General features: G+C 46.0%; 2 protein-coding genes across 6 annotated transcripts in view; both read left to right on the top strand.

The window, feature by feature from the left end:
• The first annotated feature begins 11,835 nt into the window (after positions 1 to 11,835).
• SDHB (succinate dehydrogenase complex iron sulfur subunit B) lies at positions 11,836 to 48,784 on the top strand. The gene is made up of 8 exons (XM_003413444.3): positions 11,836 to 12,013; positions 24,651 to 24,778; positions 33,661 to 33,746; positions 39,993 to 40,129; positions 40,869 to 40,985; positions 43,915 to 44,016; positions 45,303 to 45,425; positions 48,547 to 48,784. Exons 1-8 carry the CDS (start codon positions 11,942 to 11,944, stop codon positions 48,622 to 48,624), a joined length of 843 nt encoding a protein of 280 aa, XP_003413492.1. The 5' UTR covers positions 11,836 to 11,941; the 3' UTR covers positions 48,625 to 48,784.
• Positions 48,785 to 55,711: 6,927 nt separating this feature from the next.
• Positions 55,712 to 71,162, top strand: part of ATP13A2 (ATPase cation transporting 13A2) — a 24,002-nt gene continuing 8,551 nt past the window's right edge. For 2 of the 5 annotated variants that reach the window (XM_023552024.2, XM_010593072.3), the window contains exons 1-12: positions 55,712 to 55,844; positions 61,497 to 61,591; positions 61,720 to 61,902; positions 62,211 to 62,269; positions 62,436 to 62,550; positions 62,868 to 62,947; positions 64,204 to 64,281; positions 64,478 to 64,547; positions 65,483 to 65,617; positions 65,708 to 65,774; positions 65,856 to 65,987; positions 70,820 to 70,975. In XM_023552024.2, coding sequence (XP_023407792.1) covers positions 55,835 to 55,844; positions 61,497 to 61,591; positions 61,720 to 61,902; positions 62,211 to 62,269; positions 62,436 to 62,550; positions 62,868 to 62,947; positions 64,204 to 64,281; positions 64,478 to 64,547; positions 65,483 to 65,617; positions 65,708 to 65,774; positions 65,856 to 65,987; positions 70,820 to 70,975 — 1,180 coding nt within the window. In that variant the 5' untranslated portion in view covers positions 55,712 to 55,834. The remainder of the gene's footprint in view (positions 55,845 to 61,496; positions 61,592 to 61,719; positions 61,903 to 62,210; positions 62,270 to 62,435; positions 62,551 to 62,867; positions 62,948 to 64,203; positions 64,282 to 64,477; positions 64,548 to 65,482; positions 65,618 to 65,707; positions 65,775 to 65,855; positions 65,988 to 70,819; positions 70,976 to 71,162) is intronic. The other 3 variants (XM_010593073.3, XM_064281361.1, XM_010593074.3) reach the window with 3 other exon arrangements.

Below are 71,162 nucleotides of genomic sequence, written 5' to 3'. Positions count from 1 at the left end.
AAGCTAGGAAGAGGCATGGAACAGATTTCTCCCTTGGCCAACCCTGCTTGCACCTTGATTTCAGACTTCTGACCTCCAGAACTGTGAGAGAATAAATGTCTGTTATTTTAAGACACCAAGTTTGTGGTAATTGGTCCCGGCAGCCCTAGGAAAGTAACACACTTATCCTAGAAATAAACTTCCTAACCCAAGTTCAATGAGCCCTCCTTCTTTTATTTACAAATGTGACCTTCTCACTAGTCATCTCTTAGCATGCCGGTTATCCTGTAAGACTCTTACCAACAAGAAACCCCCCACTGTCTGTGAGCAGCATGTCTGAAGATTATAGGATTCCTATAATCCTGCAAAGGCGATAGAGCCCAGAATGAAATAACCTCTACACAGCACAGAATATGCTCTCTCTGCTCTTCCACTCAGAGTAGGGCGGAATCTCTAAGTCATGAAGGGCAAATTATATCCATTCATCCATCCATTTATTCTTTTTTGTTGATGTTCACTGAGCATCTACTGTGTGTAAAACTAAGGTGATGAAATACGTTTTCATCTAAAGCAGGACATTTCTGAGAGTGAAAGGCGGCACTACACACAATTCCACCAGGACCACAGGTGAACAAGGCAAGCTAGCACGTCTGTTCCCCCAGAAGCCCCATGGATGAGACACATGCACGAGACATGGCCTCATCCCTCACGGAACTGACAGCTGAGTCAGTGAGACAGATGGGAGACCAAAGAGGCAGACTGATGGTATAGGCTTTCGATAAATATTTGCTGAATGGAGTATGAGTAAGTAAAGTACAAAAAGCTATGGAATATTTCTCGCTGTCTCTCTATTTCACACACACACACACACACACACACAAATAATTCTTTCCAGCTAGGTGAGGGACGAGAAGACCATAGTATTCATTTGGGCTAGGGTAAGTGACTACTGAATGAATGCAGGAATGAATAATTGGGCAGAGAAGGAAAGAAGGGCTGCCAAGCTGAGTAGGGATGCAAAGTGAGCGACATGTTAGGGAAATGGTGATCTCGGAGTGTGGCTGAGGTGCAGACAGAAGTCGTGCTGGAAACACTAGGGTTTGAGCAGTGAAGACACACTGAAAGTTTGGGGCCACTGTAGTCACTGATTCATCCTGTATTTTAGAAAAAGGACAGTAATATATATTTCTTTATTGCAATGAAGCTGATATGAAGAACACTTTTAAGAAATCACGTAAAGAATGACAAAACCATGGTGCATGCCTACATTTAAATATTGTGCAGCACATAAGATGAAACAGATTCATGTGTACTGACATAACTCCCTGGGTGGTGCAAAAGATTAAGTCCTGGGCTGCTAACCAAAAGGTTAGAGGTTCAAATCCGCCCACCCAGAGGCACCTCGGAAGAAAGGCCTGGCGGTCTACTTGCAAAAGGTCACAGCCATTGAAAACTCTATGGAGCACAGTTCTGCTCTGCACGCAGGGGGTCACCATGAGTCAGAATCAATTCCACAGCAACTGGTGGGTGGAAGGTAGGTACTGACATGGAAAGAACTCCAAGACAGAGCACTTGATGGAAAAGGGACAGGTTGCGGAGCAGTATAGTATATTACCACTCACGTAAAAAACAGACCATCAAACAAAGCCATGGATGTCTATAGAAACATACACATGCTTTTACATGCAAAGAAAAAAATATGGAAGCGACCCCGTGAAACTGGCAACAGTAATCACCTCTGAGACTGAGGGCATTTAAACTTTATCTATACTACTTGAACCTTTTACCTGATGAGAATTACATACGTACTTTTCAATAATTCTTAAAGCCTCATGAAATCCTTGGCATCTTACTTCTGCTGAAGTCCTCCTGATGAGCACAATCTGTGCCCCCAAGACTTCACGGTTCTCTTTTACCTCTTTCCTTCCACAGCTGGGCTTCCTACCATCAGCTTAAGATTGGGTGGTGTTCTTAGCTGCCCTCGAGTTGATTCCGATTCATGGCGGCCCCATGCGTGCAAAGTAGAACTACATTGCATAGGGTTTTCAAGGCTGTGACCTTTCAGAAGCAGATTGCCAGGCCTGTCTTCTGCGTGCTTAACTGTTTGCACCACCCAGGGACTCCTAAGATCGGTAGCGTCTTACAGACACTAATTCATTTAATCCTCCTTCTCCCTGTGAGGTGATTATAACTCTTTTTTCCTGTTTTAACAATAGGAAACAGATGCATAGAGAGGTTAAGTAACTTAACCAAGGTTACACAGTGGCTGATACAACTGAATCTGAACCCCCAAAGGCCTGTATATTTAACCACTCCACTGCCCTGCCTCTCTAGAAGGTCAACTTGCCTTCAACATTCTGCATCCCTCTGAATTGTTTGTTTCCAGTAAGACAGTATCTAGCTACTACTAATGAATACATACCACTATTTCTTTGCATTTCATTTACATGGCTCTGTCTCTAACAGAAAAAAACCGAAAAAAAAAAAACCAGAAAGAGGTGCTCAAAGTCCAGATGCAGCTGGGAAGGGAGTTTTATGGTGTGTAGTTCACTGTGTTTATACAACACACACCCACACACCTCCAGAGGACCAAATTAACTGCTAATCTGAGAGTATGGTGATGTGGCAGGCAGACAGAAGTGGACATCAAGGAGACTGAGGTTAGCAGGGGGGATGAGCTCTAAATGTGTGTGCGTGTGTGTGTGCACGCACGCGTGTGTGGTGCTACAGGGTCCAGCGGCGTGACAGTCCCCGGAAGGCCCTGGGCCACTTGCTAAGTCCCAGCAGCTGAGCTGACTTCAGCTGTGTGAAACGCAGCCCCATCTGGAGTGGGGGTGGCTCGTGACTCTATGCTCCGGGCGTTCCATAAAGGCTGCTCATGAAATTGGAGAAGTCTGTAGCATATGATTCTCCCCATCCCACTCAAAGAGAATATTTTGAGAAGTCTAATTATACGGTGGGTTTTGCAGGGGATGAGGGCAGAGGAGAGGGGGCTTAGATGAGCCCTTTCTAAGGGCAGGGTGGGAAGGTCATTTGGGAAGGCCTGAGCAGTTCTCTGTGGCAGGGGCGCCCCCTGTGGGTGGGTCAGAGTAACTGTGATCGCTGTGCTCCCAGGAGCTGGGTGTGTGCCCACAGCCCAGCCATCTTCCTAACTGAAGCTGTGCGCCCTGGGGTGAGTTGCTGACGTGCTCTGAGGCTGAACTGCCTCAACTGCAAATGAAGGACAATAATCCCTGCCTTGCAGTATTGCTGTAATGATTAGAGAAAGAAAATGTACCCAAAGTGTTCTGCACAGGGCCTGGTCCACAGGAAGTCCTCCAGATGGGCCAGCTACAATCAGCAGCAGCAGTAACAGCCCCATCTTTACTGTCATCACCACCACGAGCAGTAGCTAAGATGACCGCTGAGTGACCGAGCATAAGGGAGAAGGGCTTCTCTGAGACAGAGGGCAGGCAGGGTCTGGTGGGGGCCGGAGGGGATCTGGGCCAGGTGGCCAAGGGGCATTTTGATTCGCCAGCTATGTCTATTCCAATGCTGGGAGACTGTTTTTATCTTCTCTTCTCCTTAGAGCCCCACAGTGCCTGGTTACATTGCTCTCTAGAGACAGATACCCCAGCCAGACAGCTGGGATGTGCCTGGAGGAGCCCAGACATTTGCAGATCTCAGGGGGTGGCAGCCCTACTTGCATGGATCCACAGAAGAGACTCCTTCTGCAGCTGAAGGACAAGAGGGAGGCTGCGTGTCCTGCCACGATTCAGCCCCCAGCCTCTCGGTGAGGGTCTCCTGCTTCCCCCTCCAGCCATCCCCGTAGGTCACAGGGCTTGATGAGGTGGAGGAGGCCTGATGTGCGGTCACCACCATCCCCTTCATCCTCATCCCCGTCCACCCAGACTCTCTCCTCCTTTCCTCTCTGGTCCCCTGAAAATGCACCCAGCACCCTGATGTGTCCTAAAAGTGCTTTAATGCTCTAACTTTAGGAAAACAAACAGGGGTTAGTAAGACTCATATACAGTGAAACCTGTGAGAGCCGGAACTCCATGGGACTGCCTTGTTTTTCCAGGTCCTGCAAGTTTTCCACCTTTGACAGGGTACAGTCTTCCCACTTTTCTACAGCTCATTTTAGTGGAAAGTATTTGAGATTTCCTTCTCTGACAGGTTTCTGCCTTACGCAGGTTTCAGCTTTCAAAGGTTTTACTGTACAATGGAGAAGGTTCAAAAAATAGTCAATGGCAAACTTACTGGCCTGACAGAGACTGGAGAAACCCTGAGAGTATGGCCCCCTGACATCCTTTTAGCTCAGTATTGAAGTCACTCCTGAGGTTCACCCTTCAGCCAAAGATTAGATAGGCCCATAAAACAAAACAAGACTAAAGGGTACACCAGCCCAGGGGCAAGGACTAGAAGGCAGGAAAGCTGGTAATAGCGAACCCAAGGTCAGGAAGGGGGAGTGTGGACGTGTCGTGGGCTAGGTAACCAATGTCAAAACAATATGTATACTGTTTAATGAGAAACTAGTTTGTGGTCTATAAACCTTCATCTAAAACCAAAAACCAAGCCCACTGCCGTCGAGTCGATTCCAACTCATAGCGCCCCTATAGGACAGAGTAGAACTGCTCCATAGAGTTTCCAAGGAGCACCTGGCGGATTTGAACTGCCGACCTCTTGGTTAGCAGCCATAGCACTTAACCACTACACCACCAGGGTTTCCCTTTCGTCTAAAGAACAATAAAAAAAAAAAAGATAAGTGGTAACTTTGGTGAAGGATAAGACCAAAAAAAAAAGTGTCAGTGGAAGAGTAGTCTCTGGTCTTCACCAAGATAAAATGAAGCTACTATCAATGACCATCCTGACAGGGATCACAACAGTGAGTCCCGGACAGAGCAGGAGACAAATGTAGAAGAGAATTCAAATTCATGAAAAAAGACCAGACTTACTGGTCTGACAGAGACTGGAGGAACCCCCGGGACTATAGCTCCTGGACACCCTGCTAACTCAGAACGAAAGCCATTCCCAAAGCCCACTTTTCAGACAAAGATTAGACAGGACTATAAAGCAAACAATAACACACATGAGAAACGTGCTTCTTAGTTCAACCAAATATGAGACCAAATGGGCAGGTCCCATCCAAAACCAAGAGAAGAAGGCAGGAATGGACAGCAACTGGACAAATGGACACAGGGAGCCCAGGGTGGAAAGGAGGTGCATGCTGTCACATTGATTACAACCAATGTCACAAAACAATATGTGTATAAATTTCTGAATGAGAAATAAACCTGAGCTGTAAACTTTCACCTAAAGCACAATAAAAGATAAAAAGGAGCCCAGTGATTATTCCCAGTTCCCTTTACTGACTCATTTCTCCTGTTTTTCTTAGACAATACTATCTTAAATTAAAATTTTTATATTTTCTTTATCATTTGCATTAGTGTTGATTTTTTTAAGTATTACATTAAAATATTACTTATCTTGATTACTTGGTTTTTGATATCCTCATAAATTTTGTGCCCAAGGGCCTCACTTGCCTCATCCTAGCCCTGGTCCTGAGAAATGGGGCCATCTGAGTCTCTACTGGACTTCCTCCTCTCCTAACCACCCTCCTCAGCCCCGGTCTCTCCTTTCACCTTCTATAAAGAGAAACAAGGATAGTTTGCCCTCCATTTTTATTATTTGTTCATTCAACCAACCAACACTGTCTGCATACCTACTATGTGCTTAGGTCCGAAGCCACGAAACAAAGATTAATTCACTCATTCAGTAACCATCTATTGGCCACCTACTGTGTGGTGCCAGGCTCTGGAGATACAACAGTGAACAAGGCAAGTCCTTGACCTCTGGGGTGGAGGTTCAGACAATAACTATATCACAGAGAATTAAAAGTAAACTTGACAAAATGCATCAAAGACTTAAATGGTAAAGCTAAAACTATAAAGTTCTCGGAAGATAACATAGGGACAAAACAAGGGAACACTAAGAAGTACACAAGAAAAAGGGACAGGACCACACGAACCACAGCCTCCAGCAGGCCAGAAGAACTAGATGGCGCCCAGCTACCACCACTGACCATTCTGACAGGGATCACAATAGAGGGTCCCAGACAGAGTGGGAGAACAATGTAGAACAAAATTTAAATTCACAAAAGAAAGACCAGACTTCCTGGTCTGACAGTGACTAGAGGAACCCCCAAGACTATGGCTCCGGGACATCCTGCTAACTCAGAGCTGAAGCCACTCCCAAAGTCCACCTTTCAGCTGAAGGTTAGACAGCTCTGTAAAGCAAACAATAACACACGTGTGGAACGTGCTTCTTAGTTCATTCCAGTATACGGGACCAAATGGGCAACACCTGCCCAAAACAAAGATGAGAAGGCAGGAAGGGACAGGAAAACTGCATGAATGGAAACGGGGTGGAAAGGGGGAGAGTGCTGACACATTGCAGGGATTGTAACCAATGTCACAAAACACTTTGTGTATAAATTTTTGAATGAGAAACTAATTTGCACTGTAAACTTTCACTTAAAGCACAATAAAATTTTAAAAAAGAAAGTACTGCCTATTTTTTACAAATGAACTTGTTTCTCTCAGATTCAAAATGTTGGTATCATGTAGACTTGGTTTATAACAAGAGACCAAACAAGTAGTCACATTTTCAAATAAAGCCCTTTATCATGGTACTATTGACCAACTTCTGGAATCTTCATAAAAGTCTGTATTATGCTTTAAAGAAAAAGAAAAAAAGGACAATTTTGGTAAAGGCTATAACATACAATTTTGCAACAGTAACAACAACCAAAAAATACGCGTGGTTACATAGGCAGATGTGCATGCATGTATGCGTATAAAAAGGCACATGCAAGTAAATTCGCATGCAGGTATAGGTGTATCTGTAGGTACATACATACGAGGCCTTGGTGGCGCAGTGGTTAAACATCTGGCTGCTAACCAAAAGGCCAGCAGTTCGAATCTACCAGCTGCTCCTTGGGAACCCTATGGGGCAGTACTACCCTGTCCTATAGGGTCACTATGAGTCGGAATCGACTCGACAGCAGCAAGTTTACGTGTGTGCGTGTGTGTGTGTGTGCGCGCGCTGCATATGTATCCATATGTATAATAAAGCACATAGGGGACACAGTTACGGAGGCTTCCTAGACATATCCAAAACAACTCATGGGATGGGTTTACTGGGTTAAAAGGCTTAGAACCATAGTCTTGGGGGACAACTTAGTTGGCATAACATAGTTCATAAAGACACTGTTTGATGAGGTGCCTGGGGTCTTAAAAGTTTGTGAGCAGCCATCTAAGATACAACTATTGGTCTCTACTTGTATGAAGCAAAATAGAATGAAGGAAATCAAAGGCTCAGAGAAGAAACTAGTCCACAGGACTAACAGCCCACATGATCCACAGCCTCTTCTAACCTGAGACCAGAAGAGCTAGATAGTACCTAGCTACCACTACCGACTGTTCTGACCAGGGACACAATAGAAGGTCCCTGATAGAATGGGAGGAAAATGTAGAACAAAATTCAAATTCCTAAAAAAAGCCAGACCTAGATAAGGACTAGAGAAACCCCCAAGACTATAGCCCTAAGATAACCTTTGAACTTGGAATTGAAGGTATTTCTGGAGGTCACCGTTCAGCCAAATAATAGACTGGCTTATTAAATAAAAAATATCACCTGTGAATAATGTGCTCCCTTCAACAATCAACTACACGAGACCAAACAGTCAACTTTTACCCAAAAGCAAAGATGAGAAGGTAAGAGGGGTAGGGAAGTTACATCAATGGAAACAGAACAAACAGAATGGAAATAATGAGAATGCTGACACATTGTGAAAATTGTAACCAATGTAATAGAATAATTGGTATAAAAATTGTTAAATGAGAATGTAGTTTGCTATGTAAACTTCCACCTGAAACAGTATTTTTTTTTTTTTAAGTAAACTTTAATGGTTAAATCGCTCAGTTGTAACTGAAAGGTTGGAAGTTCAAGTTCACTCAGAGGCGCCTTGGAAAAAAGTCCCGGTGACCTACTTCTGAAAACTCAGCCATTGAAGCCCAGTGGAGCACAGCTCTGCTCTGACACACGTCGGGTTGCCCTGAGTCACAATCGACTCCATGGCACCTGGTTGTTTTTTGCTTTTTAGTCATTTCTTAGCCTAGGTGGTGGCTTTTATACTAGTGTTCATTTTATAATTATTCATATTCTGAACATTTACGTTGTACGTTGATTTCTGTATGCTATATTTTACAATAAAATGGCTTTTTTTAGTAAGAAAATTTTCAGAGAGCAACAAGTTATATGAAAAAAATAAAATAGCACAAATGGTCCAACATCAAAATGCTCACAGTCTGGAGAGACATGTAAACGGGCAACTATGAAACCAGTGTTATTGATAGCATGTGCGGAGGGAGTGGTCAGGGATGGTTTCCCAGGGAGGAGAAAATCAGAGCTAAATCTTAAATGATGTGGGAATGGCCATGTGAGAAAGAAGGAAAGGGCACTCCGGTCCCAAGGCACAGCATGAGCAAAGGTGTGGCACTGAGGAACAAGAAGGGGAGCTGGCTGACTTTTGTCACAGGGAGAGGAAGAACTGGGGTGGGGGGGCGCCCTGGGTTAGGCCACTCCTGGAGAGCCTTGGAGGCTGTGGCTGGAGGTGATGGTTGACTGGATGTGGAGGGAAGAGAAGCATCAAGGACACCACCAGATTTTCAGCTTGGAGATTGGGGAGATGGTGGTGCTAGTCAGGGGGCGAGCTGAAAACTCCTCAGGTGATGTGCGCAGTTTGGGACAGGTTGAGTTCTGGGGCCATTGGGCCACCCAGATGGAGATGCCCAGGGGACAGCTGGATACAGAAGAAGAATCAGCCAGAGAGAGGGAGAAGGCAAATGAAATCCTGAATTTTGCATGGCCCCAAAGTCCCATTACAGGTATCAATTGGGGTGAAGTAGTCTTTTCTCAGAGACAAATAAATACCATTCTTCCAAGCAATAAAATCATTTGACATTTCCCCTGAAGACCAACTCTCCTCAGCCCTGTAGCTGGGGAGAAACCGTTCAGGTTGCCCTAAATCACAAGATTCTAGAAATGTACTTGATCGTACAAAGGACACTTGATAGAACACTATGTTTTTTTGTCTTTAATTTTTAATTCTGGATGTGATTTCAAGCCCTTAGGGGCGAAACAGCTCCTAAAGGGTTGCTCACCTTTCCCATTACCCAAAAACTAAGAGAGTCTGTAAAATGGGGAGAGTTACTCCAACCCAAAAGGGTTGCTGTGGGACTAAATATAACTATTTATATAAACATATTTGCAAGTGATGAGGTTCATTATAAATATAAAATACCTAGCAGACTGGTGAAAAGCAATACTTCACTCTCTAGACAAGTGGAAACAAACAAAAGAACCTGGGTCTTATCACAAGGACACCTTGGGAAGACACGTCAGGGACAGACCATGAAAATCTCTGAGTCTCTCTGCAGCTGTGCTTTTCTGGAATCCCAAAGTTCAGGGCGGAGGTGCAGCCGCCCGGGACTTTATTTCTCCACAACTTTGAGCTCCCCAAATCCCCACGACGCCCAGGAATGATGTGACTGCAGGGCGCGTGGGTCCTTTGGCACCAAAAGCCCCTCCATAAATCAAGGTCTCACTTCTACTGGCCTCAGACTGTTTTTTCCAAGGTGACCTGGGAAAAATATAGTTATCTAGGGGATATCTGCCTTTGGGATAAAAGAACTCTGAAAATGCCAAGGGGACCAATTCTCTAGCAATATGTCCCTTGGCAGGGAGGACAGTCTTCCCTCATCTCAGAAAACAAGACAACTCAGCCAGGACGGGGCTACGGGGAGAATGACAGTCTTCCCACAATTGCAGCTAATTTGGGTAACCCAAGAGGTCCCTTAGGGGCAGATACCAAAAACCAAAAAACCAAACCCACTGCCATCAAGTCGATTCCAACTCATAGCGACCCTATAGGACAAAATAAAACTGCCTCATAGGGTTTCCAAGGCTGAAATCTTTACGAAGCGGACTACCACATCTTTCTCCTGAGGAGCTGCTGTTGGGTTAGAACTGCTGACCTTTCAGTTACCAGCCAAGCATTACAACCACTGTATCACCAAGGCTCCTCAGAGGAGGAGCTGAGGGGGCAGACACAGAGAGCCTTACTCCAATGTTGGGTGAGTTCCAGTGAAAAGTCAAGGTGATCTTAGCCTTGTCACCAGTTACCACCTCCAAGGCAGCCTCCCAAGGCAGCCACGTGCATCACAGAATCTTGAGTCAGTGGGCCCAACATTTGATAATACAGGCAAGAAAGCTATAGGCCAGAGATGACAAAGGTCATATGGCTGTGAGGGGAACATTCACAGTTCGTCCAAAGGGTTTAGGCTGTTTCTCATGGCCTCACTACACATTTCCTGTAATGAGGCCACACTAGCAATGTAGCCAAATTCCAGTGGAGGAATCCAGAATCTCAGGCCCATCTAACCAATTCGTCTAGTCTTTTTAATTTCTCCAGCGGCATCTAGATGAGCTGTGAATCTGGAAACCAAAGACCATAAAAAGGTGTCCTTCGTATGTGAAAAAACAACTGGCAGAGAGGAAAAACCATCATTCCTGGGAAACACAGGTACTTGCAAAGTTAACAACCTACATAAACGCCTGAGGTGACTGAAGACACTAAGTGACTTGGAGGACTCCAGTGCCCTGCACAAGGTAATTAAATTCCCAAAGTGAGGCAGGCTCTGAGATGACCCACTGAGGGGTCTGGAAAAACCAGTTGAGATGACAAAAATAAAGACTAAAAAAACTCTCCCACAGGAGTGTTGTGGGGATTAGGTGAGGTGATAGATCATAATGTTTGGCACATAGTGAGTGCAAACAGTTAACCCACTCAGCTACTAACTCAAAGATTGGAAAGACCTAGCAATCTGCTTCCAAAAAGAAGCCACTGAAAATCCAGTGGAGCACAGTTCTACTCAGACACAATGGGCTCGCCATCAGTAGGAATCAGCTTGATGACAACTGGTTTTGGAGTTTTTTTTAGGTGCTCAAAACAGTTTCTGACACTAAATGGCTAAGCCCCCAACGTCTAGGTGCCCTTCTCTGTGCTCACCTGTTCTACAGGACAGAGCTCACTGGATAGTAACTGCCAATTGTAATTGCCCATCTCCACCTCAGTGAGGGTAATGACTGCAGCCAGCTTGCTCACTCACTGTAACGCCCCACAGTCCAGCGCCTGGCACACGGTAGATGCTGGACGCATATTTTTAAATGAATGAATGGATGAAGGAATGACAGCTTTGCCAGTCACCTCTGAGATCACCTCAGTTCATTCACCAACCGTCCCGATTTACCCGAGAGTGGCTTCTCCGAGCCACGGAGTCTTAGTGCTAACATCTGTACACTACCAGGCAAACAGCACTGTGTCTACTACTAAAGCCACTGGCGAAAGAGAGATGTGACTGCCAAGTTTTCAGAATAAAAACCGTTACCATCAAGTCAATTACGACTCATGGCGACCCCATAGGACAGAGCAGAACTGCCCCATAGGGTCTCCGAGGACCAGCTAGTGGGTACGAACTGCGACCTTTTGGTGAGCAACCGAACGCTTAACCACTGTGCCCCCAGGACTCATTTCAGAAAGAGGGTGGTTAAAACCTGGACGGCGACTTCAAGTAATGGCTCCGCCTTCTCTTGGTCTTAGTCCCACCCACTTCTGGCCGCCTTCCCTCTTTGTTCGTCTCTTAAGGTCACCTCAGTAACGCAGAAAGCCAGGCGTCCAAATGCGCATGCTCTTCTTGGCTCTCTCCGCCTTCCCGCCTCCCGCCGCGGAAACCGGAAGTCAGCTCGCACTTGGTGGCTCCTACACGGCTAGCGGGTCCTGGTGGACGCTGGCTCGGCGCCGCGGTGTTTGGTGGGACGCGGGCGGACAGCGAAGGGGTGGGGCTCGACGTCAGGAGTCAAGATGGCAGCCGTGGTTGGAGTCTCCTTGAGGCGCTGGTTCCCGGCCACTACCCTTGGCGGAGCCTGCCTGCAGGTGAGCCGCGAGACCTCGGGAAGAGGGGAGATTTGAAGGTCACGGAGACTGCTTGGAGCTGAGGGGGCGGCAGGAGAAATAGAAGCTGGGGGGCACAGGACAAGGCCTCAGGAAGGCGGAGACCCCCTCACACCTGCAGTGATTTGGTTTTGACTTGGAGCATCCTTGTCCTGTATTCTCCTGAGTCTTGCAACGGTGGGTCAGGCGTAGGCGATATTTTAGAGATTTTTTTTTTTTTGAAGTTCAAAGAAAGGACTTGAATTGCTCAAGGTCATATGGCAAACGAGTTCCAAGGCTTTTTTCTGCCACTGTGGAAAAGGAAGACCTGCAGGAGTGTAAGGGACAGGAACTGGGAAGCGAGTTCACTCACTCCTCCAGAGTGCAAGATTGAAGACCCCGTAAAGAACAACTGGAGTGGGATTAGTAGGGAAAGGACAGGTAAATTGCCAGGGAAGGGTATGGGAAGGGAGAGATGGGGGAAATCCACTCACTCACTGAAGGATTCGGACCCCTCCCCAGCGTGGGGCTGCAGGAAAGACTGGGCTCCTTAAACCAGTGTCATCCAAAGTCACACTGGTATCCTCTCAGTGTCCCTGTCTATTAAAACGGTATAATAATAACGATCTCATACAGTTGTCAAGGAGTCACATAGGTACAGAACTTGGCGCTGTTCTTATCCATAATTCAGCGTGCAGTGACAGGTTTTCTCAAATCCCTTGTATTGTCAGGGAACTACACACTTCCTATCTGCATCCTTCCCACTTAGAAGAAGAAGGGAAATTACCATTATGTAATAAGGGACTTCGAAAAAAATAAACCCTTTGCTGTCAGGTCAGTTCCGACTCATAGCAACCCTATGGGACAGGATAGAACTGTTACATAGGGTTTCCTAGAAAAGCCGTAAATCTCTGTAGAAACAGACTGCCACATCTTTCTCCCGCAGAGCAGTTCATGGGTTCAAACCGCTCACCTTTCGGTTTAGCAGCCTAGCTTTTAACCACTGAACCAACAGAGCTCCTCGATAAGGGACTAAAACCCAGAAAACCAAACCCATTGCTGCTGAGTCAATTCCGACTCACAGCGACCCTATAGGACAGAGTAGAGCTGCCCTATAGGGTTTCCAAGGCTGTAAATCTTTAAAGGAGCAAACTGCCACATCTTTCGCCCACAGAACAGTTGGTGGGTTTGTAACCGCTGACCTTGCCAAGTGCTTAACCACTGCACCACCAGAGTTCCCTAATAAGGGACTAAGGATTTACATATCCCTTTTGAATTTCTTCTGAGCTCTTCAGCAACCCCTGTGAGGTGGGCAAGCAGGTATTCTTACCTCCTCTTTAAAGACTGGAAAACTGAGGCTCTAGAAAGAAAAATTTTTTACATACTTAAAGTATCACACCCAAGAACTGGCAGATCCAGGACCTAAACTTAGTTTTTTTAAACACAACACATGAAAAACTAGCACAGATCCTGGCACGTGTTAGGTATACAAGAAATATTAGTTCCTTTCCCCTTCTTGCACTTGTTGTTCTTAGGTGCCATCAAGTTGGCTCCAACTCATAGCGACCTTATGTATAAAATTGCCTGATCTTGTACCATCCTCGCAATGATTGCTGTGTTTGAGCCCATTATTGCAGCCACTGTGTCATTCCGTCTCTTGAGGGACTTCCTCTTTTTCGCTGATCCTCTACCAAGCATGATGCCCTTCTCCAGGGATTGGTCCACATGTCCAAAAGATGTGAGACAAAGTCTCGCCATCCTCAGTTCCAAGGAACGTTTTGGCGCTACTTCTTCCAAAACAGATTTGTGTCTTGCACTTACATGAGAACATCTCTCATCTTAAGTGCTTGCTATGGCTGCGTAACATCACATGTGGCCTGCTTTCTAATCCTGGCTCTTTCCAACATACTGTATGGGAATTTGGATAAGTCATTCACTCCTTCTGCATCAGTATTTCTGTAAGGGGGAGAGGACTGCCTACCAGAGCCTCAAGCTCATGTCCTCAGACCATTAAATTGATGATTGATAGTGACTTTGTTTGCCAATTCCTTTTATAGGTGCTAAACAAACAGTTGCGTTGTGAGAGCCCCACCAATGAGAGTGAGTTCTAAAGCTCAGGCCTCTCTTCCAAGAATGAAGTGTGGAGAAAGCTAGTTTCATAGGTCAGTGTTGTAATTCCTGGCAGGGCCATTTCAGGGCCTCCTGAGAGCAACAGAAATAAAGTCTCTCAAATAGGAGTATGCATTCAGACCCACAAAAGCCACCTCAAAAGAATCAGTAGTGAACTTGATGTATAACCTGTGTCCTAAGACTCTAGACACAGCAGGATTCACCTTCTGGATTCATTTTATGCATATAGTACGAACCACTGAACCACAATTCTGCGTTTAAGTATTTAACTGTAATATATTAACTGCTGTTCATGTTGCCTTATTTATTAATCTAAACCATGAACTCCTTCAAGGCAAGGACCACCTACTTACAGTTGTGTTTCTAATTATACTCCTAGCACTGACAGGGCTTGGGATACCAATCTGCCAGTCCAAATAATACAAGAACTAGTGATTTTGCCAGTATTGAAAAGTAGAAATTATTTTCTAAGCTATGCTAAGAGCTTGACCCTCCGATAATCTTTTGAGGTAGATATTAATATCCCCCGCCCATTTACAAAGGAGAATATAGAATCAGAGAGGTTAAGTAATTTTCCAAAGGACACACAGCTAGTAAGTGGTAGAGTCTGGATTTGAATGCAGGTCTTCCATGCTCCAGAGCTTGAGTTCCGAATATTATACAATGCCACACACACACATCAGAAACAAGCCTGCCCTTTCTGTGTTAGTCAGGCTTATCTTGGTACAGACCACCTTGCCTTTTTCCACTCCTTCCCACCTTCCTCCCCCGCCTCCAAATCTCTATCCGTTCTGTCCAGCTCCAAGCCTGCTCCTTAAAGTTTTTCTAGAGGAACAACAACCGGCCCTCAACACGATCCAGAATCCACCCCTCTTATCCTTCTCAGTCCAGCTCAGTCTGGTTGTTGATTATCTTGCTTCTTTCCTCAAATTACAAACCGTGAAGTTAATCTTACCTAAGATTTCCTAGAAATATACTCCCTGCCCTGAATACTTATTAGTCTTGTAGGTTGAGATAGGCATGCTTTTGAACGACCCTCATTTATTGTGGATTTGTAGTGTAAAATTGCTGGGCAAGCAACAAGGGAAAAAAACTCAACTTTTTTCCTACCTGCCTGCCTCTACTCATATGCCCTCTTTTCCTTCCTGTTACTTGAGAGCACTAGCAATGCTCTCCTCCCTTCACATGTGCACTAGCTCCCAGCCTTTCTCACTATTCAAGGATGCCTCTCCAATAATTCTCCTCTCCCCCCTGCATTAGTGGTTTTTTCTTCTCTATCGGATCATTATCCCCTGCACACAAGCGTGCTGTAATTTCTCCTATCTTAAAAAAACATATCTGTGAGATACCACTTCACACCCACTCAGATGGCCATTATTAAAAAATAAAACAAAAAGCATATAGCAGTTGGCAGCTCTTGACTGGAGGGGGGATGGGAAGATAGAGAGAGAGGGAAGATGGCAAAATTGGCACGAAACGAGAGACTGTAAGGGCTGACTCAATAGGGGGAGAGCAAGTGGGAGAAGGGTGTAAGATGTATGTAAACCTACGTGTGACAGACTGATTGGAATGGTAAATGTTCACTTGAAGCTTAATAAAAATTAATTAAAAAAAAAGCATATAGCAAATGTTGGGCGAGGATGTGGAGCAACTGGAACACTCTTAACATTGCTGGTGGGAATGTAAACTAGTGTAGCTGCTGTGGAAAAGGATTTGGCGGTTCTTAAAAAGTTAAATATAGAATTACCACATGACTCAGCAGTTTCACTCCTGGGTATGTATACCCAAAATAGTTGAAAGCAACAATTCAGACACGTGTACAGTTATGTTCATTCCAACGCTATTCACAATAGCCAAAATGCGGAAACGACTCAAGTGGCCATCAGCCGTTGAAGGGAATAACAAAATGTGGTATATACATACAATGGAGTGTTTTTCAGCCATAAAGAGAAATGAAGTTATGATACACACCACCCCATGGATGAACCTTGAAAATGTTGTCAGGGGCCATCGAGTTGATCCTGACTCATAGTGACCCTACGTACAACAGAACAAAACACTGCCTGGTCCTGCTCCAACCTCACAGTCGTTGCTATGTTTGAGCCCACTGTTGCTGCCACTGTGTCAGACCATCTCATTAAGGGTCTTCCTCTTTTTCACTGACCTTCTGCTTTACCAAGCATGATGTCCTTCTCTAGGGACTGGTCCTTCCTGATAACGTATCCAAAGTATGTGAGATGAAGTCTCACCATCCTCACTTCTAAGAAGCATTCTGGCTGTACTTCTTCAAAGACAGATCCGTTCATTCTTCTGGCAAAACCAAAACCAAACCCAGTGCCATCGAGTCGATTCCAACTCATAGCAACCCTATAGGACAGAGTAGGACTGCTGCATAGAGTTTCCAAGGAGTGCCTGGCAGATTTGATCGACCTTTTGGTTAGCAGCCATAGCACTTAACCACTAAGCCACCAGGGTTTCTGTTCTTCTGGCAGTCCATAGTGTATTCAGTATTCCTCACCAACACCATAATTCAAATGCGTCATTCTTCTTCAGTCTTCCTTATTTGTTGTCCAGCTCTCACATGCATGAGGCAATTGACAATACCGTGGCTTGGGTCAGATGCGCCGTAGTCCTCAGGGTGATATTTTTGCTTTTTAACGTGTTAAAGAAGTCCTTTGCAGCAGATTTGCCCAAGGCAATGCGTCTTTTGATTTCTTGACTGTTGTGCCCATGGATATTGATCGTGGATTCAAGTAAAATGAAATCTGTGACAACTTCAGTATTTTCTCCATTTATCATGTTTATTGGTCCAGTTGTGAGGATTTTTGTTTTCTTTATGTTAAGGTGTAATCCGTACTGAAGGCTGTATTTGATCTTCGTCAATAAATGCTTCAAGTCCTCTTCACTTTCAGCAAGCAAGGTTGTGTCATCTGCGTATTGCATTCTTCATATAGTCCAGCTTCTCAGATTATTTGCCCAGCATAGAGGTTGAATATGTATGGTGAAAAGATACAACCCTGACGTACACCTTACCTGATTTTAAAACACGCAGTATGCCCTCGTTCTGTTTGAACAACTGGCTCTTGGTCTCTGTACAAGTTCTGCATGAGCACAATTAAGTGTTCTGAAATTCCCACTCTTTGCAATGTTATCCTTAATTCCTTATGATCCACACAGTTAAATGCCTCTGCATAGTCGATAAAACACAGATAAACATCTTTCTGGTATTCTGTGCTTCCAGCCAAGATCCATCTGACATCAGCAGTGATGTCCCTCATTCCACATCATCTTCTGAATCCGGCTTGAATTTCTTGCAGTTCCTGTCAATGTGCTGCTGCAACTGTTTTTGATTTATCTTCAACAGAATTTTACTTGCACCTGATATTAGTGATATTGTTCAATAATTTTCACATTCCATTGGATCACCTTTCTTTGCAGTAGGCACATATATGGATCTCTTCCAGTCAGTTGGCCAGGTAGCTGTCTTCCAAATTTCTTGACAGGATGAGTGAACACTTCCAGCACTGCATCTGTTTGTTGAAATTGGTATCAGTTGGTATTCCATCAGTTCCTGGAGCCTTGTTTTTTGCCAGTGCCTTTTTCAGTGCCTACAGTACCATTGGTTCTTGATCATATGCTGCCTCCTGAAATGGCTGAACGTCAACTATTGCCCCAAACCAAAGTCCTGACACTTCTCTTCCCCCACCCCTCTAACCCCTGCACACACATCAGCTTTCTCCTCCCATCTCAGTTGATGGCAGTTCTGTCCTTCATATTGCTTTGGTCAAAAGTCTTGAAGTCATCCTTGACTCTTCTGCTCACTCCCATATCCAATTTATGAACAAATTCTGTCATTCCTATCAGGACCATAATAAAAACATTATGCTCACTGAAATAAGTCAGAAACAAAAGGACAAATGACTGTATGCTCTCACTTGCATGAAACATCTAAAATGGGCAAATCCATTGAGTCAAAAGATTAGTGGTTACCAGGGATGGTGGGTAGTGGTGGTTGTTGCTGTTAGGTGCTGTAGGGTTGGCTCTGACTCATGGCAACAACAGAACGAAACACTGCCTGGTCCTGCGCCTTTCTTATAATCGTTACGCCTTAGCTCATTGTCACGGCCACTGTGTCAGTCTATCTCATTGAGGCTCTTCCTCTGTTTCACTAACGCTCTACTTTACCAAGCATGATGTCCTTCTCCAGGGACTGGTCCCTCCTGATAACTTGTCCAAAGTATATAAGATGAAGTCTTGCCATCCTTGCTTCTAAGGAGCATTCTGGCTGTAAGGAGGGAATGTTGTTAGGTGCCGTTGAGTCAGTTCCAATTCATAGCAACCCTGTGTACAACATAGGGAATAGGGAGTTTAAGGGAAAAAAAAAAAAGAACTTAATGTTCAAAGCCATTTAAATTTAAAATATAATTCTGTGTAAATAGGGGACTTGAATTATCAGTTTAGCCTGCATATGGAATTTTTTTAAAAGTTGATTGAATTAAATGATATATATATATATATATATTTTTTTTTTTTTTAATCCAGGCACCATCCCATTTCTCTGTTCATGTTTATAGGAAAACTTCTCAAAAGAGATGTCTAAGCTCACTGTCCAAATTTTGTCTCCTCTCATTTTCTAACATATTCCAGTCAGGTTTTTCATCCTCGTCACTTCACTGTCACCTCTACTTTGTTAAATTCAGTGGTCACTTCTTAGTCAGTTCTTACTTTTCTCTCTGAAGTGTTTGTCGGTCCTGTTCACTCCCTCCTAGAAACACTTTCTTCACCTGGCATCCAGGACATCCCAGTCTCCAGGTTTTCCACCTCCCACATTGGCTGTTCCTTCTCTCTCCTTTTCCTAATTTCTCCTCATCTCCCTAAGCTATAAACACTGGGGCTCAGTCCTTAGGTCTCTTTTTCTGTGTACGTTCACTCTTCTGGGGCTTTAGTTACCTCTAACTGTATCTTAGTCACCTAGTGCTGCTATAAAAGAAATACCACAAGTGGATGGCTTTAACAGAGAAATTTATTCTCTCATAGTGTAGTAGGGTCCAAGTCCAAATTCAGGGTGCCGGCTCCAGGGGAAGGCTCTCTCTCTGTCAGCTCTGGAGGAAGGTCTTTGTCATCACCCTTCCCTTGGTCTTGGAGCATCTCAGCGCAGGAACCTCAGGTCCAAAGCACACACTGTGCTCCTGGCACTGCTTTCTTGGTGGTATGAGGTCCCCATGTCTCTCTGCTCACTTCCCTCTTTTATATCTCAGAAGAGATTGACTTAAGACACTATCTAACCTTGTAGATCTCATCACTGTAACTACCGCTAATTCATCTTATTACATCATGGTGATAGGATTTACAACACATAGATCACATCAGATGATAAAATGGTGGACAGTCATACAACACTGGGAATCATGACCCAGCCAAGTCAACAGATATCTTTGGGGGACACAATTCAATCCGTGACAACCTGTATGCTGATAACTCTCAAATTTATGTCTTCAGCCCAGGCCTTGCCCCAGATCTCCAGATTAAGATGGTTACCCAATTATGTTCTCAAAATCTCCACGTGGATGTCTAATATACATATTAAGCTTTGCTTGCCCCAAACCAACATTTTGGCACTTCTTCTCTTCCCCCACCCCTCTACCCCCTGCACACAAATTGGCTTTCTCTTCCCATCTCGGTTGATGGCACTTCCATTCTTCATATTGTTTGGGTGAAAAATTTTGGAGTCATCTTTGATTCTTTCCCTCATTCTCATAGCCAGTCTATGAGCAAATCCTGCCATTTCTTTCTTAAAATGTATCTGGAAACTAACCACTTCTCACCACCTCCATAACCACCAGCCTGGTTCAAGCCACCGTCATCTCTTAGCTGGTGACTACAATTTCTTCTTAAGACCTGGTGTCCTTGTTTTCATTTTTGTATCTGTACAGTTGATTCTCAAAACAGTAACCAAAATGATCCTTTCAAAATTTAAGTCACTCCTCTGCTCCAAACCTTTCAGGAGTTTTCCATCTTACTCAGAATGAAAGGCATAATCCTTACAAGGCCGCACATGATTTTGGCTCTTTTATTATCTTTCTGATCTTATCACCTATTCCTGTCCCTGGGGCTCATTCCATTCTCACTACACTGGCCACCTTCTTGTTCTTCAAACACATCACACCTGAAGGTCTTTGTGCTCAGTGTCTCATATGCCTGATTGGCTCCTCCCCTAGGTGTATGCTTGGCTTGCTTTCTCACCTGCGTCAGGGCTTTGCTCAGCTGTCACCTTTTCAGTGATGTATTCCCATTTAGAACTCTAGCATCCCCACTCGGGACCCCGTCCCCCTTCCTTTTTTTTCCCCTCTATTGCATTTATCACCCCCTGACATGCTATAGATGTTATTTGTGTCTCTCCCCCAGTTACTGTGTAAGCTCCTCTAGGTTGGAATATTTGTCTTATTTGTACTCGATCCCCGGAGCCTGGAACAGTCCCTGGAACATAGTAGGCACTCCACAATTATTTATTAAACAAATAAATGAATGTATGAAAGTATGTCTAGGCCAGCTATTGCCCAAGATCTTGCTGATCCTGTGAGTCGAGTAACAACTTCCGTTGTTCCTTGGATCAGCTTGGGGAAAGGAATTCTCGTTGTGCCATTTATTTTGCGCTTGCATTTTCACCACTGCTGTAGTGTCTAAAAAGTTGGGCTCTGGAGTCACATGACCTGCGTTTGAATCCTGACTCTTCTGTTTTATGATCTTGTCCTCATCTTTTAACTGAGAATAATCAGCTCTCCTGGTGGAAATGTGAAGCATATAGGGTAGCTATGCGTCAGAATCGACTTGACAGCAATGGGTTTGGTTTTTTAGTTTGGCACATAGTAAGGGCTCAGTGAACGAAAGCAGTTATTATTACTGTCATTACTGCTTGTACTTCTGCCACACCTCCTCCATAACCAATTTTTAGATTTCTCTACTCTGTGCAGCCCTCAAGATGAGCAAAGCTTCATCGCTTTTAAACCATGGCCTCTGGGCATTTTGATTTCAGTATGTTCTCCCTTCATTCTTGTTAGCTTTCCCTCGGTCCACCAAATGTATAAAATATATTTTTTACCTCAGAGTGAATTAAATTAGTTGTTTGGCGGGGGGAGGGTGACATTTTGGGGTATCCTGAAACTCATGTTGGGGTTTATTGCCTTGTCTCATTCAGTTGTGATGCACCCCTGCATGGCCTTTGTCACACACCATTCATCTAAGGCTTTTTCTTCATAATTTCCGAACATTCCTAACCTTTTTGGGAACGATAGGCATGGCCAGGTGTCTTTGTTGACTAGACATGATACAGATACTTAAGATTGGAAAGAGGTGTTGAAGTGAGGACCTGCTGCAGGTACCGTAGGCAGCTTTGACAGGCCTTTTGGGAGTGAAACTGAGCTTGATAGATCCAGGTGCGTGCTGAACACAGTACCACTAAATCAGGATGAGAACCATAGCGTTTGGGCTGAGAACGCCAAAGCATGGATTCTGTGTAAACTCCCAGTTATATTCATGTTTTGGTAAAAAAAGATTTAAAAAACTTGGAGTCACAGTTTTAAAAAGGCATTTTCCCCCTGTCACCTACCTCAGGCACAGCAGCCACCCACTTTGGAAAAGAGTTTGGCAGCTGCCTTCAAAGCTACATGTCCTGCTACACAATGCAGTATTTGCACTCTTGGGCATTTACCCCAGAGAAATGAAGGTTTATATTAACGCAAAATTCTGTGCATGAACGTGTATAGCCACTTTATTCCTAATAGGCTGGAACTGGGAACAACCCAAATGTCCTTCAGTGGGTGAATGCTTTAACAAACGGTGACACAGCCTTACCATAGGTACCACTCAGCAATGAAAAGAAACAAACTACCGATACACACGGCAACTTGGGTGAATCTCCAGGAAATTATGCTGAATGAAAAGAGCCAATACCGAAAAGTTACACATATTAGATGATTCTATTTATATAACATTCTCGAATTGACAGAACTATAGAAATGAACACAGATCAGTGATTGCTAAGGGGGTTCCTCTCTTCAGTTACTTCCTTTGCTTCCTCTTGAATACCACAAGGGGGCACTCGCCACCTGTTTCCCGTTGTGTAAAATAGGGTCCCTCTTCATGAGTCAGAGCTGACTGGACAGGAACTAGCAACCGTAAAAAATATGTTTGTAGAAATGACTTCCCTACTGTTAATTATCTTAGCCAGCTTGTGACAGGGCAAACACAGCTTTCGTCTTCACCTTCACTTTCATTTTCTTCAGTGTATTGATTAAAAAAAAAGGAAAAAAATTTGCTGGGGCGTGGATTCCGATTCGTGGTGACCCGATGTCTGTTAGAGGAGGGCTGTGCCCCATGGCATTTTCAGGGGCTGATTTTTCAGAAGTAGACCACGAGGCCTTGCTTCCAGGGTGCTCCTGGGTGGATTGGAACTTCCAGCCCTTTGATTAGCAGCCAAACTCATTAACCATTTGCACTACCCAGGGACTTACTAATATTTATATTTTCAGCTTCACTTAATTGTGGGTACTTTTTACTGTGGCATTCCTTGTAATTAGCCAATTAACCTTCAGAGTTTTTACTTTCTTTAACAGTTTATAAGGGAGTTAGCTGGCCTGGAATACAGTCTGAATTTTTCTGTATGCAAATAGAGAGTTCAGCCTATAATTGCTCTTTGGACTGACAGACAGCAATCCTCTGCCGTCCCCATAGTCTCTACCTTGTTTCTTCTGTTTAAGTGGGAAAGGGCTTCAAGGACTATGGAATGGGGCTGCTTAGCTGCTGACTTACCATTATAAGTAAATGCCATATACAGAGGGTGCTTTGGTTTTGTTTGTTAATGTCTTGATATGAGTTGCACTGTTCAGCCTTCTAAGGTACATTTAAAGTAAACTACATGTTTACATAGTCTGATGTTCAGTTTTTGCTCATGTCCTCGATTTTTCCTAACCATGAATTGAGGTCTGAACAGGGTATGCTGGGAGTTGTAATACACAACCTGTTCCATGCACTCCAGGAGTTTGGACCTAATTAAAGAGAAGACAGTACCAAGAGGAGACCTGAGCGTACTCACAGATAAACAGAATAGCGCAGCGTTTAGGAACATGAGGCCTGGAGCCCGACAGACATGGGTTCTGATCCTGACTCCTCCAGTCACCAGCTGTGTTATTGTGGGCTCATCACTTGATCCCTGAACTTCGTTTTTCTCATCTTTAAAATGAAGATCCAGTGGAGTAACTAATATAAAGCATTAATACAGTTCCTGGCAGTAATAAATAGTGACTTTAAAAATGAGTTTGGATTTATCTTTTTCAGCAAAAAGCAGCCTTTTTTCAAAAGTGTTCTTATGGAAAAACTGCTCTGGTTGAAGGACAGAGGGAAGGCAGAGGCCCGCAGCTTAACCTGACCCTCTCACAGCATCCCCTGAGGTGGCACCTGCCACATGAGCCCATTGACAGAGACCGTAAATGCTGGGAAGATATAGTAGGATCATCACAGAAAGGAGGACCCAGCTGTTAGGTCCCTAGACTTATTTGTGTTCACATACAGTAGTCTCTATTTTGTTTTCTGCCCTAGCTGGAAACCCCATCATCTCTTGTTTTGACAACTGCAGTAGCTTTCTAACTGGTTTTCCCAGATCATGTCTGACTGATCTCTGTTCTCCCTTCAAACCAGTGAGATATTTCTCAAAAAATAAAAATGATTATTTCACTCCTCAGTAAAATTTTTCTTAGCTTCTCATTGCTGTTGGGATAAAATGAAAACATAACTCTAAGTCGTTCTTGACTTCCTCATCTCTGCCACTCTTCTGTCCTTAACTCAAACCACCTGCCCTTTGCCAGGTTTCTCAGTTCCTCACAGCTGCACTGTGCTCCCCGGACTGTGCCATTAACACCTGTAACACCCACTTCCCTTTCCCCTTAATCCCTATTCATCATGCTTCAGCTTAATAACACTTTGTGAGGCCTTTGCTAACTTAAAGTCTCTGCTATATTCATCCAGGCACCCCGTACTTTCCCATAAATATCACTCTTTACACTTTATTGTAAATATTTAATTCCTCTCTTGCTCACTGGAAACCCTGGAGGTGTAGTGGTTAAGAGCTACATCTGCTAACCAAAAGTCAGCAGTTCGAATCCACCATGCACTCCTTGGAAACTCTGTGGGGCAGTTCTACTGACCTATAGGGTCGCTATGAGTCAGAATTGAGTCGACAGCTACGGGTTTGGTTGGTTTTTTTCTTGCTCAGTACAAAATAAGTTCGATGATGGCAAAGCTTTTGTCTGTTAAGTGCTGTAGCACCAGGCCCCAGCACCAGGCCTGGTATGTGGTAGATGCTTAACTGTTGTTTGTTGGAGAAATAGACTTTGTGTCTGTAATGTGTGGGTTTATACCCACTGCTGTAGTTTATAGTGCCAGCTAAATGGAAGGATTTATCTTGCATTTTTAATAATTTCTTTCTTTCCTTCTTGTGAACTTTTTAAAATTTCAGGCCTGCCGTGGGGCCCAAACAGCTGCAGCCGTAGCTCCCCGAATCAAGAAATTTGCCATCTATCGGTGGGATCCAGATAAGGCCGGAGATAAGCCTCACATGCAAACTTACGAAGTTGATCTGAATAAGTGAGTATCTCTGTGAAAGCCAGCTATTTGGTAAGTGAAGGTAAGTTCTCGATTTGATCCAAACAAAACAACAAAACAACCCAGTTGATCCGGGGACATGTTTTTCCCAGCCTTGGAAGGGTTGAAAATCTGAAGTCACCCATTGCTGCTGGAATTTGTCATCTGTTTTTAAAACAAGAAAGAGGTAGGTACCTGATTCAGAAGGATAATTCCAAGAAAAATAACTTTTATAAAATCCCTTTCCTTCCCCCAAATGAAATTTTGACAGACTTCTGGGAATACTGGTAGAGCTGCCTTTATGCATAGTATCTGAAGTCTTTTAGCACATTATCCATTTCAAAATGCTGAATGTTTTCATGGACATTTTCTGTGCCTGGACCTATGTGTTCTATAATAATAAACACCATAAACTTGGCTGGGATGGTGAAAAGACAAGGTGGGGTTAAGATGTTAAAATTATTCTGGACCTTTGTATTAGTTTTTTGTTCCTGCCATAACGAATTACCACAAACTTAGCCTAAAAAAACACAAATGTATTATCTTTCACTTCTGTAGGTCAGACGTTTGGTAGAGTCTCACCAGCCTAAAATTAGGATATCAGCAGGCTGCTTTCCTTTCTGGAGACTAGGAGTGAACCCATTTTCTACTCATTCAGGTTGCTGGCAGAATTTAGTTCCTTAGGAATGTAGGACCAAGGGCCCCGATTCCCTGCTGGCACCAAACTGAAGGCTGTTGCCATTGTCTTGAGGCTGCCGCCTCCCCCAGCTTGCTGCCCGCTTCCTCCATCTTAGAAGCCAGCAACAGCAGGTTGAGTCCTTTACATCACATTGCTCTGAACCACTCTCATTCCATAGCCACATTTCCCTCTGACCACAGCCAGGAAAGAGCCTCTGCTTTTAATATTTGTGTGATTATGTTGAGGTCACCCAAATAGTCCAGGATACTGTCCCCATCCCAAGGTCCTTAGCCTTAATCACATCTGCAAGTTCTCTTTTGTCCTGTATTCACAGGATCCAGAGATTAGGACATGGACATCTTTGGGGGGGCCATTATTCTGCCTGCCACAGCCTATAATTCTAATTTTTCATAATATTGATGAGAGACTACAGCTTTTCATTGGGAGAACTAACTTGATAGTGTTCCTAACTTCTGCACTGCAGAAAGCCTTTTATTTACTATGTTACTAATGTATCATTGTGATATTTAACAATAATACATTTTTCCTAACATGTATAGAATATGCATTACAGTGTGATCTTTGAGAATGGCGTCTAGTAATCTGTCCTCAGCTCAGACCTGTCCAGCATTATTATCAGTGACTTATATAAAAAGCATACTTAGCAAATTGATGTATGACATAAACCTGAAAGAATGACAAATACAAGGCGTATAATCGTAAGGGCAGATAGAATTCTAGAATCCAACCAAGATGAAGCTATCTTATGGCAGTAAATCTGTGAGTTCTCCATTTAAGGTGAAAATTCGATGCTCACATATACAACAAAGGAGACTTAATTTGATGGCAAGCCACGTGTAAAAGACCGGGGGGTGGGGTCCTTGACTGCAGTCACATGATGAGCCAGCAGTGCTTTAAAAACATGCCTGTACACAAACATATACATAAGTAAATCCATGCCATCCTAGAATGCTTTAATAAAAGTATAATATTTAGATTATGGGAAAAAGTGACCTCTCTGTAGTCAGACTCTTAAGAGTTAGGAAAGATCTGAGCGAGCATCTATGTAGAGTCTTTTGTAGATCAAAAAGCTCAGCAAAATAGAACCTGGAGTGAGGATCCAAAAAATATATCTTGGGAGAAATGTTGAATGATGATTAGCCAGTAGAAGACTGACTTCAGATATATAAAGAATATGTGGAAGAGAGAATACAAAGACTTACCTGTATCTGCTTAGCTCTGGAGAAGTATGAATCATAGATAGAAGTTACAGAGAAGCAGATATTAATTTAATTTATCTGCTTAATTTAACAAGGAAGTACATTCCCTCCTAAGTAAAAAATGGAGCCCCAGTGGCACAGTGCTTAACAGTTTAGCTGCTAACCAAAAGGTTGGCAGTTTGAATCCAACAGCCACTCCTCGGAAAGCTTATGGGGCAGTTCTCCTCTGTCCTGTAGGGTCGCTATGAGTCGGAGTCCCCTCGACAGCAATGGGTTTTGTTTTTGTTTTTTTAAGTAAAAATTAAAAATCTCCCTTTTCCGTTCTAAATTTCAAACCAGGGCGTCAAGCTGGTCTGTTCTAGTTCAAACCCCTGCTGAGAATTTGCATTTCTACCCCAGATATATTGCATCACAGTCTATTGCTTGACAAGATCCCCAAGTGATTCTTATGTTTAATAAATTTTAAGAACCACTGCTCTACTAGTGGTTCTTAGAATTAGTCCCTAACCAGCAGCATTAGCATCGCCTGGGAACTTGTTAGAAATGTGAATTTTCTGCAGGAGTTTGAAGCCAGGTATCAAACATCAGATCTCTAGAAGTTTCTCAGGAATTCCACATGTAGAAAAGGGGAGAGGAGAATCTAGTGAGCTAGGCTCTAGCCTCCCACTGTTCCACCCTACCACCCACAATACAACCAGAACTGTTCTCTATTTTATTTGTAAAGGACTAAACATTTTATTTCATTTGAACAGAAGCTTACGTAGCACCAAAAAGAGCATGAAAACCACTAGTATGCTTTTTTGGACTTTCTGTGTCAACACATAAACCTGTTGCCATAGAGTCGATTCCAACCATAGCGACCCTATAGGACAGAGTAGAACTGCCCCATAGAGTTTCCAAGGAGTGCCTGGTGGATTTGAACTGCCTACCTTTTGGTTAACAGCTGTAGCACTTAACCACTAGGCTACCAGGGTTTCTATGTGTCAACACATAGATGTTATTAATAAGGTAGAATTAATTGATGTATGTATACTTTGTCCTCTACTATACCTTCTTCTCAAATAGACAAAATTATCAAATACTCAGCAACCAAAAACACTTAGTAAAATTCAAAGAAATGGAAATAGTACAGGCCACTAAACTAAAAATTTATATTAAAAATATAAACAAAAGACCTCAACTAATTGGGAATTAAAAAGCATTCTTCAAAATAACTGTTTGACCAAGGAGAGTATAAAAAATATCATTAGCTCTTTAGAAAGTGAAAACATTGCAAATCAAAACTTATAGACTGTATCTAAAACTAGAAACATTAAATTCATAACCCTTGTTCTTAATGATAAAAAAATTGAGAGAATGTTTGGGTTCACTTCCAGTAATTGCAGTGTAGCCTCATCAGATTGACCCTTCCATAAATAAATATAAACAACTCCGGACAAAATAGAGGAAACGACTACCTGAAGGCACTGGGAAGCGACCGAGAGTAGGCAGATACTGGCGGGGAGTTGACACTTGGAAGCATGGTGTCTCGTTAGATGAGTAAACTGTTCAGGCCTGAGGGCAGGCCCCCTTTGGTGTAGGAGGTGCAAGGGCTAAAACTTGGATGGAAAACCGCAGTCTTACTATCTTGAATAACCTAGAGAATACATTTTGGGGCTACCATTGCAACTGGAAATTGAGGGAAAAAATCTTAGAACCGCAAAAGGGGAGCCCAAATGTTGTTTATGAATTCTACCCAAATCTTGAGTTCAGCCATATTTATTACCTGCTAGAACAAAAAAGTCAACACTCTTCAGAGGACCGTGATACAATCTAGAGTTTCTGTGTCATGTAACATACCATGACCATCATACATCCTGAAGTCACTAGTCATATGAAGAAACACTGAAGTACGGCCCATACTCAAGTAAAAAAGACTGTTAGTAGAGACTGACCCTGAGGTGACCCAGTTGTTGGAATTAGCAGATAAGGATGGTAAAGCAGTCACTGTAACTATACTCAAAGATGGAGGAAAATGTGCTCGTAACGAGATAGGAGGTAACCAGCAGAGAAATGGAAATTATTAAAAGACGGATCAGATGGAAAATCTAGAACTGAAAAACACAATATCTGAAATAAATAATTCATTGGATGGGCTTCACAGATTACAAATGACAGAAGGAGGATTCAGTGAACTTAAAGATAGACCAATAGAATGACCCGTTCAAAAGAGAAGAAAAGATTTTTAAAAAAGATTTTTCAATGATGTATGGAATAGTATCAGAAGGTCTAAAATACATGTAATTGAAGTGCAGTGGAAGAATAGGGCAGAAAATATATTTGAAGAACTAAGGGCCAAAAATTTCCCAAGCTTTATGAAAGATACAATCTACATATCCAAGAAGCTTAGTGAACCCCAAGCAGGATAAATACAAAGAAAACTACACCCGGGCACATCATAGTCAAATTGCTGAAGATCAGAGATAAAGTCTTGAAAGCAGCCAGTGAAAAATAACACATTACATAAAGGTGAACAAAAATATGCATGATCTCTGGCTTCTGATAAGAAACTCAAGGCCAAAAGACAAGGAAAAGGCATCTTTAATGTGTTTAAAGGAAAACAATGACTGCCCAGAATTCCGTGTCCAGTAAAAAGATCCTTCAGGATGAAGACGTTCTCAGAAAAACCAAAAGTGAGAGAATTTACAGCCGGAAAACTTGTGCTACATGAAATGCTACAAGTTATTCAGGCTGAAGAAAAACAATACCAGGTAGAAACTCACCTCTTCGAGAAGAACAGAAATGGTAAATATGTGAGTTCTTCCCTAGCTACTGGTGCTGTAGCACAAATACCACAGGTGTGTGGCTTTAAAGAACAAAATTTATTTTCTCACAAGTGGTGACACCTGTGCCATCACACCACTGCCCCATGTGTACCAGAACACTCAGAGTGATCTGAGTTAGGGGACTATGGGTGATCGATTGTTATGCACTGTACCACATTTTCTGTAATGGTTATATATTATTTATTATTAAGTAATCATTTAAAGCTATTTACTTTCTAGACCTCGAATATATCCCACCTGAATTTAGAGACCAACTCAAGAACAGATTTGATGCATTGAACACTAATGACTGAAGACCAGACAAGTTGTGGAATGACATCAAGGACATCATACATGAAGAAAGCAAAGGATCATTAAAAACACAGGAAAGAAAGAAAAGACCAAAATGGATGTCAGAAGAGACTCTGAAACTTGTTTTTGAACAAAGCAAAAGGAAGAAATGATGAAGTAAAAGAGCCGAACAGAAGATTTCAAAGGGCTGCTAAGGAAGACAGTAAAGTATCATAATGAAACGTGCAAAGACTTGGAGTTAGCAAATCAAAAGGGAAGAAGATGCTTGGCATTTCTCAAGCTGAAAGAAATTAAAAAATTCAAGCCTTGAGTTGCAATATTGAAGGATTCTACTGGGAAAATATTAAGAAGCAGGAAGCATCAAAAGAAGATGGAAGGAATACACAGTCACTATACCAAAAAGAATTAGTCATCGTTCAACCATTTCAGGAGGTAACATGATCAAGAGCCAATGGTACTGAAGGAAGAAGTCCAAGCTGCACTGAAGGCATTGGTGAAAAACAAGGCTTCAGGAATTGACACAATGTCAAATGAGATATTTTAGCAAACGGATGTAGTGCTGGAAGTGCCCACTCGTCTATGCCAAGAAATTTGGAAGGCAGCTACCTGGCAACCAGCTGGAAGAGATCCACATTTGTGTCCATTCCAAAGAAAGGTGACCCAAAAGAATGCAGAAATTGTCGAATAATATCATTAATATCACACACAAGTAAAATTATGCTGAAGATTATTCAGAAGTGGTTGCAGCAGTACATCGACAAGGAACTGCGACAAATTCAAGCCAGATTCAGAAGAGGACCTGGAACAAGGGATATCATTGCTGATGTCAGAAGGATCTTGGCTGAAAAGCAGAGAATACCAAAAAGATGTTTACCTGTGTTTTTTTGACTATGCAAAGGCATTCGACTGTGTGGATCATAACAAATTATGAATAACATTGCAGAGAATGAGAATGCCAGACCACTTAATTGTGCTCATGAGGAACCTGCACATAGACGAGGTAGTCATTCAGATAGAACAAGGGGATGCTGAGTGGTTGCTATGTGATTAATTAATTTTGTGTGTGGCCTTTATAGCCATGGTCTTGTAACTCCCACCTAGGTGATTAGGCGGGACTGTGTGATAGGGTAATTGCAGTTCACCAAGGGGATTGGTCAGTTTTGCCTTAAAAGAGAGCCAATTCCAGAGCAGGGAGAAGGATCCTACCATCACCAAGGAAGAACAGCCAGGAGCAGAGAGCACATCCTTTGGACCCAGCGTCCCTGTGCTGAGAAGATTCTTTAAGTAGGAGACGAGAGAGAGAGAGAGAGAGCAAGCTGTAACCCTGAAGACAGAGAGAAAGCTCAGTACCTTTGGGCAGAGGCCTAGAGCCAGGGAGAGGCATGCCTGCGAGCATGGCTGGAAGGAGGTTATCCTGATGGAAGAATGTATCCTTGAGTGTTCCTGAGCCTGAATTGTAACCTGTTATTTCCGTAATAAACCCCATAACCGTGAATATTGTCTGTGAGTTCCATGAGGCCATTGCAGTGAGTTATGGAATCCAGCAGAAAAGTAGAGAGTACTGTGGGGGGAGCGGTTGGTGTCAGAATTGGTAAAGAGGGCAGAGAAAGGAGGCATGTCTGACCTCTGCCTCATAGGAATCAGCCTTGGGCTGTTAGTCTTGGTTCTCCTTCCCCCTTGTGAAGTTAGGAGGTCAGACACTACCCCCCGGCCATTTTTGCAGTGGTTTAAAATCAAGGAAGGTGTGTGTCACGGTTGTATCCTTTCACCATACCTATTCAATCTGTATGCTGAGCAAATAATCTGAGAAGCTGGACTATATGAAGAAGAACTCGGCATTAGGATTGCAGGATGACTCATTAACAACCTGCGATATGCAGATGACACAACTTTGCTTGCTGAAAGCATAGAGGACTTGAAGCACTTACTGATAAAGATCATTGACTACAGCCTTCAGTATGGATTACACCTCAACATAAAGATAACAAAAATCCTCATAACTGGACCAATAAGCAACTTCATGATAAATGGAGAAAAGATTGACGTCTTCCTGAATATAACCAAATGCTTCGAAGACCAGAGTAGCAGGGCCAGGGACTTGGGGACCATGGTTTCAGGGGACATCTAGGTGGATTGGCATAACAAAATGTATTAAGAAAACACTCTGCATCCCACTTTGGTGAGAGGCATCTGGGGTGTTAAACGCTAGCAAGCAGACATCGAAGATGCATCAATTTGTCTCAGCCTACCTGGAGCAAAGGAGAGTGAAGAACACCAAAGACATATGGTAAAGATGAGCCCAGGGATCAGAAAGGGCTGCGTAAACCAGAGACTCCATCAGCCTAAGACTGGGAGAACTAGATGGTGCCCGGCTACCACCGATCACTGCCCTGACAGGGAACACAACAGAGAATCCCTGATGGAGCAGAAGAACAGTGGGATGCAGATCTCACATTCTCATAAAAAGACCAGGCTTAATGGTCTGACTGAGACTGGAGGGACTCTGACGGTCATGGTCCCTGGACCCTTTGTTAGCCCAAGATTGGAACCATTGCCAAAGCCAACTCTACAGACAGGGATTGGACTGGACTATAAGATAGACAGGGATACTGGTGAGGAGTAAACTTCTTGGCTCAAGTGGATACTTGAGTCCATGTGGGCAACTCCTGTCTGATAGCAAGATGATAAGGGAGAGGGGGACAGGAGCTAGTTGAATGGACACAGGGAACACAGGGAGGAAAAGAGGAATGTGCTGTCTCAGGAGAAGAGCTGCTGAGAGTGCATAGAAAGGTGTGTGTAACTTTTTGTATGAGAGACTGACTTGATTTTAAACTTTCACCTAAAAAAAAAAAGAAAAGCACAATAAATAAATTAAAAAAAAAAAAAGATTGAAGTTGTCAAGGGTTCCATTTTACTTGAATCCACAATCAAGGCCTGTGGAAACAGCAGTCAGGAAATCAAATGATGGATTACATTGGGCAAATTTGCTGCAAAAGACCTCTTTGAAGTGTTAAAAAGCAAAGACATCACTTTAAAGACCAGGGTGCACCTGACCCTGCTGTGGTGTTTCAGCGGTCTCATATGCATGTGAAAGCTGGACAGTGAATAAGGAAGACTGAAGAATTGATGCCTCTGAATTAGAGTGTTAGCGAAAAATACTGAACATACCATGGACTGCCAGAAGAAAGAACAAATCTGTCTTGGAAGAAGTACAGCCAGCATGTTCCTTAGAAGCGAGGATGGAGAAACTTCGTCTCACATACTTTGAACATGTTATCAGGAGTGACCAGTCCCTGGAGAAGGACATGATGTTTGGTAAAGTACAAGGTCAGCGAAAAAGAGGAAGACCCTCGATGAGATGGATTGGTACAGTGGCTGCAGCAATGGGCTCAAGCATAAGAACAATTGTGCGGATGGCGCAGGACTGGGCAAATGTTTCATTTTGTTGTACATAGGGTCACTATGAGTTGGAACCAACTCGACGGCACCTAACAACAATTGTCTAGATCCTAAAAATAAAACTAAAATTTAAAATAAATTATTGGGGGAAACTATGCAGGGAATTTTAAAAGAAACAAAAGCGAAAGCTAAACAGTGTATGGATGTTGTTTTCTACCCTAAATACTTCTCCAACTCCGTAGCGTTCCATTTCTTAGAAATGTATATGCAGTGTGATCATCAAAATAGAACTGTGCAGTACTTAAAATTTGTAAGAATATGCAAAAATAAAACTGGAAAAAATCTGCATGTGACCTGAGAAGGCTACATGGGTAGGAAGAGCAGCTAGTGTAGCCGGGTGTCTCGATCATATGATAAAGCCCAGGGAGGCTGAACTTTACACAAATACAGCTGGGCTTTTTTCTTTGTCAGATGTGGTCCTATGGTATTGGATGCTTTGATCAAGATTAAGAATGAAATCGATGCTACCTTGACCTTTCGAAGATCATGCAGAGAAGGTAAGCATTTCCTTCCTGTTATGCTCAGGACATCTAGGTTCTGGTTCTCAAAAGAGGTCTGGGCTGGACACAGCTGATAGTGATACCAGGAGAGCAGCAGCAGGCACTCTGCCAAGCATGTCACACTTCTTTTTCTTTGGTGAATGTGTCTGAAACCCAAACACTGGTGCGGGTTCTGGTTTCTGTGTTTACTTCTCTTTGTGAGCTTTGAGATTCTGCCGTGTGGTTACTGGATCTGACAGTCCCTGTGAGCCTCTGTACCCTTCGAGGACGAGTTCGGGTATGCTAGCTGCTCCCCCTCTGCACTACCAAGCTGATTTATTGGGGAGCAGTGGGGAGTTCCTAGTTGGTCCTTATGCAGAGGGGATGTGTGTGCCCCCCTCCAGTTCCCAGCATTGCATGTGCACAGAGCAGATGCTTGGGAGGCCGGTTCTAGATTGGCCAGAATAGCGTTTCCCACAGTGTGGTTACAGGTGCTGCCGAAGCCACAGGAGGTGGTTTGAGGGGTGTGCAGACCCAACATTTCCTGTTTTAATAGCTGGGCATATTAGCTGCTCTTCTTGTTCATGTGGCCTTCTCAGGTCACGTGCAGACTTTTTCCGTAGTTTTATTTTTGCACACTCTTACACACTTCAAGTACTGCACAGTTCTGTTTTGATGATCACCCATCGTATACATTTCTAATATTTTCTGTATTAGAAAAACCTAACTATTAATGACAGCGTAACAGTGATTTGTGTGTTTTTTTACTATGAATTTATTTAAATAAAAACAAGTTGAGGAAAACTTCTAAATAATCGTTTGAGTGGTGCTCACATGTGGCAGATATCACATGGGTGCCATGAAGACAGAGTGACAGTGATGGCCGTGGAGCACAGACTGTGGTCTGGGCTCTGTTCTGGGCACTTTACGTGAGATAAATAGATGCCAGTATTGTTTACCCCCAGGGTACAGGTGAGGAAACTAAGGCCCAGGGGGAATGGGGTAAGAGGCTTCTGCAGTACACAGAGATAGTGAGTTGGGAGACCAGGAATCAACCAATGCAGTCGGATCCCAGACTGGCACTCTCAGGCCCTCCACTCTGTCTATCAGACTTCAAAACTTGGAATAAAGCAAAAACTAAGGGAACTTGGTGCTCCAAGGGCAATGGGAAAACTTCCTTCCGAAAATGATCTTCCAATAAAGGGAAATTCACTATAGATATTGGCCTATCGCTTTTCGTCTGTCCTGCTGTACGTTTCAGATGTTTAAAGTCCTTTTTAAATGTTTCGACTCAGCTGATTTTGCAGAAATGGTTTAGTGTGTCAAATGCTGCCAGATATCATGATGGTTTATCTGAGTGCTGCTGTTCAGAGAGCTTCCTGCTGTAATTACTCAGCAGCCCTCCCCAGGAAGGTCCTGGCAGCATAGGAAGTGCAGACGCTCTTCAATAACCTCGCTCCTGCAAGATTGTTTCAGGGCCAAGAAATAAGATATGACCCATCTGGACTAAGAAATAGGAGGCAGGATTATATTAATTGCCAATCCTCTTGATTGTATTATTGTTTTCTTAAGAGAATTTCCAGAAGAGCCTTTTTAAGAGAAAGGTCATCAGATTTAATGTTTGAATCAAATGCCGTTTCTTTATAAATGAGCATACTGCTCTGGTTGGATGCCAGGAGTACACAGACTTATTGATAATATTCCCTCTCTTGGGAAACTTTAGGAATATTTGCTTAAGACAGATCATTGTGTTCTTTTATACTCTCCTTAAGAAGATTTATAGAAGTGGGAGAGAGTATGGTCTTATAAAGTGATAACGCCAGTGCACGTTTCACAAGTAATCACATTTCTTTGGCCTGATCATCTTCAAAGAACAGCTTCAGAGAAGTGGCCCCATAGGATTTAGATTGCATATTCATTTTTAAACTGTTGAAACACCTAGCAAGTAAGTCCATATGTCATGGATTGAATTGTGTTCTCCCAAAATATGTGTCAACTTGGTTAGGCCACAATTCCCAGTATTGTGTTGTTGTCCTCCATTTTGTGATTGTAATTTTATGTTAAAGAGGATTACGGTGGGATTGTAACACCCTTACTAAGGTCACATCCCTGATCCAGTGTAAAGGGGGTTTCCCGGGAGTATGGCCTGCACCATCTTTTATCTTACAGGAGGTAAAAGGAAAAGGAAGCAAGCAGAGAGTGGGGACCTCATACCCCTAAGAATGAAGCACCAGGAGCACAACATGTCCTTTGGACCCAGGGTTCCTGCGCAGAGAAGCTCCTAGTCCAGAGGAAGATTGATGAGAAGGACCTTCCTCCAGAGCCAGAAGAGACACAAAGCCTTCCCTTGGAGCTAGCACCCCAAATTTGGACTTTTTGTCTACTACAAGCCCCCACCTGTCTGTCAGTTTGTCGTACTGTGGGGGCTTGCATGTTGCTGTGATGCCGGAAGCTATGCCCCTGGTATTCAGATACCAGCAGGGTCACCCATGGTAGACAGATTTCAGCTGAGCTTCCAGACTAAGACAGACAAGGAAGAAGGACCTGGCAGTCTACTTCTGAAAAGAATTAGCCAGTGAAAACCTTTTGAAAAGCAGTGGAACATTGATATAGTGCCGGAAGACGAGACCCCAGGTTAAAAGGCACTCAAAAGACGGCTGGGGAAAAGCTGCCTTCTCAAAGTAGAGTCGACCTTAATGATGTGGTTGGAGTCAAGCTTTTGGGACCTTCATTTGCTGATGTGGCACGACTCAAAATGAGAAGAAACAGCTGTAAACATCCACTAATAATTGGAATGTGCAATGTATGAAGTATGAATCTAGGAAAACTGCAAATTGTCAAAAATGAAATGGAACACATAAACATTGATATCCTAGACATTAATAGGCTGAAATGGACTGGTATTGGCCATTTTGAATTGTACAGTCTTGTGGTCTACTATGCTGGGAATGACAACTTAAAGAGGAATGCCATTGTATTCACCGTCGAAAAGAACATTTGAAGATAAATCCTAAAGTATGATGCTGTCAGTGATAGGATAATACCCATACGTCTACAAGGAAGACCAGTTAATAGACTGTTATTCAGATTTATGCCCCAACCACTAAGGCCACAGGTGATGAAACTGAAGATTTTTACCAGCTTCTGCAGTCTGAAATTGATCGAATATGCAGTTACAATGCATTGATAATTACTGGTGGCTGGAATGTGCAAGTTGGAAACGAAAAAGGATCGGTAGTTGGAAAATACGGCCTTGGTGATAGAAACGACGCCGAGATCACATGATAGAATTTTGCAAGACCAATAACTTCTTCGTGGCAAATACCTTTTTTTGCTAACGTAAACGGCAGCTATACACATGGACCTCACCAGATGGAATACACAGGAGTCAAATCAAATACATCTGTGGAAAGAGATGATGGAAAACCTCAATATCATCAGTCAGAACAAGGCCAGGGGCTGACTGTGGAACAGACTATCAGTTGTTCATATGCAAGTTCAGGTTGAAACTGGAGACAATTAGAACAAGTCCACAAGAGCCAACATACGACCTTGAGCATATCCCACCTGAATTTAGACACCATCTCAAGAACAGATTTGACATGTTGAACACTAATGACCAAAGACCAGATGAGTTGTGGAATGATATCAAGGACGTCATACATGAAGAAAGCAAGAGGTCATTAAAAAAGACAGGAAAGGAAGAAAAGACCAAAATGGAAGTCAGAAGAGACTGTGAAACCTGCTCTTGAATGTTGAGCAGCTAAAGCAAAAGGAAGAAACGAAGAAGTAAAAAAACTGAACAGAAGATTTCAAAGGGCAGCTCGAGAAGACAGAGTAAAGTATCATAATGACATGTGCAAAGACCTGGAGATAGAAAATCAAAAGGGAAGAACACGCTTGGCATTTCTCAAGCTGAAAGAACTGAAGAAAAAATTCAAATGAGTTACAATATTGAAGGATTCCAAAGGGAAAAAATTTTAAACGACGCAGGAAGCGTCAAAAGAAGATGACAGGAATACACAGAGTCATTATACCAAAAATAATTGGCCTACATTCAACCGTTTCAAGAGGTAGCATATGATCAGGAACCAATGGTACTGAAGGAAGAAGTCCAAGCTGCACTGAGGGCGTTGGTGAAAAACAAGGCTTCAGGAATTGACAGAATATCAGTTGAGATGTTTCAACAAATTGATGCAGTGCTGGAAGTGCTCATTCGTCTGTGCCAGGAAATTTGGAAGACAGCTACCTGGCCAGCCAACTGGAAAAAATCCATATTTATGCCTGTTCCCAAGAAAGGTGATCCAACCAAATGCGGAAATTATCGAGCAATATCATTAATATCACACACAGCAAAATTTTGCTGAAGATCATTCAATTGCGGCTACAGCAGTATATCAACAGGGAACTGCCAGAAATTCAGGCTGGATTCAGAAGAGGAAGTGGGACCAGGGATATCATTGCTGATGTCAGATGGATCCTGGCTGAAAGCAGAGAATACCAGAAGGATGTTTACCTGTGTTTTATTGACTGTGCAAAGGCATTCGACTGTGTGAATCATAATAAATTATGGATAACGTTGCAAAAAATGGGAATTCCAGAACACTTAGTTGTGCTCATGAGGAGCTTATACGTATATCAAGAGGCAGTTGTTAAGACAGAACAAGGGGATGCTGCATGGTTTAAAGTCAGGAAAGATGTGCATCAGGGTTGTATCCTTTCACCATACCTAGTCAATCTGTATACTGAGCAAATAATCCGAGAAGCTGGACTGTATGAAGAAGAATGGGGCATCAGGATTGGAGGAAGGCTCATTAACAACCTGCGTTATGCAGATGATACAAGCTTGCTTGCTGAAAATGAAGAGGGCTTGAAGCACTTACAAGACCACAGCCTTCAGTATGGATTACAGCTCAACATAAAACAAAAATCCTCACAAGCGGACCAACGAGCAACATCATGATAAATGGAGAAAAGATTGAAGTTGTCAAGGATTTCATTTTCCTTGGATCCACAATCAATACCCATGGGAGCAGCAGTCAGGAAATCAAAAGATGCGTTGCATTGGGCAAATCTGCTGCAAAGGACCTCTTTAAAGTGTTGAAAAGCAAAGATGTCACCTTGAAGACTTAAGTGCGCCTGACCCAAGCCATGTTATTTTCAATCACCTCATATGCACACAAAAGCTGGACAATGAATAAGGAAGACCAAAGAATAATTGACGCCGTTGAATTGGTGTTGGCAAAGAATATTGAATATACCATGGACTGCCAAAAGAACGAACAAATCTGTCTTGGAAGAAGCAAGGATGGTGAGACTGCGTCTTACATTGGACGTGTTGTCAGGAGGGATCAGTCCCTGGAGAAGGACATCATGCTTGGCAAAGTAGAGGGTCAGCAGAAAAGGGGAAGACCCTCAACGAGATGGACTGACACAGTGGCTGGAACAATGGACTCAAGCATAACGATTATGAGGATGGTGCAGGACCGGGCAGTGTTTCATTCTGTGGTACGTAGGATCACTATGAGTCGGAACCAACTCAACAGCACCTAAAAGCAACAACAGCCTGCTGAACTTTGAGAGAATAAATTTGTTGAAGCTATCCTCTTGTGGTATTTCTGTTATAGCAGCACTAGATGACTGAGACACCATGCTTAGAAAATTCTCATTTCAGGACCCTTGGTCAGCACCTTAATTTTGTTTTTAATGTCTTTGTTCATTCTTCTCTTTGGAAAGTCATACTCAGTCAACTTGCGTGGATTCCATGTCCCCAGGGTACTGGCTGACCACTGTCCTGCTTAGTTTTGGACACATCCAGGTCTGAACCTTAAGATGGGCCAAGATAACGTTGATTTGCTTTTAGGTATTATATCTTTTAGGGTTTGAGTTCAAGTAACAGTGGCTTTTAAACAATGGAGGTTTATTTTTTTTGTTCAAAACATATCAACTATGAAACTAGAAAAGGTGTGGGAAGTCCGTAATATCAGCAGCTCCCCAGGCCCCTGTCCTTCTCCAGTGCCACCCTAGACATGTAGCTTTCAGATTCAAGGCTGCCTCCTGGTCACAAAATGGTGTTTAGAGCTTCAGCCACTTCATCTACATTGTAGGCAGGAAGAAGGAGGAAAGGCAAACAGACACTTCTGCCACAGATATATCGTGTCAGTGCCACTCCTGATGGGCAAGTAATGGCAGTGCAGGAGAAAGAATTTGAGGCTGGATAGAGTCTGAATTGTGAGTAAGTTGGATGTATTTTCTTTATTTTAGGTATCTGTGGCTCTTGTGCGATGAACATCAATGGAGGCAACACTCTAGCTTGCACTCGCAGGATTGACACCAACCTCAATAAAGTCTCAAAAATCTACCCTCTTCCACATATGTATGTGATAAAAGATCTTGTCCCTGTAAGTTTCTGCATCTCTTTTTTTTTTTTATTTCACAGGTGCATGCTTGCGTGCATGCGTGTGTGTGTTGTGCTATTTGTTCTTTAGTACAGGCTTTTTCGAGTATTTAAAGCTACTTTTCTAGTCAGAAAGTAGAACAATTTGATTGGCCTTTCTCCCTGGCAAGAGGAAAACCACAGTGTCATTCCAAGGGTTATGAAAATCCCTGGCTGCAAGGTGGTGTGACCTGAGTTTAATTAAAGCATTTCAATGGTGGAAGAGAAATACACCTAGAAGATCCTCCAGCAGCATATTTGGTGAGACTTGTTCGGGAATAACAGGACACAGAGTTTTAGAGTGGGAACAGTCCCAGAAATGAAGAATTTGGCCATCACTACAAAGAATCCATGTGAAAAATAGCAATTGGAAAAGTAGCAGTTGTTTATGAATTTTACTTCAATTTCTCCCTGCCTCTATTTGACCATCTTCACTGACTTAGTGTTTCCAAGAGTGGATGGACAGAAACGACTATGGGATTGGGAAGTTTTTCCAATGGATGAGGGAGAGACTTCCTAACCTTGCCTAACATTGTGGCCATTTCTCCTCTTGTAATCTTTGCATGTATTCACGCCAAAGTAAGAGACAGGCTTCTGTCTGTCACAGAGCAGCAAAGCAGGCATCGTCCAAAAAACAGGGGACATAAGAAAACTAAGAGGCAATGGTGGAATCTGACCTTTATTCTTCTTTCTCCCAACTTCAGGATTTGAGCAACTTCTACGCTCAGTACAAATCCATTGAGCCTTATTTGAAGAAGAAGGATGAATCCCAGGAAGGCAAGCAGCAGTACCTGCAGTCCATAGAAGATCGTGAGAAACTGGTCATTAGTCCCCGTTTATTGTCTTGATGTTCTCTTGTACCCTTACCGATCTGAGGTATTGCATTAGAAAGGTGTTTGCCAGGAGTGTGGTTTGGGGGGTAGGAGCACGAGCTAATGCGGACCATTTAGTGTATTTCGTTAAAACCTGAAAGGAACTTCAAGAGGATCTGGTCCAAGGATTTGGACACCCATCCTCACAGGCGCAGGCAGGTAGTGTGAGCTCATGAAGGGCCCAGAGGGGACTGAGGAGCTGGTGCACCCATGTCCTGCATAAAGGGGCAGACGTTGCCATGTTGCCAGGCGTTCATCTTTTTCAAAAGAAACCCAAAAACCCAGTGCTGTCGAGTCAATTCCGATTCATAGTGACCCTATAGGACAGGGAGTTTCCAACGAGTGCCTGGCGGATTTGAACTGCCGACCCTTTAGTTAAAAAAAAAGCAGTCCTTAAAAGTTGGCAGCTAAATCAGTTGTTCAACACTCTGGGCAAAATAGAATGCACCTGGCCATTTGCAGTCTTTACTACCAGCACCCTGTTTTACAGATGGAAGTGTTAGTTAATGGCAAAACTGGGACCAGAACCTTGACGTTCTTTGCCAACACCACACTCCTGGTGATTGGCCTGTAGGTGTCATGGGGCCTTCTCACCCTCTTGGGGTTGCTTTTCCTGTGTAGAGGCAGTAAAGTCGTTCTTAAAGGAAGGCATCATTGTCAAGTTTTTAGTCTCCCTCGACACTACATTTACCTCCTCTGAGAAGTCTTCTCTGACTTGCACTGTCACTCCCTACGTACTTAGTCATCTGATGGAGAAGAAGAGGCGGGAAGGGGACCAGGTGGGAATGGAGCCCAGCTATGTGCCTGGAACAGGGACAGGGTCAAGGACACATACTGTCTCACAGTCACCACTTTGTATGTTCTTCCAGTACAGCACTTACCCTTGTATAATCATTTCCATGCCTGTCCACGTGGCAGACCAAGCGCATCTCCGGACAGAGGCCGTGTCTTATTTCTGTCTGGATCTCTAGACTCTGGGGCATGTTATTTTATCAAGAAATATTAGTTGTGTGAATGAATAAATGAATTCTACCTTTTATGCCTTGGCAACTATTTAGCATCCTCTCCTCTTTCCCATAAAAGTTGAGAAAGGAGAGAGTCCTGTCAGCATGCCCAGTTCTGTCATCATGGCAATGAGGAGGGTCAGCACAGTTACGTTAGAACCTCAGAGGTAGCTTCTGACTACTCTTTCAGGAGTTTCTGGTTTCCAGGCCGTGGCTCTGCCCCTACATGTCTAACTCCCAGAGTCTTAGGCCTTCCCAGAGTCCAGGTAAGATTGGCCGCTCAGGCCAACCAGTCATCTCACATTCCTGAGCCAGGCTAACTCACACTAGTGCACGCCCCACTGATGTGTATTATTGGGAATGAGGGGTCCCCCTGAGTATGTTTTCTAGATAATTAGAATTTACTCGTTTAAATACCAAACCTTTTTTTGTAGCATTTTTTGCTTCCTTAAATTAGTATACAGAACATAACTTTTTTTCATGACTGTAAAAGCCTCGATGCTCATTGTAGAAAATTGGAAAATACAGAAAAATATTTTTTAAATAATCTATAATTCTACTACCCAAAGATAACTTCTAATAATATTCATAATTTCCTTTGTTGTTGTGTATGTTATAGATGTAATATATACTGCATTATATTTTTACATAGCTGGGATCAAAGTGTAAATACACTTTTGTAGCCTGCCTTTTTCATTCATATTATTGTGAGCATTTTCCCTTGGTCTTAAAAAGTCTTCAAAAGCATTAATTAAACTTTGCTAGATACTACTTCAGATGTGTACACCAGGCATGACTTAGCCATTCCACTGTTAATGAACAATGAGGTTGTTGCCAGTTTTTTAATATCTTTATCCTTCAAGTTCTGTTCAAAAAATTCTGATTAATCTCTTGTTACAGACTTTTCTAAAAGTGGATTAAAGAATGGGACTGTTACTAAGGTTCTCAGTCCTATGACCTTGTGCTTCTAGACCATGGAGCCAGTTACACTCCCAGCTACTATCTGAACGTAGTCTAATAAAGATTTCCTTGGAGAATCAGGGTTACAATCATGACCATCAACTCTGTCTCCTCTTCTGTTATCACTGTCACTTCTCATGTCAACTGTGCCCCTTCTGCTTTGCTACTTTTCATCAGTTTCTATTGTTACCACAATCAGAAAGTCCATTTGCTAGAACCGGTTGGGCAGATGGAATCAGTGTGGCTGGTGTTAAAGACCAAGGAGTCCAGACTCAGAGGCCTGAGTGACGGACACTTCAGCTCTGCTACTTCCTGTGGTGTGACTCTGGGCAAATGACCTAAGGAGCCTCTCTGAGCCCTTATCTCTAAAATGGGAATCATAATAGCACTCATTATTGTGAATATCGTAATGATCAAACGAGAGTAAGTATGTAAGTGTGCCCAGTGAGGGCTGGCTGTTACTGTTACATAGGATGATGTTGGTGTCCCATGGCGAAGCGGAGGCCTCTGCTGAGCCAAGTGCAGAAGCTGTTATAGACTAGCATGACACCTCAGCTCCCAGGGCCTCTTTACTTTCTCCTCTCTTGACTGGGAGGTGGTGAGTTTTTTCTTGTTTTTGTTTCTGTTAATGATCTTTTTTTTTAAAGATAAGAGAGGGGTTATTGTTTATTAAAGGGTCAGTTTATTGTATTTGGACTTAGAACCCTGGACTCCAGCCCAGCAGATGTTTACGTTTCAATCCCGAGATCTTTCTATGAATCTGGTAAATCCCTGTGTTTGTTGACCTTGTCAAGAAAGCTCAGATGGAGTAGGTATTTTGTTCGTGCCCTAACCCCTAACCTCGCATTTCAGTAACTGCAAACAAGGCATAGCCTTTTCCCTCGCGTGCTTCTGACCCCCTGCCTCTGCCACAGGATGGGCTGTATGAGTGCATTCTCTGTGCCTGCTGCAGCACCAGCTGCCCTAGCTACTGGTGGAACGGAGACAAGTATTTGGGACCTGCGGTTCTTATGCAGGTAAGCCGCTCCTTTATTGCTGTAAGAAAAATTGAAGTGAAAGACCAGAAACCCAGGAAGACCATGTATTGTTGCAAACCAACCATTCCGAAGGGCGAGGTTTCCTTCACTGGCAGCCAGTGCAAGCAAGGCAGTTGGTTGCATTTTCTTCACTTGGCTTTCAGTAGAGCAGGGGCCTCATCTACAAAAGACTTCTCAGTATGGTTAGCGTCACCTCAAGGGTTTTTGGCAAACTGTGCTTTGCAGATGTTTAAAACATATTCCTGTGTGGTTGGCTGTGTTCCCATCTACTTGCCTGCTTTCCGCAAACTGCCATATCTCAGAAGGCCCCTGTCTTCCTCATACGGAGATTTTTAATGTGCAGGCAAGGAGAGGGAAATTTCTTTGAGGGGCGACTACCCTGCTGTAAGGTTGAATATTGTCTCCAGGCTAATGAAAGCCTTTTGGAGTACTGAGTTTAGGGGCTGCTGGGAAACAGAGTAGTTTTGGTTTTCATTTCCTTTCACCATATATATATTTCGCTGTAAAGAAGGTCATTTCCTTTGTTTCCAGAAAGCTTTTGCTTTTTAGATTTGCGGTTAGTGTTTTTCACAGAGTCTAAGCAACTCAAAAAAAAAAAAAAAACTCAACCTCTAATTTCTCTTTTTCCATAAAAAGAGAAGTTATATGATTGTGTGACCACGTTAGCAGTATAGATCCCCAGCCATATTAAAGACTGACGAACAAGGGGATTTGAGGTGTTGGGAAGTATAAAAGCCCTCTCCAGTGACCCTGCTGAGAGCCAGTGCAGTGATCATGTGGTCAATCAGTTACCTGTCAGCTTGCCGACCTCAGACTTCTGCACGGGCTGCTCACAGAAGGAATCAATGAGTGGGACAAACATTGTCTCCAAGATAGGCCTGTCAAATCATCAGTTATTCAAAGGCAATGAGAGTTTAACGTTAGTAGGTGCTGTGGAGAGGGATAAAAAGAGTCATGTGATTCAGTTCCTGCCCTTACTGATTCACAATCTGGTAAGGAAGCTGTTGAGCCAGCAGCATGAAAAAACTTAGAGAATGACACCCAGCAGTACATAATTAACACCATGGTGGCAGGTGCAGTGTGGTCCAAAGGGGAGGTCAGTGGGGCTCCTTCATCAAAGGGAATCACAAAAGAGTTGGGTGCTTTACCTCGAAAGATGGGCAAGAATTAAAGAGTGAGGAGACAAGGCATCTGGGCCAGGAGAATTCCTTCTCGCTTGCACCCAGAGCTCTGATGTTTCCGCTAATCCGTCTCTGGTTTCCCAGGCCTATCGCTGGATGATCGACTCTAGAGACGACTTCACAGAGGAACGCCTGGCCAAGCTGCAGGACCCCTTCTCTCTGTACCGCTGCCATACCATCATGAACTGCACAAGGGCCTGTCCCAAGGTACATCGGAACTGACGTCGGAGTGGCATGTGCTGATGAAGAGGTGGTGGGCAGCAGGCCGGGTCATTTGTGGGGAGGGGGAGCACAGAGTGTGGTGATCATCTCCCTGTGAGCCTGGAGGCTAGCTTGCTTTTTGGTTGCAAGGAACAGACTCACCACGCCACCTCAGGAGCAGGGTTTACTTGTAGGGTATGCATGGGCATTGAGGGAGACAGGATGCCAAGAAATCCATGAGCAGGAACCTGAGTTCACCCTGACTTCATAGGAACCAGACAGTGAAAGCCATTAGAACACATGCAACTGTGGGGACTGGATTCTCCCTGCCTCTGTCTCACAGCGTTGGCTACTTATCTAGTCTGTCTAGCAACCAGCTTGTTCTTTCTCTCTGCTCTGTGTATCTTTTCTGTCTCAGAGCACCTGCTTACCTGGCTTTTACACCCTCTTCCTACTCACGCTTCCTTTGGCTCACCCAGCCCTGGACTTTATCTCACAGCACGCCTTCAGCTTTAGCCGCCTGCCTGTCTTCTCTTGGCATTTCTTTTTTTTTTTTTTTTTAGTTTATTGTGCTTTAAGTGAAAGTTTACAAATCAAGTCAGTCTCTCATATAAAAATTTATATACACCTTGCTATATACTCCTAGTTGCTCCCCCACTAATGAGACAGCACACTCCTTCCCTCCACTCTCTATTTTCGTGTCCGTTCGGCCAGCTTCTGTCCCCCTCTGCCCTCTCATCTCCCCTCCAGACAGGAGTTGGCCACATAGTCTCGTGTGCCTACTTAATCCAAGAAGCTCACTCCTCACCAGTATCATTTTCTATCCCATAGTCCAGTCCAGCCCCTGTCTGAAGAGTTGGCTTTGGGAATGGTTCCTGTCTTGGGCTAAGAGAAGGTCTGGGGACCATGACCTCCGGGGTCCTTCTAGTCTTAGTCAGACCGTTAAGTCTGGTGTTTTTACGAGAATTTGAGGTCTGCATCCCTTCTCAGCATTTCTTAACTCAAATTCCTGAGAGGGAATCCAATTGGCCCAGCTCAGCTTTTCGTGCCAGCCCATGTCAGAGGTTGATGACCACAACTTATGGACTGGCTGCCCTTAGATCAGTGCCAGCCCTGGTGCAGTTAGCCTTGGTCATTGTAGGGAGGAGCCAGGTCATGTGGTTCACAACATGGCCTCCTGCGGGCTGCCCTTTGAAAGAAGACTGTGGGCAGAGCAGTTTCACTCAGAAGGCACAGTGAGTAACCAGACAGCAAAGTGGAAAACTCTAGAATAATCAGTTGGTAGTATAAAAGAAGAACGGCAGCATAGCTTTCAAAACCTGAAATCCGAGTTGGGTGATTCTTTGTTTCTTGCCTGGAAACCAGATGTGTGTCCCATGGCCCGCCCTCTGCCATGGAGCGTCACATCTGCTGGCAGCCCAGGATCAGCTGTAAGCCTGGTGGGTGAGAATTCAGGCTCCAGTGTCCACGTGCCTGTGTTTCCATCCAGGCTCTGCCCCTAATGAACTCTGTGACCTCTGAGGCAAGTTTCTCCACTAACGCACTCAGAACAGTGCAGGGTACACAGCAGTCCGGAAATGGCACCTTCTGTTATTTTTTTTAAACACAGTGCTGGGCCTATTTGGCACAGTTGGAGACAGCATCTCCAAGGCTTGGGCCTGGCTTATGTGTTTCTTTAAAAGCACTGCAAGTGGCTCTGAGCTACATTCCTGGTCAGAAACATTTGCACTGAGGGGGCAGCAGAGGCTGGTGAAAACAGCTACAGAGGCTCCCTGTGGCCTTTCTCTGGGCCTCCCAGTCATTCCATTAAACAGGGGTGTAAGTTGGGGCTATGAGATATAGGTTCAGATCGTTAGCCCTGGAAGGGACCTTAAAGAGCATCAAGTTCAACTCCTTCATTTTACAGACAGGGGAGCTGAGACCCAATGGGGCAGGGTATCCAAGATCAGCCTCAGGCAGCTGGCAGGGCAGGACGAGGAGCAGGCCTCCTGCCTCCTGACCCAGCACACGTTCTTCCTGACCCTGAATTAGGTGTACTCCTGTGCACTGAGCTTCTAGGTCTAAAATCCTTCAAGTGAACATATTTTAGGGGATGGGCTGGGCAGGGGGAGTAATATTCACATGGCTCGCTGTTCAGTCGGATATACTGAGAAGAGTCTCCGTCGCACCCCATCCCTGGAGCGGCTGGTGTTATCGCTGTCTGGTATAGTCTTCCTGAGCCGTTTTAGGCGTGTATGTCTGTTGTCTTTTTTATGTAAATTGTTACATACTCTTCAGACACATCTGTACTTTTTTTTTTTTTCATTTAATATATTTTGGAGATCATTGCAACTCAGTATATGAAACCCCTGCCTGCCTCCCCTTCCTCCTTTCTTTTCTTTTTTTTTTCTCTCCGCTTTGTCTTTCTGTAACATTTTAATTCCAGTTAAAGTTGTTCTTCTAAAATGAGGGGACTCTTCACTAATCCGAGGTGAGTCCTTGCTTAATTTTGCCAAATGCTTACTTGCTCCCTTCCTCCTCCTGTGAGCGTGGCATTCACTGGGGTTAATTATCATGCCTCCTGCAGAACAGGAGCTAGCTGTAGGGCCACACGCCAGCTAATAGCTAATAGCAGTGCTAGTGGCCAGCCAGGCTCATCGTGGTGTCTGTGAAGGGTTAACAGGGCAGTTTCTCCCACACACTTTTGAGAGCTTATACATGCTGAGTTCTGCTGGTGCTGATTTAATAATGATGCTAATGATGTGAGTTTCTGGTCGGTTCAAGATTGCGAAATGTCTGGATAGTTTCGACATTGGCCTATAGTCATCGAAGAGAGGCTGTATCCTGGTATCTTTGGGCAGTCAGAAAACGTGGCTCTTCTTGAGCTTTCCGCCTGCTAGAGTGAGCCACGCCAGAAGGAATTCTGTGTGGCAGGGCTGTTGCTAGAGAGACCTGAGCATTTGTAAATGTCTAAAAGTAGGGAGAGAAGAGAGCTCTTAGTCCAGGGCCCTTGGTTTTGGGGACTTGATGTGTATTCTCCTTGCTTTGACATTGTACCAGCTGGTGGAGTGGTTTCATCCAAGGTCACAGAGTTCCTCTATTCAATTTCACTTATCCTTTGGTATTGATTCTCTGCTCTTTTTTCAAGGGTCTGAATCCAGGGAAAGCTATTGCTGAAATCAAGAAAATGATGGCAACCTATAAGGAGAAGAAAGCTTCTGCTTAACTGTTTCCATGCTGGTTTTTTTCCTCCATGACTTGTAACCAGCTCAGAGCTGAATATAATTTATATCTAATTTGAGCCCCTTCAGGGCTTGATTTTCCATGAATACAGCATGTATAATCAAACACTTTAAGAAATAAATAAATGTTATTCTACTTTATTAACAAAAAAGCAGGCCTGTTCCTATTACTTGCTGCAAAGGATGTGGAGGTACCAGGAGGAGCCCTTGTCCTTCAAGAGGTGGACAGAGCCGCAGAGCTGAGCCACCTGGGGGTAGGGTGGCCTGTGTGGGGTGGGGCGCGGTAGCCTCAGGCATGGAATTGGTGTCAGGACCTGGGGCTTGTACCCAGCTCTGCCACTCACCAGCTGGCTGACCTTGGTCTACTCCATTTGCCCATTGGTAAAACGGGAGTCATCAGCGTGCCTACCTCACACATCTGTTGTGAGAATGCCTGGCAAATGTTCAATGTTAACTATTATTATTATACAGCGTCCCAGTTTCTACAGTTTCCAGTATTAGAATTATTTGAAACTGAATCTTGATATGTCATTTTATATCTTACTGATTCTTCCAGCACAGAGCTATGAACTTGAATTAATTCCAAATGACCTCAGAGGGTCCTAACACTCCAAGCATTCATTCCCCACCACTGTTTCCTTAACTCTGAGGCTGGGGTTTTCTATTTGTTTGTTTTTATTACAAAAGTAGTAATACTCATCAGATAAATAAACAAATAATAGAAAAGTATATAAAGTATAAAGTGGAAGCCCCTCCAAACTACCTAGAGTCCCACATCAGCTGCTAACAGTTTGTATGTATCCTTCCAGACCTTTGTGTTATTACAGATGTGTGGCTTATATAAAACCTTTTCCCTTCAAAAATAGGATACTGTACAATCCGTTAGGCAGCTTTCTGTTTTTACCCCACGATATGTAAAGGACTCTTTGATGCTAATAAAGCCCTACCTTAGTCTGTGTACGTGTGTGGGAACGCACATATATATACATACACATAACTACATGTGTGTTTATACATATATATAAATACATAAAGGAGCCCTGGTGGTACAATGGTTAAGCGCTTGGCTGCTAACCAGAAGGTTGGAGGTTTGAACCCACTAGTGGTTCTGAGGGAGAAAGACCTGGTGATCTGCCTCCGTAAAGATTACAGCCTAGGAAGCCCTATGGGGCAGTTCTGTTCTGTCGTATAGAGTCACTATGAGTCAAAATCCACTCAATAGCACACGACTGTATATATATATGTGTGTGTGTGTGTGTGTGTACAGTAAAACCTGCAAAAGCTGGAACCTGTGTAAAGCAGAAACCTGTCAGAGAAGGAAAACTCAAATATTTTCCACTAATAGAGAGCAAGAGAAAAGTGGTGAGACTGCACCCCGTCAGAGGTGGAAAACTTGTGAGACCCAGCAGGGCAGCCCCATCGAGTTCCAGCCCTCACAGGTGTCACTGTACCTGCACTCAAACGTGTAAGTAAATACTTGCCCACCTTAGCCTTTTTTAACTACTGCATACGTGTTCTGTGGCGTGGATGTACCGTAACTTATTTAACCGTTCCTCTGCTAATGCGTATGTGGTGGTCCCTATTTTCATTCTTAGGAATAACCGAAGGCTGTTTTTAAGTTGTCACAGTGAGATCCCCCAGAATATGAAGGCTTCTTGCAACCCGAGGCAGGCAGCCAAGAACGATGTCTGATTCATGGAGAATGAAGCTTAAATGAGCATTTCTGTCTTTAAAAAGGGACAATTCCACAAGCACGAGTTTCAGGCAGTGAAAAGTGAGGTGCTGAGGGGTAAAAAAGGAACAAGATTTGTCATGTAGGAGCCAAGTCACTAAGAAAAATGGAACATTGAATTATTAGAAATTTAGAGAACAGAGTCTGCCCTTCGCTGTAGCATCTCAGGGTTCTTGACTACTCAGTAAGACCACGGTACGCAGTCTGCAGGGACTGAAGCCTAAAACCAAGAAGCCAGAGCTGAAAAAACAAGCAGACGCCAATACCACAGGCTTGGAAAGCCAGGGGCAGAAGCTGCTGCCCAGGTCTGGGGACAGCTGTTCATTCCCTTCAAATCAAATGGATTCCTGTCAGCCCCAGGCATGTCCCATTCCATGGATTCGTGGAGACTTTGATTTTGCCTTTAATTGCTAGATCTGCAGGGAAAAATGGATTTTTCTCATGAATGAATTAATGGCTTGTAAAGATGAGTTTGCCAATTCGGCTACTGAAAAGACGCAGCGGGTAGCCGGGGAGTGGCCACATCAAATCAGCTTCATCACACATCCACTTGCCAAGCTGGGTCACTTTCAGTCTAATAAGGACATTTAAACCCGAGCTAAATTGGAATGTTTTATCAACTGATGGTTTCATTTACTGCTTATTTAATCTTTCATTGGATTGGAGGCAAATGTCCTATCGCTACAGTCACAAAGACTTTTCTGATAAAACTGCAGACCTGAGCAGAGACAGTATCTTGTCCTTTATTCTGCTTCTGCGCCCTGATCGTCAGCCCAGACCATGTGTCTTCATTTACAAAAATAGCTCTGTGTATTGCCTAGAGTGCATCTAGGGCCGAAGCCAGCCTTCGTTTCCTACCTGGCCTTTGGGCCGCTTGTGGAACCTCTCTGTGCCTCCATTTTCTTATCTGGAAAATGGGAATTAACATTCACCTGTCACAGTTGTGATGAGGTCTAAATAAGACAATAAATGGGAAAACGTCTAGCCTAGAGTAGCACAAATGCTCTGTAAACTCAATTTCGCTGATTTGTCTTGACTACCATGTGGAAACCCTGGTGGCATAGTGGTTAAGTGCTGTGGCTGCTAACCAAGAGGCCGGCAGTTCAAATCCGCCAGGCGCTCCTTGGAAACAATGGGGCAGTTCTACTCTGTCCTGTACGGTCACTATGAGTTGGAATCGACTCGATGGCAGTGGGTGTGACCTACCACATGAAAAGCCTTCCGCTGGTCCCTACAGGGCCTACAAAGGTGGTTAACTCCCAGCCCTTCTGGAGTCGACAATTTGGTATGTTTCTGATACGAATGGCAGGGTTGGGGCCCCTTGCTCAGAGAATAGCTTTTCTGCAAAAGGTATGGCGCTCCTTTCTCATGTCTCCCGTCACACAGCCAGGCTCAGTGCAGGCAGGGAGTGTTGCTCGGTGACCATCATTTCGCTTCTCTTGTGCCCCTTCCCCTCCTTCCCCCAGGATAACTACAAGACAATTGCTGCAACTCCACTTCACAGCCGTAATGCTATCACGGGGCTTGTCACTAGGGGAGAAAATCCCCTTTGGCTGAAAAAATCTCCTAGTGAAACTAGAGAAATTGAGAAGTGAGGCTCTCCTGTGGAATAAACCAGCCCAAGTCAGTGATTTCTCAGGCCTTTTGTCACTTGGATCAGGCGTATGATGTCCTCCATGTGCCCTCACCCAAGGGAGCCGCAGCCGGGAAGGGAAGCTGCTCAATTACTCCTTGGCCACATGTGACTGGAAATTTCAGAAAAGGTTATCCAGGAGGAGAGCCCGGCCCACAGACCGCCGGACGACCACACAGAGTCACTTCCCCAAAGGTAACCTGGGCAGATCGCAAATCCTAACACATCCTCTGTGGTTTGGAAGCAGGCTTTTCTGGCCTCCTGCCGGTTAAGGAGAAGGGCTGAGCTGCATGTGGCCAGCTCATTCCCAGATGGCTCAGGGGTTGGAGCCTCTTGCTTGCAAGCAGCATTAACAATGCAAACAATAAAAGGGGCAACCTAGCAGTGCAGTCCCCAAGTCCCCCAGCTCTTACAAAGCCTATAACCCAACACCGGGATCCCTAGAAAGCAGTTGGCTCCAACCAAGCACCTGCCATCTCCCAGGCCCTTTACGTGCCTCATCTCATTTCATCCTCTCAACAGCTTCCATTTTACAGAGGCGGGGGGAGGCTCAGGGAGGGAAAGTGACTTTTGTAAGGTCACACAGCTAAAAAACAAGCCATGCACATTCAAACCCAGGTCTGTCTGATGCCAGAGCCCAGCCCCTTGCCACTGTACCACTCTGAGGCTTAGAAAGGCCATTGGAGCAAGCCATTTCTAAACTCAGCCACCTGTCTGACCTGGGGGGTCTGGATTCCCCTGATTAAGTGGTCTTCCAGGCACTGGGTTAGTCCTGGGGGAGGAAATGGAGGCTCTGAGAAATTAAGTCACCATCCCCCCGGAAGTGTCACCGACAGATGAAATGGGTCTTCCCAGTTGACCTGAACGAAGCCAGGCTGCATCCCCCAAGTGGGCAACAGGAATGCCCCCAACCTGCTCTACCCACAGCTATACTCTCCCCCAGCTGCTCAGACCAAAACCCCAGGGGAGGAGCATCCTCAAGTCCACCGTTCCTCACTCCCTGCTGCCCCCAATCCATTCTATCCACAAGTTCTGCCAACATTTATTCCTTTGTTGTTCGGTGCTGCCAAGTCGGCTCTGTCTCAGTGACCCTATGCATAATAGAATGAAACAGTCCCCAGCCCTGCACCATCCTCACAGTCACAGCTATGTTTCAGCCCATTGTTGCAGCCACTGTGTCCATCTATCTCATTGCGGGTTGTCCTTTTTCGGTGACCCTCTACCAAGCATGGTGTCCTCCAGGGACCGGTCCCTCCTGATAACATGTCCAACGTACTTGAGACAAAGTCTCACCATCCTTGCTTCTAAGAAGCATTCTGGTTGTACTTCTTCCAAGAAAAATTTGTTTGTTCTTTTGGCATTCCACGGTATATTCAGTATTCTGAGTCAACACCACAATTCAAATGTGTCAATTCTTCCTCAGTCTTTATATTAATTAAGTCTTACTGTACATCAGGAGGAAACCCTGGTGGCATAGTGGTTAAGAGCTATGGCTGCTAACCAAAAGGTCAGCAGTTCGAATCCACCAGGCAGTCTTTGAAAACTTTACGAGGCAGTTCTGCTCTGTCTTATAGGGTCGCTATGAGTCGGAATCAACTTGATGGCAACCGGTTGTTTTTTTATATATATATACATCAGGAACTGCCAAAGGCCTTGAGATAGCAGCAGAGAACACAACAGACAAAAAGCCCTCAATAAATATTCAGTGAATGAATGAATGAGGATACCAGGCAGCAGGAATTGCTCATGTGCAGGCCTTGAGATGGCAGCATGTCTGCAGGGATGGGCCTGGGGTTTTCTAGGACCAGCTGGGACTCCAGTGGCTGGAGAGTCCTGAGTGAGGGGGACAGTCGTAGTCAGAAAGGTCACAGGGTGTGGAGGCATTGGTGGGGGTGAAGAAGCAGGTCCCTCCGAAATACCCAAACCCGTCTACTTTTTGCCCCTCCCGCCACCACCCTGGTCTGAGCCACTGTCTCCTCTGACTTGGGTTGTTACGACAGCCCCTTGCTGGTCCCCTGCTTCCACCTTTGGTCACTTCTCACAGAAGCCAGACTGATTTTTTTTTTTTAATGTAAGTCATGTCAATGTACCATGCTCCTGCTTAAATTACTGCTTCACACATGATTAATTGATATCAGTAAATTGTACACCTGAAAAATGTTGAATTGGTAAATGTCATATGTATTTTTTACAATGATTAAAAAAATTTTTTCAAAAAAAAAAAAAATAACTGCTTCAGTGACTTCCCCTGATTGCACATATGATGAAACCCCAGCTCCACCCAAGATCCACGCGGCCTGCCGACCTCGCCCTCGCCTTGTGCTCCAGCGTCCCCATCTTCCACTCTCCCCCACCTCCAGCCTCATGGACTTCTGCTAGAAAATCCCCTTTCCATCTCAGGCTTGCGCACCTCTTTCTCCTCTCCCAGAAATTCTGCACCTTCCCAGACTCAGCTTGAATGTGCCTGCTTGGGAGACCTTCCCTGCTTTCCCTTCTGGGGTCCCTCCCCACCATTACTCTCTATTCACAGCTCTCTGTTTCCTTCCAGCACTTTCCACTAGAGAGAATTGTTGGAATTTTCCTTTGCTTGACTTGGCTGCTCCCCAGGCCTTGTCTGTCTTGCTCACCCTCACGTTCCCAGCTCCTAGAACAATGGCTGGCACTCCATAAATTCATATCAAATAAGTGACCGATGGATCAGGCCCAGTTCCATCCTTGGCCCGGGGTCTCAATGATCCACCCTCCTCCTTTGGAGCTTCTCTGTCCAGAGGCCAACATCCCAGGGGACAGGGGCAGACAGTGTCCATGCCGGTCAGCATGGTGCAGGTGATAAATGGTACATACAAGTATGAAATCTCTGGCACATTTCAGGGATCTCCACGTATCCCACCTATGCAGGTGTGTCTGCAGGTCATGCTGTGAGGCTTCTAGGGTTTGTGTTATACCTCTGCTATTTCTCTGGCATTTTAGAGGCCTCCTGAGCATCATCACAGGGTTTCCGCGTGTCCGCAGGTATCTCTGTGAGTCGCATCTGACAGTGTGAGCCTCTGGGCAGGCGAGTCTTCCTTGTGGCGCCCTCACCTTGTGCCAGACACTGTCCCAAGTGCTTTCCATGCATTTTCTCATGTGGTCCTCACAACAACACTATGAACCTGGCATGTCAAATGTTATCGGGTGAGGAAATGTGGCCCAGAGAGGTTAAGTAACTTGCCCAAGGTCACACAGCCTGGAAGAGATTGAGGCCAGCTTGAACCCAGCATGCAGCGCCCTTGACCACTGCAGTAAATTCATCTGGGGCCAACTCTAGCATAGTGTCTGTGTGTGGCTGTGGCTGTGTACACGTGTGTGTGTCAGGGGTTGTATGTCTCTGTGTGTCCCGCTTCTCTGTGTGTCCCGCTTCTGTGTGTGTGTGTGCGTGCGTGCGTGTGCCTGCGTGTGTGTGTGTCTGTGGCTGTGTACACGTGTGTTTGTGTGTCAGGGGGTTGTATGTCTCTGTGTGTCCCGCTTCTCTATGTGTGTGTGCGTGCGTGTGCATGCGTGCGTGGGTGTGTGTGTGCGTGGCTGCCCTGTCTCTGTCCCCGGAGCGGCAAGGGGCCGAGCTCGGACTACAAGTCCCAGCAGTCAGGGCGGCGCGGCCTGCGGACGTGGAGCCGCAGTCGGCCGGGCGGGGCTTGGCAGCGCGCAGACACCGACTGCGGCAGTGTCAGGGCGAGCCGGCCGCGGCTCTTCCAGGTTGACCGCCCCCAGCTCCCCGCCTCCGGGCCCCGGATCGCGCCTCCGCAGCGGGGCAGCACAGCGCTGCGGCCAGCGATGAGCGCGAGGAGCCGGCATGAGCGCAGGTGAGTGCAGAGCCCGGGCCGGCCAGCAGGGAACCAGCACGGACCCGGCCGTCGCCGCACCTGCTGTACAGTGGCACCCCCACCTCGGGGTCGTGGACGAGCAGAGTGGGCTCTGTGTGGGCGGGTGGGTCTCCGGGCCCGTTCCCTCCCCGGCCACGGGGAGTTGGCTCCAGGACCCTTCCGAGAGAGGCCAGGAGCCTCGAGGCAGCGCCCGGCGTTGTCCCCAACGCGCAGAGCCGCCCCCGGACCCCTCCTTCCCCCATCCTGGCTGCTGTGGGAGAGCAAGTTCCTGGAGCTGGTGCAGGAGGGGATTGGGAGCCTGACGTGGGAGACAGCCACACCCGCACTGGACTCTCCCTTAGTGTTGGGGTTCAGGTAGGGGCCGGCGCAGGCTGGTGTACAGAAGAGGCAGGGAGGCCAGTGCATCCTGGAGCCTCCCGGTCCCCTCTGGGCAGTTGCCTCTCATGGCTAAATCAATGAATGGGATGGAAGGAAGCCAGGTCTCCTTAGTCCCTGGGTTAGAGCATCCGGGGCACCAGCTCCATCCCCCCCACTCAGACCTCAGACCTCCAGAGGAAACCTGTCAGCGCCCAGGTTCAAGGACCACGCCCTCCATTTCTGGTCAGATGTCTTTAACCACTCTTTCCAAAGTCCAATTTAAAAATCACCTATTGTGAATGAGGCCCCTGGATGGCACAAGATGTTTGTGATCGGCTGCTAATCTAAAGGTTGGTGATTGGAACCTACCCAGCAGCTCCATGAAAGAAAGCCTGTGAACTGCTTCCACAAAGATTACAGCCAAGATAAACCTATGAAGCAGTTCTACTCTGCAATACATGGGATTGCCATGAGTTGGGATCCACTCAACAGCAGCGGTGGGTGTGTGGGGGTGGGTGTGTGTGTGGGTGTGTGTGTGAGAGAGAGAGAGATGGAGAGAGAGAGAGAGAATGGGGCCAGTAATCTCTTCTATCCAGAAGGGGCTCCATCTCTCGGTCACTCAGACCTGAGACCTCAGCCATGGGCCTGCCAAGGATGGGCCTCCTCTCTGCAGCAGCATATCCCTCAGTCCCAGTCTTTGTCTCCCCATCTTCCCCCTCAGCCTAGAGTGCACTCAGGGTGAGAGGGGGCAGGACTGAGGAAAGACAGCTGCCTGGTCTCTGGATCCAAAGATTGGGGTGCTACTGGCAGATCTTTGTGCCCCACCCTAGCCTGGCAGAGGAGAGTAGTGCCTGGTCCCAGGCAAGGGAGGAGGCAGCACCACCTCCCTGGGCTGCTGCCAGGTCACCAGCAGGAAGCTGGGGCTTCCGCAGGAAATGAGATTTCCCACATGGCTTTGACTCTAAACCCTCTGCTCGACGGTGCTAGTGGCAGTGCGCCAGGCCTGTGGAGTCAGACCAGGTTCTAGTCCAGTCTTGGTCACTCATAGCTGTGTGACTCTGGGCATGTTGATCGACCTCTCTACATTTGATCTTTAAGTGGGAGTTATGATCCATACTTTCCACGGGGTGGTTGTGAGGATGAGCTAAGAGAAATATGTCCATTCAGACCCACACATTTCTGGCTTCTTTCAGACTGTGAGACCCTGGGCAACTGACTTCACAGCTCTGTTCCTCATTTTCTCCAGCTGTAAAATGGGGATAAGAACAGTTCCTTCCTCACAGGGTTGTATGTGAAGGTTCAGTGGGTCAGTGAGTGAAGCATGTCCAAGGCTGCATTGTATGCACTCACATGTCAGTTGCTGTCATTCAGAGGAGCAACAACGGTAACCATGAAAAAATGATCATCCCACACAGCCTGTGGGGCCTGCCTGGGGCCTGCCCTGAGCCGGTGGTACCGAAGGCACCCTGGGGAGCCTGAGATCTGAATAGAGAGAAATAAGCACATCCGTGTTTTAACAGGTGTCAGGCAGGAGAGGGTCCCCTTTGCTTGGCCCTTGCTGGGAGTATAGATTGTTCCACAGCTGTGACTTCCTCCCTCAAGCCCCTCTTCCTTCCTTTTTCCCAAGATTGGCCCGGGAGAATTTCTTAGAGGGAACGCTGTTCAGGTGCCAGGGAAGCAAGTTAGCAAAGGGGCAGAAGATGCTCTCTGCAGAGCCTATTAAGAAGAGGCTCACCGCTCTGCACCTTATGGCAGACTGACCCAGAAGCAGGGGGATGGACACAGTGACTCCTAGCAGCGTAACCTCCATGTGCTGTTATGTCAGCAAGATGTGTGGGTATCCATTCACCCATTCAATAAGTGGTCCCCGAGCCCAGCCATGTGCCTGGCACTGAGCAGAACGGGCAAGAACCCTGTGTAAGCTCCATGGGACAGGGAGGTAAGTAGGTGGGTGTGGTGGGCAGAGAAGGGATTTGAAGTTAAGACAGACCCTTTTCCAGCTGTGAGACAAGTCCGTGGGCAGAATGCCTCTCTGAGGCTCAGTTTCCTCATTTATGAAATGGGGTAAGAGAAACTGCCCTCCTCCCTATCATGATGAAATCAGATCAACGTGAGCAAAGTGTTCCCCGTACAGGTCCCTTTCCCATCCCCAGCCCGAGCTGTTGGCCTGCAGGGTTGCAGGCACAGGGAGGACTTGTGGAATGGGCACATGGGGGCAGTGGTGCAGATGTGGGTCTTCAGAGAGGGCGAGAGCTGGGGAAATGGGTCCCAGCAGAAACCACACCTCCTTGGCAGGGGACCCGGCAACCAGCCACATGTACAGGCTGGTACTTCGGCAACTTCAAACACCCCAGGTGGCTGCTGCTGAAGCATCCCCTGTGTGCCAGCTGCTTCAGGATTATCATCTTACAGCCTGGAGAGGCTAAGGCACTTGCCTTCTGAAACACTGCTTGCTTATAAGAACACTCTGATAATGCAGTGGTTAAGAGCATGGATCCGAGCCAGGCTGCCTGCATCCAGATTCCACCATTTGCTGGCTGTGTGACCTTTGGCAACTTAGTTAACCTCTCTGGGCCTCCGTTCCCTAATCTGTAAAATCAGGATTAAAAATAGTGCCGGCTTCATAGGGTTGTGGTGAGGAATACATGAATTAATGTGTGTAAAGTCCTTGGAACCAAACCTGGCTGGTAGTAAGCCCCCTGTAACCTGAAGTGCTCTTTCCCTTTACACTGCAGAAACATCCCAAGAACAGCCCAAAAGGGTGAGACACTGCCCACCGTGCCTCACACCAAAGAGCAAGTCTCCAGGGCCTGGCAAAAAAGACACCTGGGAATCCCGTGGCAAATGGGACTGCTGGCCTTTTAAAGAGGGCTCAAAAGGGAGCTGTGGTTATTGGTGGCAAAGGACATGAGAACCCAATGTGCCAGGCTATGTCAGAGAGCGCCCTCGGCTACTGCTTATCTGTGGACTGTCATCAGGAAGGGAAGGAGGTGATGTTCTTGCCCTGACAGGCCCACCTGGGGACTGGGCCAGGACCAGGGAGGAAAAGGGAAACCAGCTGGCAGCTAAGTGGCCCCACCATCCTGGGGGTCTCAGGCTGGCATCTCCATGAGCCCAGGGAAGAACATAAGCCCCTGTTTCCTGGCCCTCTGGCCTTGAGACTCCGCCCTTCCTGCCAGTTTGTAGCTGCAGGCTTCTGTGTGTATATGAGTGTGAGGACGTGTGAGAGTGTGAGCGTGTGTGTGCACGCGTGTGTGTGTGCGTGTGTGTTTATAGATTCCCCAGAGACCAGACTCTTCCTGGAGGGGGTGGTGCCACCATTTGTTTTCTACGTCAACTGAATGGACAAAGGAAGGCTTGGCCGTGGGTGGAACTTCGGTGGATTTGATTTTTGAATCTTTAGGTTGGCAGAGGCTTCAGGAGGTACCTGTTCTCTGAAAGTACCCATGTGTGCCCAGTGGCAGAGTTGTTAAAAGCACAGGCTCTGGAGTCTGACTGTCTGGCTCCACCATTTATTGGCTGTGTGCGTTTGTGTGAGTCTCTGCACCTTTGAGCCTGAGTTCCCTTGGGTAAAATGGGAATAATCAGAGCCCACCTCATAGTATGGCTGGAGGTTAAATGAGTTAACGCGTGTGAGGCTTAGACCAGCCCGTGTCACCTAGGAAGTCCCTAACAGATGTTGCTATTCTTGGTATCATTAGTACCGTAGTAATTATTATTGCCATCATCTGTGAGGTGGTGCGGGGAGGGGGGCAGGATAGAAGAGGGCAGACTCTGCCTGGTCTGATGGGGACACATGGCCCCAAGCCTCAAGGTGTTCCCAGGTAGGGTAGTAGAGTGATTAAAAGCATAAGCCTGGAGTCAACCTGCCTGGGCAACATCCTGGCGCTACCATGTACTTCCTGTGTGATCTTGGGCAAGATACTTAACCTCTCTGAGCTTCCTTCTATGAAAAGAGGATCTTAATCACGCCTACCTAGTAGGGTTATTGTGTTCATCGTTTAAAGGGCCAGGAGCAGAGCCCAGAATACAGTGAGCATATAGTGGCTATTGTGGTTATTGTTGGGCTCTGGGAAGCCACAGACGCCCAAATGTTTGGGATGGCATGGCTCAGGGGCTGGGAAAGTTGTGACTGTGGCAGCTGCCTCGGACACAGTGGGCTTGTTGGGTAGAAACTTAGATCAGGCCCCTGAAGGGCTCAGGTTGGGGAGGGGAGGAGAGAACCAGGAAAGTAGCCGTCATTGCCCTACAGCCTCCCCCACTCACCTGGCTTCCAGGACCCTTAATGGGCTTTTCTAGAGATTCTTTCAAACATGTAGATATCCAGAGCTGCCCTCCTCCAGCATTGATCCAGCAGGTTCAGAGAGGGGCCTGGGCATCTACATGTCTAATAGGCACTCCAGGTAGTTCAGCTGCAGCTGGTCCTGGGACCATACATAGAGAAACCTTGACCGGAGGCTGCCCAAGGATGGGAGCAGGGAACCCCCAGCCCACTCCAGGGGCCTCCGCACACCCACCATCTGCCTATCGTACTAGGACCACAGCTGGTAGGAAGAAGAGGAGACAAAAGAATTTCCCCAATAGCAGTGGCAGGTGCTAGTCCCTGTACCTCAGTTTACCCATCTGTTTAAAATGGAGGTGATAACAGTCCTTCCCTCACAGAGGGTTAAATAAGGAGCCCTGTCAGCTGTTCAGCTGGGCCCTGGCAAATAGCAGCTTCTCTCCCCAGGCCTCAGGGGGGCTCTCTCCTCCTCCTCTGCCCACTGGCTGGGTCCCTCCCTGCCCCCATTCTACTTTCGGAGTGGGCAGCAGCTCTGGCAGGCCTCAAAGACAGCCCTGCAGACCTGACATTTATCAGTCCAGACTCGACTTATCAGCATCTCGTTGCTGCCAGGTCTGTGCTGGTCATGGGGAATGAACAAGGATGGTAAGCCCTGCTCCCGCCCACAGGGCGGGGACCAGATGAGGAGCAGGTAAGTGGAACACAGCTCCAGGGTATCAAGTAGCTGGACCTGTGAGTGGCTGTGGGAAGTCAGGGTGCAGACCAAGCCCCGCACCCCAATTCTGGGCCCACACCCCGTCGAAGATAACCAGACTCACAAGCAAGCAAGACACTGTGAGCAAGAACCAGCAGAAACAGCCAGATACCAGACCCATGAAGACTTAAGTTATCGGTACTATCAGACCAGATTATAAAATGGCTACACTTATGTTTAAACAAATAGGAGAAGGAGGAGCCTCCTCTCAAATCACCTTTGTCCCCTCTGTCCACAGACAACAACCCTCTCGTGGGCAACCCGCGCGCCGGTTATGGGACCCTGACGGTAGAGACATCTATCGACCCCCTCAGCTCCTCAGTTTCATCCGTGGTATGTGGGCAGCGTGGGCAGGGGAAACGCTCTGGGTGGGAATAATAGCCCCGCCCTCCCAGACACCCCAGCTGCCTCCTCCAGCCCTGCCCCACCCCCACCCTGGCCTCTCTCACCTGCATCTGCAGAGGCTCAGCGGCTACTGTGGCAGTCCATGGAGGGTCATAGGCTATCACGTCATGGTCTGGATGATGGCAGGGATCCCTTTGCTGCTGTTCCGGTGGAAGCCGATGTGGGGGGTGCGGCTCCGGCTCCAGCCGTGCAGCCTGGCCCACGCCGAAACACTCGTCATCGAAACAAGAGACAAAGAGGTGAGAGTCAGTCCAAGCAGTGGCAGCTGGGGCCAGAGAGGGGCAGCAGTGGGTCAGGAGGGGGTGACAACATAGGTTAGCAGATCAGCCAAGCCACTGACTTTTCATGGGACCCTAGGCAGGCATTCTCCTCTCTGGACCTCAGCTTTCCCATCTGAACAGTGGGCAGAGGGGCTGTTGGGTGTCCCTGAGGAGATCAGCTGTACCCTTGATTGCGGCCTTCTCCAGCAGGGTCCACCAGTAGCTGTGGAGTGGGGTCTGGGGAGGCAGGGCTCTTCCAGGGCTGAACCCACACGTCTGTGTTCCAGGATAGTTCATGGCAGCTCTACACTGTCCAGGTGCAGACTGAGGCCATCAGCGAGGGCAGGTGAGGCAGCCCGTTCACCCCTTCCCAGAAGCCCCTGCTCCCCCCACTCCTTCCAAAGGCCCTGACCCTGGTGCCTCACATCCGAGGGGGGGCGGTGGCTCTGTGGGAACTAGGAGGTGCTGGGGAAGCCCCAGAGCTCCAGAGTAACCCTCACCCACCTCCCCAGCCTGGACCTGCCCCCACAGGCCCAGATGGAGGATGGCCGGAGCCAGGCAGCTCTGGGGGCAGTACCAGAGGAGTCGTGGAAGGACACCACCCAGCTCCACAGGAAGGAGGAGGCAGTGAGTGGACAGACAGCTGGGTTCTGGACAAGTCCCTGACCCACTCGGGGCCTCAGTCTCACATTGTGTACACGGGGGGTAGGACTCCATGTTCTCTAAGCACCTTCTGGTTCTGTTGTCCCAAACTCCTGGAATGCTACATGACCACTGTCCCCTCCCAGGCCTCTTGCTGTGACACTCTTTCCTGTGACACTGGTTCCTGTCCCCTACTTCTCCCATCCCCCAACCCCAGACATACACACACACAGAGACACACATTCTACCTGGAACCCAGGTTCAGCTGCCACCCCACCCAGGCTCTCGTCTCTCCCACCCAGAAGCCTGTGCTGCGATACTACCTCTTCCAGGGCCAGCGATATATCTGGATCGAGACCCAACAAGCTTTCTGCCAAGTCAGGTAGGGCCAGGGCGGAGTGATGCCAGGTGGGCAGAGGAGGCGGCGTGAAGTGGCCTGGCCGAGGTATCAGGAGGCCCAGGCACCCGCTAGCTCTGCTGCCTTTGCACTTGAAACCTTGGGCACATCACTGAGCCCCTCCCAGCCTCAGCGGCTCTCTGTAAGTAGGGGAGGAAGACAACCCCAGCCTCTAGGGTGGAACCTGTAGTGATTTATGTAAAGCTGGGCCGGCATCTGTCCCGAGGTGGTCACGCTGTAGCGAATGAGAACACGGGCTCTGGATTCAGATGATCCGTTTGGGTTCTGGTCCCTTCTCTGCTGCCTCCTAAGTACTTAATGAATGTTAGCCCACAGCATGTCCTAGTTCCCTCAGAAGCAGGCCCTGAGACGAGGATTAGAGTGCAAGGAGTTTGCTTGGAAGGTCTCCCAGGAAACCCCTGGGGAAGTGAGGCAGGGGAGGGAAAGCAGCCAATGAAGGGGTGTTACCATGCCAGATACCACCGTGGGCACCTGGAGCTCAGTCTCACTGGGGATCCCTTGGAGACAGTGTGAGCACGCACCTCTAAGTTACCTCCCCAAGGAGTAGGGAAGTGGGACATTTATCCATCAGCTCCCTCCCGTCATCCCTGCCATGATCGGTGGTGGGCTACTACTAGGGGCATTAATTCGTCAGCACTTTCGGCTTTCCCATGACACCCTGCAGTACAGACAGGTGTTTGCAGTAGGCTGCCGTGTGTGTAGAGATGAGTGGGTTTGGCATCAAAAGCCTCTACCCCACAATAGCAAGAACAGTAGCAAAGTCACTGACCTGTGTGTCACTGGGTAGGTGCCAGGCACTGTCTAAAGCGCTGTGCATGGCTTCATCACAGTCAGCCCACCCATAACCCTATGAGGTAGGTGCTGCAACTACCCCCATTTTATAGGTGAGGAAACTGAAGCGCAGCTAGGTTAAGTGACTTGCCTAAGGTATGATCATGTAAATATATAATAGCTGCCCTTGTCACTGGTAATAGTATCAGCAGCAGCTCATTGTTCTCCCTCCTTGGTTCTACTTGGTGAGATGGTTTGAAGCTCAGTCAGAGGATTGAAAGAGAAAGTTAAGCCCAGAGTTAGTGGGCAACCTGTTATCTTCCGCATGCTTAATGTGGCAGAAGCGGGCAAGAGGGGGCCTGGAGCCGAGTCCCTCTGGCCTACACAGGGTGGGGGTTGCAGAGCCCAGGCCCCATCGCCACACAAGTGTCCCATCCCTACCCCACCAGCGTGCTGGACCATGGCCGCACCTGTGATGACATCCACCACTCCCGCTCTGGCCTCAGCCTCCAGGACGAAACTGTGAGGTGGGTGCTGCCCTGGGCCAGGGGTGCCCTGAGAGTGAGGACCCATATTGCCTACCTTGGTGTGGCCTTCTTCTAGTCACCTGCCTTCTCTGGGCCTCAGTTTCCCAGTTGTAAAATGGGGAGCCCCATCATCCCTGGAGGGCCCAGCTGCAACAGTCCCCTCCATCTGGCAGCTCAGCCACTTCCCTTCTTATAGGAAGACCATCTATGGCCCCAATGAGATCAGCGTTCCGGTCAAGCCCTATCTCCAGCTACTGGTGGATGAGGTAGGCTGTCTGGGTCTCATCCCAGCTCCGGCCTGGGTGTGCTGAATGACCTTGGCCAGGAGCTTGTCTTCTCTGGGCCACTTTACAGTGGCAGACAAACCAGCTGTCCCCTTCTCAGTGGTAGAGAGTCATCCGGGACCCTCCCCTCACCAACTTGGCCGACAAGAGGCCAAGTCAAGGAATTGGAGGTTCCGCCTATGGCTTGGGCTGGAGATTGAGACTCCATGTGGGGCTTAGAGGCCAAGAAGCAAACCCACACTGCCTGAGCACCTACTGTGTGCCTGGAGACATGCTCTAATGTTTCTGCCCTGTGCATGAATTACCTGCTTTTGCTCTCCCAACAGCCTGTGAGGAAGGGACGAGGACTAGACTCAGTTAACACATGAGGAGCCTGACCCTCAGAGGGGACAGTGACAGAGATAGGGTCACACAGGACAAAGGAAGCCAGGGACCCAGCCACATCTAGAGTAAAATGTTAGCGTCTCAGTCCTCTGACCCAGGGGCAGACACCCCTGAAGGGGAGAAGCCTGAAGTCCAGCCTCAGTGTAAACCTCAGTCTACTGCTATGAGCTCTGTGGTTTTAGGCAAGTGACTTAACCCTTCTGTGACTCAGTTTCCTCAACTGTACAATGGAGCTGATGGCAGCACCTGCCACGTGAAATTGTCACCATTAAGTGACTCTGAGATAAAGTGCTTAACGGGGGCTTGCCACGTAGTAGGGGCTCAGTAAATGCTGGTGTCCTCGTTTGAGCAGAGAAGATACTCAAGGGACATCTGGTTGGGTGGGGTGGGTCTGGGAGGAGACTATGGGATTGACCCGGAGAAAGGCATGGTTTCAGTCCTTTGGTAGCTGCCATGGCCTCTGCTCCCCTGGGTCTCTGGCTGGGCTGCCCCAGAGCATGCGGGCCCTGACCAGCTCCCACCCCTCCCTGCAGACACTGAACCCCTACTATGGGTTCCAGGCCTTCAGCATTGTGCTGTGGCTGGCCGACCACTACTACTGGTATGCCCTGTGCATCTTCCTCATCTCTGCCATCTCCATCTGCCTGTCACTGTACAAGACCAGAAAGGTGGGTGGGCATAAGGCAGGCGGGGGTTGCAGGGCAGGCGGGTCCCCAGTGGGCCTCCACCCACCCACCCACCCCCCGCTTGTCCCACAGCAAAGCCAGACCCTGAGGGACATGGTCAAGCTGTCCATGCAGGTGCACGTGTGCCGGCCAGGGGGAGGTAAGGACCTGGGGACAAGGTGAGGTTGAGGGAGACAGCTGGGGTGGCCTGCCCTGTGCTGAAGCTCCTGCTTGCCCCCAGAGGAGGAATGGGTCGACTCCTGCGACCTGGTGCCAGGAGACTGCCTGGTGCTGCCCCAGGAGGGTGGGCTGATGCCCTGCGACGCCACCCTGGTGGCTGGCGAGTGCATGGTCAATGAGAGCTCTCTGACAGGTGAGCCCCGCCAGCCCCGTCCACAGCCTCCCTTCTGCCTCCCCTCCTGTCCCAGACCCCTTTGCCTCCCGTTGGAACTTTTAGCTTGAATTTTCTTTTCCTTCTCTCAAGTAACAGTCCTGACTTCGACACTTGCTAGATCTGCGCCCTTGGGCTGTATTGCTTAACCTCCCCATGCCTCAGTTTCCTCTTCTGTAAAATGAGTATATCAGTCGTTCCTGCTGGTTAGGTTTGTGTGAAGTACTTAGAAGAATAAATGGTGCTGAGTGAGCGCTGGTGTATGTGAACTGTTTTCTGTGTGAATATCAACAACCCACTTACAGGAACTCAAAACCATGTAGGAGAACGTGGAGCAGCACAAAGAGGGAGCCCCCATCGTTCTGGACAGTCCGCTTCCCCTTCTCTCACTATGAAGAGTGTGAGGTGTCCTTCCACACCTTATTCTGTTCATTCATGTGTCACGTGTGCACACCTGCAAATCCCTCTCTCTCTAAACAGGATCCTGCAATATGTATAGTTCCAGACTTTGCTTTTTCCCCTAACAGTCCATATCCTGGCATTTTTCTGCAAGCACAGATAGCTCTGCCTCAGGTCTACACACTGCATATGAGCCCACAACTTAACCAGCCCCTAGCAATGCGTATTTAGATTGTGGCTTTCCAGCCACTGCAAACAATGCCACAAGGAGTGACCTTATCCTTTGTTTTTCTTTTTCTCTGTATGTACAAGTATTTCTTTCTCCGGGATGTGTTAGATTTCGATGGTGATAGTTCCAGAGAAGGTTTCTGGCAGGAAATTTACTTTTATAGTAATAGTAGTGATAGGTATGATTAGTAGGTGTGTGCCCTGAGCCTAGCCCTCCACAATTTTTTCCATACCTGCCTCACCTGTCCACCGCTGGGAGGCAGAGCCAATGTCCCCGAGTATCTCCCAGTAGTTTGCACATAGTAGGTGCTTAATAATTTCATCATCACAGGTACTCAGTAAGGAATTGCTGTTCTGCCAGGCAGCATGTCCCAGGCTTTATAGAAGTTAATCCCCCCTCCCTGTGTAAATATCTTTGCTGCTGTTGCCATTGAGTCGGTTCTGACTCATAGCGACCCTGTGCATGATAGAACAAAACGCTGCCCAGCCCCGTGCCATCCTCACAATCATTGTTATGCCTGAGCCCATCGTTGCAGCCACTGTGTCAGTCCCATCTTGTTGAGGGTCTTCCTCTTTTTCACTGACCCTCCACTTTACCAAGCATGATATCCCTCTCCAGGGACTGGTCCCTCCTAATAACATGTCCAAAGTATGTGAGACAAAGTCCTGCCATCCTCGCTTCTAAGGAGCATTCTGGTCATACTTCTTCCAAAACAGGTTTGTTAGTTCTTCCGGCAGTATATTGAATTTTCTTTGCCAACACCGTAATTCAGAGGCATCAATTCTTCTTCAGTCTTCCTTATTCATTGTCCAGCTTTCCCATGCATATGAGGCAATGGAAAATACCATGGCTTGGGTCAGGCACACCTTAGTCCTCAAAGTGATATCTTTGCTTTTTAACACTTTAAAGAGGTTTTTTGCAGCAGATTTGCCCAGTGCAGTGCATCATTTGATTTCTTGACTGCTGCTTCCTTGAGTATTGATTGTTGGTCCAAGTAAAACAAAATCCTTGACGACTTCAGTATTTTCTCCGTTTATCATGATGTTGCTTATTGGCCTAGTTGTGGGAATTTTTGTTTTCTTTATGTTGAGGTGTAATCCATACTAAAGGCTGTAGTCTTTGATCTTCATCAGTAAGTGCTTCAAGTCCTCTTCACTTTCAGCAAGCAAGGCTGTATCATCTGCATATTGCAGTTGTTAATGACTCTAATCCTAATGCCCCATTCTTGTTCATACAGTCCAGCTTCTCGGATTATTTGCTCAGCATACAGATTGAATAAGTATGTTGAAGGATACAATCCTGACACACACCATTCCTGACTTTAAACCATGCAGTATTCCCTTGTTCTATTTGAATGACTGACTCTTCATCCGTATAAAGGTTCTGCATGAGCGCAATTAAGTGTTCTGGAATTCCCATTCTTCCCAATGTTATCCATAATTTACTGTGATCCACACAGTCAAATGCCTTTGCATAATCAATAAAATACAGGTAACATCTTTCTGATATTCTCTGCTTTCAGCCAAGATCCATCAGACATCAGCAAGGATATCCCTGGTTCCAAGTCCTCTTCTGAATCCAGCTCAAACTCCTGGCAGTTCCCTGTTGATGTGTTGCTGCAGCCGCTTTTAAATGATCTTCAGCAAAAATTTACTTGTGTGTGATACTAATGATATTGCTCAATAATTTCCACATTCTTTTAGACAGCCTTTGTTTGGAATGGAGGCCCTGGTGGCGTAGTGGTTAAGTGCTATGGCTGCTATACAAAAGGGCAGCAGTTCAAATCCACCATGCGCTCCTTGGAAACTTTACGGGCAGTTCTGCTCTGTCCTATAGGGTTGCTATGAGTTGGAATTGACTCAGCAGCAATGGGTTGGTTTTTTTGTTTGTTTGGAAAGGGTACAAATGTGGATCTCTTCCAGTTGGTTGGCCAGGAAGCTGCCTTCCAAATTTCTTGACATAGACAAGTAAGCACCCCCAGCGCTGCATCCCTTCGTTGAAACATCTCAATTGGTATTCCATCAATTCCTGGAGCTTTTCAACAATGCCTTCGGTGCAGCTTGGACTTCTTCCTTCAGTACCATCAATTCTTGATCATATCCTACCTCCTGACATGGTTGGAATGTCGACCAATTCTTTTTGGTACAGTGACTCTGAGTATTCCTTCTTTTGATGCTTCCTGCGTCTTTCAATACTTTCCCTGTAGAAGCCTTCAACATTGCAACTTGAGGCTTGAATTTTTCTTCAGCTTGAGAAATGCTGAGCGTGTTCTTACCTTTTGGTTTTCTATCTCCAGGCCTTTGCATATGTCATTATAATACTTTACTTTGTCTTCTCTAGCTGCCCTTCGAAATCTTCTCTTCAGCTCTTTTACTTCATCATTTCTTCCATTCACTTTAGCTACCCAACATTCAAGAGCAAGTTTCAAAGACTCTTCTGACATCCGTTTTGGTCTTTTCTTCCTTTCCTGTCTTTTTAATGACCTCTTGCTTTCATCATGTATGATGTCCTTGATGTCATTCTATAACTCATGTGGTCTTCAGTCATTAGTGTTCAGTGCTTCAGATCTGTTCTTGAGATGATCTCTATGTTCAGGTGGGATATACTCGAGGTCGTGTTTTGGCTCTCTTGGACTTGCTGTAGTTTTCTTCAGTTTCACCTTGAACTTGCATCTGAGCAATTGATAGTCGGTTCTGCAGTTGGTCCCTGGCCTTGTTCTGACTGATGATGTTGAGCTCTTCCATCATCCCTTTCCAAAGGATAATTGCTTTGATTCCTGTGCAGTCCATCAGGCAGGGTCCACATGTATTGTCACCATTTATGTTGTTGACAAAAAGGTATTCACAGTGAAGAAGTAGTCAGTCTTGCAAAATTCTGTCATGTAATCTCTGATGTCATTTCTGTTACCAAGGCAATATTTTCCAACTACCAGTCCTTTTTTTCCAACTTTCACATTCCTATCACTAGTAATTGTCAATGCATCTTGACTGAATGTTTCATGAATTTCAGATGGCAGAAGTTGGTAAAAATTTTCAATTTCCTCATCTTTGGCCTTCGTGGTTGGTGTATAAATTTGAACAACAGCCTTATTAACTGGCCTTCCTTGTAGGCATATGAGTATTATCCTATCACTGACTGCATTGTACTTCAGGATAGATTTGAAATGTTCTTTTTGATGATAAATGTGACACCATTCCTCTTCAGTTTGTGATTCCCGGCATAGTAGGCCAAGACTGTCTGATTTAAAATGGTCAGTACTAGTCCATTTCAGCTCATTAATGCCTGGGATATTGATGTTTATGCGTTCCATTTGGTTTTTTTTTTTTTTCCCAATTTTCCTTGATTCATACTTCATACATTCCATGTTCCAATTATTAATGGATGTTTGCAGCTGTTTCTTCTCATTTTGAGTTGTGGCACCTCAGCAAATGAAGGTCCCAAAAGCTTGACTCCATCCACATCATTAAGGCCGACTCTACTTTGAGGAGACAACTCTTCCCCAGTCACATGATGAGTCATTCCAACCTGAAGGGCTCGTATTCTGGCACTATACCAGCTGGTGTTCCGCTGCTATTCTTAAGGTTTTCACTGGCCTATTTTTCAGAAGTAGGCCACCAGGTCCTTCTTCTTAGCCTGTCTTAGTCTGGAAGCTCTGTTGAGTCCTGCCCACCATGGGTGATGCTGCTGGTATCTGAAATACCAGTGGCATAGCTTCCAGCATCACAGCAACACACAGGCCACCACAGGATGACAAACTGACAGACGCGTGGGGTATAAATATCTCTAGTGGTTTTAATTATCAAACTAATTCATGCTTGTTATAATTCCAAGAGAAGGAGAAAGTCTTCCCCCAGCCCCTGTCCCCCACAACATATATACATGCGCATGCGCAAACACACACACTCAAACTCACACTGTATGTGCCTCCCCTGAGAGATGGTTCCCGGTGACAGGCTGGCACACATTCTTCCAGGATTGTCTCGTGTCTTTATGTCTTTTACACTCTCTGAGCCTCAACTTCCCCCTCTGTAAAATGGGACTGTAATTTCGCTTTCATACCTAGTTAAAAGAGTTTAATGAGACCTGGGTCTCATGAAACAGTTCTGTGTAAAACTCTTGGTTTTTGTTGATGGGAATGAGTGGCGTGGAAGCCTCCCCCATGGGCCTCACACCACATCCCTCCCAGGGGAGAGCATTCCGGTGCTGAAGACAGCCCTGCCCAAGGGGCCAGTGCCCTATTGCCCAGAGACCCACCGGCGGCATACACTCTTCTGTGGGACACTCGTCTTGCAGGCCCGGGCTTACATGGGACCCCACGTCCTGGCAGTGGTGACACGAACAGGTAGGAGTCAGGGACATGGGGAACGATGTTGGGCTCAGCACCTACAGGTGAGGTGGCAGGGGGTAGGCAGGAGCTGGGGTCCTGAACCCCACACCTAGCTCTCCTGCTGCCCCAGGTGGGTCCTGGGGCAAGTCCCATTGCTCCTTGGACCTCAGTTCCCTGATCTGTAACAGGAGAGGCTGGGCAC

This window comes from Loxodonta africana, chromosome 3 (genome assembly GCF_030014295.1).
Source record: "Loxodonta africana isolate mLoxAfr1 chromosome 3, mLoxAfr1.hap2, whole genome shotgun sequence".
Classification (NCBI taxonomy): domain Eukaryota; kingdom Metazoa; phylum Chordata; class Mammalia; order Proboscidea; family Elephantidae; genus Loxodonta; species Loxodonta africana.
Note: the sequence above shows the minus strand (reverse complement) of the source record. Positions and strands in the feature narration are given on the sequence as shown.

Bases quoted from the DNA above. Each gene is read 5' to 3' on its own strand.
- SDHB (XM_003413444.3), top strand. From the start codon at position 11,942: ATGGCAGCCGTGGTTGGAGTCTCCTTGAGGCGCTGGTTCCCGGCCACT. The intron at 40,986-43,914 runs GTCATTAGTCCC...CCTCTGCCACAG, and splicing joins TAGAAGATCGTGAGAAACTG to GATGGGCTGTATGAGTGCAT. The intron at 44,017-45,302 runs GTAAGCCGCTCC...CTGGTTTCCCAG, and splicing joins GACCTGCGGTTCTTATGCAG to GCCTATCGCTGGATGATCGA.